This window comes from Ylistrum balloti, unplaced genomic scaffold (genome assembly GCF_031769215.1).
Source record: "Ylistrum balloti isolate Yb309-2 unplaced genomic scaffold, AGI_CSIRO_Ybal_v1 Utg372324, whole genome shotgun sequence".
Lineage (NCBI taxonomy): Eukaryota > Metazoa > Mollusca > Bivalvia > Pectinida > Pectinidae > Ylistrum > Ylistrum balloti.
The window spans coordinates 31,929-104,017 of record NW_026783070.1 but is presented as its reverse complement, the minus strand read 5'-3'; the positions used below and the strand labels follow the sequence as shown (position 1 = coordinate 104,017).

The 72,089-nt window shown below is 36.7% G+C and overlaps 6 protein-coding genes across 6 annotated transcripts; 2 read left to right on the top strand and 4 right to left on the bottom strand.

Annotated features, from left to right (window-relative positions):
• Nucleotides 1-2,705: 2,705 nt before the first annotated feature.
• Nucleotides 2,706-3,755, bottom strand: LOC132564496 (uncharacterized). Its single transcript, XM_060229150.1, has one exon. The coding sequence runs from the start codon at nt 3,753-3,755 to the stop codon at nt 2,706-2,708; it is 1,050 nt and encodes a 349-aa protein (XP_060085133.1).
• A 6,013-nt stretch (nt 3,756-9,768) lies between these two features.
• LOC132564495 (fidgetin-like protein 1) lies at nt 9,769-29,372 on the bottom strand. Its single transcript, XM_060229149.1, has 18 exons — nt 29,227-29,372; nt 28,511-28,596; nt 28,086-28,139; nt 27,658-27,740; nt 27,152-27,479; nt 26,567-26,769; nt 25,387-25,488; nt 24,026-24,114; nt 23,633-23,692; nt 21,678-21,813; nt 19,314-19,414; nt 16,427-16,506; nt 13,353-13,423; nt 13,038-13,199; nt 11,343-11,398; nt 10,900-11,063; nt 10,175-10,275; nt 9,769-9,897 (listed from the first exon to the last, which is right to left on the bottom strand). Exons 1-18 carry the CDS (start codon nt 29,370-29,372, stop codon nt 9,769-9,771), a joined length of 2,151 nt encoding a protein of 716 aa, XP_060085132.1.
• Nucleotides 29,373-33,683: 4,311 nt separating this feature from the next.
• LOC132564498 (telomere length regulation protein TEL2 homolog) lies at nt 33,684-53,844 on the bottom strand. Its single transcript, XM_060229151.1, has 20 exons — nt 53,459-53,844; nt 51,567-51,758; nt 51,198-51,352; nt 50,878-51,025; nt 49,778-49,880; nt 49,217-49,285; nt 47,911-48,052; nt 47,369-47,505; nt 46,891-46,973; nt 46,157-46,249; nt 45,961-46,049; nt 45,641-45,732; nt 43,115-43,231; nt 42,495-42,566; nt 41,846-42,105; nt 40,983-41,082; nt 38,280-38,344; nt 37,938-38,053; nt 36,863-36,945; nt 33,684-35,458 (listed from the first exon to the last, which is right to left on the bottom strand). Exons 1-20 carry the CDS (start codon nt 53,818-53,820, stop codon nt 35,429-35,431), a joined length of 2,508 nt encoding a protein of 835 aa, XP_060085134.1. The 5' UTR covers nt 53,821-53,844; the 3' UTR covers nt 33,684-35,428.
• A 139-nt stretch (nt 53,845-53,983) lies between these two features.
• LOC132564499 (dynein axonemal light chain 4-like) lies at nt 53,984-56,649 on the top strand. Its single transcript, XM_060229152.1, has 3 exons — nt 53,984-54,114; nt 55,087-55,170; nt 55,588-56,649. The coding sequence occupies exons 1-3, from the start codon at nt 54,046-54,048 to the stop codon at nt 55,750-55,752; spliced, it is 318 nt and encodes a 105-aa protein (XP_060085135.1). The 5' UTR covers nt 53,984-54,045; the 3' UTR covers nt 55,753-56,649.
• A 1,173-nt stretch (nt 56,650-57,822) lies between these two features.
• On the bottom strand, nt 57,823-62,242 carry LOC132564500 (26S proteasome non-ATPase regulatory subunit 10-like). Its single transcript, XM_060229153.1, has 6 exons — nt 62,138-62,242; nt 61,323-61,421; nt 60,455-60,601; nt 59,925-60,091; nt 58,824-58,905; nt 57,823-58,119 (listed from the first exon to the last, which is right to left on the bottom strand). The coding sequence occupies exons 1-6, from the start codon at nt 62,240-62,242 to the stop codon at nt 58,048-58,050; spliced, it is 672 nt and encodes a 223-aa protein (XP_060085136.1). The 3' UTR covers nt 57,823-58,047.
• Nucleotides 62,243-62,418: 176 nt separating this feature from the next.
• Nucleotides 62,419-66,438, top strand: LOC132564490 (uncharacterized). The gene is given in 2 exon segments (XM_060229144.1): nt 62,419-65,575; nt 65,578-66,438. Coding segments are annotated over 2 exon segments (3,312 nt in total). The 5' UTR covers nt 62,419-62,730; the 3' UTR covers nt 66,045-66,438.
• Nucleotides 66,439-72,089: the final 5,651 nt, after the last annotated feature.

Below are 72,089 nucleotides of genomic sequence, written 5' to 3'. Positions count from 1 at the left end.
GTAGCGTTACAAACTATAGCGTTACAAACTGTAGCGTTACAAACTATATCGTTACAAACTGTAGCGTTACAAACTGTAACGAACCTTACAAACTGTAGTCTTATAAACTGTAGCGTTACAAACAGTAGTGTCACAAACTGTAGCGTTACAAACTGAAACGAACCTTACAAACAGTAGCGTTACAAACTGTAGCGAACCTTACAAACTGTAGCGTTACAAACAGTAGCGTTACAAACTGTAGCGAACCTTACAAACTGTAGCGTTATAAACTGTAGTGTTACCAACTGCAGCGAACCTTACTAACTGCAGCGTTACAAACTATAGCGAATTTTACGAACTGTAGCGTTACAAACTGTAGTATTACAAGCTGTAGCGTTACAAACTGTAGCATTACAAGCTGTAGTGTTACAAACTGTAGCAAACATTACGAACTGTAGCGTTACAAACTGTAACGAACCTTACAAAAGGTAACGTTACAATCTGTAGCGTTACAAACTGTAGCAAACCTTACGAACTGTAGCGTTACAAATTGAAGCGTTACAAACAGTGGCGAACCTTACAAACTGTAGCGAACCTTACAAACTGTAGCGTTACAAACTATAGCTTTACAAACTGCAGCGTTACAAACTGTAGCGTTACAAACTGTAACGAACCTTAGAAACTGTAGTGTTTCAAACTATAGCGAACTTTACAAACTGTAGTGTTACAAACTGTAGCGAATTTTACTAACTGTAGCGTTACAAACTGTAGCGTTACAAACTTTGGTTAACCTTACAAACTGTAGTGTTACCAACTGTAGCGTTACAAACCGTTGCGTTACAAACTGTAGTGTTACAAACTGTAGCGTTACAAACAGTGGCGAACCTTACAAACTGTAGCGAACCTTACAAACTGTAGCGTTACAAACTGTAGTGTTACAATTGCAGCGAACCTTGCAAACTGCAGCGTTACAAACTGTAGCGTTACAAACTGTAGTGAACCTTACAAACTATGGCGTTACAAACAGTGGCGAACCTTACAAACTGTAGCGAACCTTACAAACTGTAGCGTTACAAACTGTAGTGTTACCAACTGTAGCGAACCTTACAAACTGCAGCGTTACAAACTATAGCGAATTTTACGAACTGTAGCGTTACAAACTGTAGCGTTACAAGCCTTAGCGTTACAAACTGTAGCATTACAAGCTGTAGCGTTACAAACTATAGCGAACCTTACAAACTGTGGTGTTACAAACAGTAGCGTTACAAACTGTAGCGAACCTTACAAACTGTAGCGTTACAAACTGTAGTGTTACATACAGTCGCGTTACAAACTGTAGCTTTACAAACTGTAGCGTTACAAACTATAGCGAACCTTACAAACTGTAGTGTTACAAACTGTAGCATTTCAAACTGTAGAGAACCTTACAAACTGTAGCGAACCTTACAAACTATAGCGTTACAAACTTTAGCGAACTTTACGAACTGTAGCGTTACAAACTGTAGCGTTACAAACTATAGTGTTACAAACTGTAGCGTTACAAGCTGTAGCGTTACAAACTTTAGCGTTACAAACGGTAGCGTTACAAACTATAGCGAACCTTACAAACTGTAGTGTTATAAACTGTAGCGTTACAAACTATAGCGAACCTTACAAACTGTAGCGTTACAAACTGTAGCGTTACAAGCTGTAGCGTTACAAACTTTAGCGTTACAAACGGTAGCGTTACAAACTATAGCGAACCTTACAAACTGTAGTGTTATAAACTGTAGCGTTACAAACTATAGCGAACCTTACAAACTGTAGCGTTACAAACTATAGCGTTACAAACTGTAGCGTTACAAACTATAGCGTTACAAACTGTAGCGTTACAACTGTAACGAACCTTACAAACTGTAGTGTTACAAACTATAGCGTTACAAACTGTAGCGTTACAAACTATAGCGTTACAAACTGTAGCGTTACAACTGTAACGAACCTTACAAACTGTAGTGTTATAAACTGTAGCGTTACAAACTGTAGCTAACCTTACAAACTATAGCGTTACAAACTATAGCATTACAAACTATAGCGTTACAAACTGTAGCGTTACAAACTGTAGCGTTACAAACTGTAACGAACTTTACAAACTGTGGTGTTACAAACTGTAGCGTTACAAACTATAGCGTTACAAACTATAACGTTACAAACTATAGCGTTACAAACTATAGCGTTACAAACTATAGCATTACAAACTGTAGCGTTACAAACTGAAGCGAACCTTACAAACTGTGGTGTTACAAACTGTAGTGTTACAAACTATAGCGTTACAAACTATAGCGTTACAAACTGTCATTATGGTTCTGACATTAACTGATTACTCAACACAGTCTATTTTAGACATTCGTGTATGTTGATCTGAAGGTCAGACAAGCCAAACCCGGGTCACTGACCACTGTAACATCTGTATAAATTATAACATTGCTTGCCATGTTGATCGTCATAAAACTTTAAAAATCTGCTATACAACTAAATTTCACATATGATATAAACATACATGGGATATACCAGAGAGCGGGACCTCTCTTTCTCACCTCCTGTTCAACAAGAAGGCCGCTTTACGCAGCGCATTTACCATGTTTATTAACAGCATAACACTCTTGTTATGATAAACGTATCTAGTAATTCCAGTAGTTTTTATAGATTTCAGTACGGATGACGTATGAATCGTAATGTGTATAATTAAGTTATACTGCCCGTGTTTTACGGACTAATGGCCTTACCACGTGATTCACCAAACCTCCACCAATGAACACCAACATGATCTGGATGAGACTGAGAGATACAGACCACCAGGTCGCCATGTAGGAGTAGGTGTCGATGCTCTCAAAGAGGACGAAGTAAAGAGTGAAGATGATGAGGGGGATGATGGTTCCGACGATTACCATGACGTACATGGAAACCATACCGTCAACATCTCCGAGCAGCTGGACAAGGCTGCCATATTTCTGGCGAAGTTGTTCAACGTCACCCTTGAATTTTCCATCGACGAAATTTTCTTCAAGACGTTTAGAGAATGTGTTAAACGCCCGGTAAAGTCCAAAGGCCAAAATAGTAAACACAGCTGTCATCAAATACCAAGCAGAAATAAAATAGAAGAAAATTAAAACGAACAGAAACTGGAAAAACATATTGAAATGGTGCTGATCGGTGAATGAACCGCCTGATCCTATTCCACCACCTTCCAGTAAGTATGCCCCGATGCCCACGAATCCAAACTCTACCATTAACCAAACTATATACAAAACAGCTGCAACAATAGCGGATCGCCGGTTTCCAATCGCAAGACCAGGGTCCATTGATATCACATGTTTGTCCCAGGCAGTGAAGATTCTGTTCCAGCGTTTACTAAGCCAGACATTGCCTAATGCTGTACTTGCCACCTGAAAGAACCAAGTCGAGGTGATGATTTGATTACAAACAACGCCGTCAAAAGCTGTCATATCACGAAACGACCACAGCGAGAGTGCGACGTTGGACCACAACAGAAAGACGACGAAGACTCCGTACACAAGACTGGGAGAACAGCAGCGTTTGGTAAGCATATCCGCCTTTGAAGGTTTTCGACACGGACTATACAGGGTTACGCCGAAAAGCAGACCTGTCATTCGAAGTAGCCACAAAACTGGGTTTAATGATTCCTTCAAACCCATTCTAGAATCGGTATTTTTACTGTCCGTGTCGGAACCTTCGTGATCAGATGGTCGACCATCAAACGGCATCACTAACGTTGGCATCCTAAAGACTGAAGAACGTGCCTTTGTTCCGTGTTTTCAGCAAAAGAATGACTGCTCGAGGTTGTAGTACATCCACATATACGTAATTTCCGATTCGTCGTTTGCACCGTGATTCAGCATCGTTCGTCAATAAGGCCTGATCCTGACATCAAGATCTACTTCGTTGTACTGGACAAAAGACACATTACTTCTGGATTTAATTCTGTATTACATAAGTACAGCATTTCGTCACACTTGTATTCAATCAATGCTGCTTCTGTCGACGCGAGTGTTCTCTTGCTTGTTTGTACAGGTACGTGAGATTCCAGGTGATGGATGAAGTGTATACAAACAGACAAGTCCGTATTTGGACATCGGATTATTCCTAACCGAACCATGTCCAGTCCCCGTGGTCACATGATTAGTGGGACTGGACACCCAGATAATAGTTACTTTATTTACTCTGTATAAAGTTCCTGATTAAATCAATCAGGTCTCGAAGAGAAACGCATAGTTAATCCTTTTGAACAGTTCTCTTCACACAAGAAAACCAGCATTTTTATCTTCAGACCAAATATTTTGTACGAATTTTTTAAGAGATCATGAGAAACATTTTCAAGTAAAACCACAAATCCTGATCTGTGACCCCATCAAGAGAAAGTCATCAACTTGTTCAAAATCTGATAGCTTCCAGTAATGGTTGTTTCAGACTAAATTTGGTAAATCAAGTCATTATCACAACACACCATTTTCAGAGATCACAGAGAAGATATGACAATATGTACAAGTTGTAATTACCCCTGCTGGAAAAATAGTTCTAGCCACGTCGGTTATATGTCTGCGTAGACACCATCTATTTGTTACATACTGCAAGGTCAATGTCGTACAGGGCCGTTATAAAGGCACTTTCTGATCCACTACTGCTAACTACTATAATATCTTATTCAATTATCTTTTTATGACACACATTCACAAAATTATGGCCATAAAAACAAAAACGAAAAGAAACAACATGGCAAGGGTGAGCAGGGCACCATCCTCAATATCTGGCACACAAGCATTCCGAGATATACAAAAAGTATGATTATTTAAGGTGAAAGCTGAAATCATTATCCATACATCTACATCTAAGTGACGATATCATTATCCATACATCTACATCTAAGTGACGATATCATTATCCATACATCTACATCTAAGTGACGATATCCACACATCTACATCTAAGTGACGATATCCACACATCTACATCTAAGTGACGATATCCATACATCTACATCTAAGTGACGGTATCCATACATCTACATCTAAGTGACGATATCATTATCCATACATCTACATCTAAGTGACGATATCCACACATCTACATCTAAGTGACGATATCCACACATCTACATCTAAGTGACGATATCCATACATCTACATCTAAGTGACGGTATCCATACATCTACATCTAAGTGACGATATCCACACATCTACATCTAAGTGACGATATCCACACATCTACATCTAAGTGACGATGTCATTATCCATACATCTACATCTAAGTGACGATATCCACACATCTACATCTAAGTGACGATATCCACACATCTACATCTAAGTGACGATATCCATACATCTACATCTAAGTGACGGTATCCATACATCTACATCTAAGTGACGATATCCACACATCTACATCTAAGTGACGATATCCACACATCTACATCTAAGTGACGATGTCATTATCCATACATCTACATCTAAGTGACGATATCCACACATCTACATCTAAGTGACGATATCCATACATCTACATCTAAGTGACGATATCCATACATCTACATCTAAGTGACGATATCCATACATCTACATCTAAGTGACGATATCCATACATCTACATCTAAGTGACGATATCCATACATCTACATCTAAGTGACGATATCCATACATCTACATCTAAGTGACGATATCCATACATCTACATCTAAGTGACGATATCCATACATCTACATCTAAGTGACGATATCCATACATCTACATCTAAGTGACGATATCCATACATCTACATCTAAGTGACGATATCATTATCCACACATCTACATCTAAGTGACGATATCCACACATCTACATCTAAGTGACGATGTCATTATCCATACATCTACATCTAAGTGACGATATCCACACATCTACATCTAAGTGACGATGTCATTATCCATACATCTACATCTAAGTGACGATATCCACACATCTACATCTAAGTGACGATATCAATACATCTACATCTAAGTGACGATATCCATACACCTACATCTAAGTGACGATATCATGGTCCATACATCTACATCTAAGTGACGATATCATGGTCCATACATCTACATCTAAGTGACGATATCATTATCCATACATCTACATCTAAGTGACGATATCCACACATCTACATCTAAGTGACGATATCCATACATCTACATCTAAGTGACGATATCCATACATCTACATCTAAGTGACGATATCCATACATCTACATCTAAGTGACGATATCCATACATCTACATCTAAGTTACGATACATCTACATCTAAGTGACGATATCCATACATCTACATCTAAGTGACGATATCCACACATCTACATCTAAGTGACGATATCCACACATCTACATCTAAGTGACGGTATCCATACATCTACATCTAAGTGACGATATCCACACATCTACATCTAAGTGACGATATCATTATCCATACATCTACATCTAAGTGACGATATCATTATCCATACATCTACATCTAAGTGACGATATCCATACATCTACATCTAAGTGACGATATCCATACATCTACATCTAAGTGACGATATCCATACATCTACATCTAAGTGACGATATCCATACATCTACATCTAAGTGACGATATCCACACATCTACATCTAAGTGACGATATCCACACATCTACATCTAAGTGACGGTATCCATACATCTACATCTAAGTGACGATATCCATACATCTACATCTAAGTGACGATATCCACACATCTACATCTAAGTGACGATATCCACACATCTACATCTAAGTGACGGTATCCATACATCTACATCTAAGTGACGATATCCACACATCTACATCTAAGTGACGATATCATTATCCATACATCTACATCTAAGTGACGATATCATTATCCATACATCTACATCTAAGTGACGATATCCATACATCTACATCTAAGTGACGATATCCATACATCTACATCTAAGTGACGATATCCATACATCTACATCTAAGTGACGATATCCATACATCTACATCTAAGTGACGATATCCACACATCTACATCTAAGTGACGATATCCACACATCTACATCTAAGTGACGGTATCCATACATCTACATCTAAGTGACGATATCCACACATCTACATCTAAGTGACGATATCATTATCCATACATCTACATCTAAGTGACGATATCATTATCCATACATCTACATCTAAGTGACGATATCCATACATCTACATCTAAGTGACGATATCCATACATCTACATCTAAGTGACGATATCCATACATCTACATCTAAGTGACGATATCCATACATCTACATCTAAGTGACGATATCCATACATCTACATCTAAGTGACGATATCATTATCCATACATCTACATCTAAGTGACGATATCAATACATCTAAGTGACGATATCCATACATCTACATCTAAGTGACGATATCCATACATCTACATCTAAGTGACGATATCCATACATCTACATCTAAGTGACGATATCCACACATCTACATCTAAGTGACGATATCCATACATCTACATCTAAGTGACGATATCCATACATCTACATCTAAGTGACGATATCCATACATCTACATCTAAGTGACGATATCCATACATCTACATCTAAGTGACGATATCCATACATCTACATCTAAATGACGATATCCATACATCTACATCTAAGTGACGATATCATTATCCATACATCTACATCTAAGTGACGATATCAATACATCTAAGTGACGATATCCATACATCTACATCTAAGTGACGATATCCATACATCTACATCTAAGTGACGATATCCATACATCTACATCTAAGTGACGATATCCACACATCTACATCTAAGTGACGATATCCATACATCTACATCTAAGTGACGATATCCACACATCTACATCTAAGTGACGATATCCATACATCTACATCTAAGTGACGATATCCATACATCTACATCTAAGTGACGATATCCACACATCTACATCTAAGTGACGATATCATTATCGATACATCTACATCTAAGTGACGATATCCACACATCTACATCTAAGTGACGATATCATTATCCATACATCTACATCTAAGTGACGATATCCACACATCTACATCTTTGGTAGCAGTAAACAGTTAATTTGCATTTTTCCTGATAGTATTTGTCATGTTTGAGATATACAGGTATAGCAGATTAGTTATGAAAAATACATCGTTACATGTATATATATTCATAAACTACATAACAATTACATTAACAGTAGACATGAAATTTGTGTAAAAAAAAAAATATCCTGATTTCTGACATTTGATTGTCATGGTTACCTACTGAAAAAATGCTAAGAATGCAAAAATACTGCTAATTCCAACCTAACACTACTTTCTAGGAGAAATTTAATTCTAAACACCTATCTTACAATCAACAACACTGTCATGGTAACAAAGTACTTACATTTCAGCAAATTCCAACTCGGAAATTCTTCATAACATGACCACATGTAAACACTATGAAAATTTCACTTCCTGTAAAGCTAGTTTTTGGTGCGTAGACACAGATTTGAGACTGCCCAAATAGTAATCTCCAACACAAAGCTAAAATATTATCCTGAAAAATGAAACCCCACATTGTCCACTTTAACATGACAGGACCAATTTTAGCAAGGATGTTTTTTTTTCATTTTTAAATAATAACCCTTTAAAATGGGGTAATCTAATGAGCAAAAAAATCACCCATGGCCAAACCGAGAAAATGTGTACTGCTACCTAAGTAATGATATCCATACATCTACATCTAAGTGACGATGTCGTAACGTTTAACAACAGAGAAATAATAAACAATGCCAGCACATGCAATAACGTTTTATTCAATTCTCTTATAACAAGTAACAAATCAAAAATCTCCTGGTTTCTTGTACTTCTGTGAAATCACCTTTGATTCATTTTCAACAAATTGTAATAAGTCCTCACCCAGGTTTAGATTCCCACCAATTCCCATTGGTTACCTTCAGATCAGAGCTACATCTTTGTTACAACTCCTTGGTAACCCCAGTGGTTACCTTCAGATCAGAGTTACATCTTTGTTACAACTCCTTGGTAACCCAGTGGTCCTTCATATCAGAGTTACATCTTTGTTACAACTCCTTGGTAACTTGGTATCCCAGTGGTTACTTTCACCATGGTAACTTACTATCCAAATAGTTACCTTCACCATGGTAACTTGCTATCCCAATGGTTACCTTCACCATGGTAACTTGCTATCCCAATGGTTACCTTCACCATGGTAACTTGCTATCCAAATAGTCACCTTCACCATGGTAACTTGCTATCCCAATGGTTACCTTCACCATGGTAACTTGCTAACCAAATGGTTACCTTCACCATGGTAACTTGCTATCCCAATGGTTACCTTCACCATTGTAACTTGCTATCCCAATAGTTATCTTCACCATGGTAACTTGCTATCCCAATGGTTACCTTCACCATGGTAACTTGCTATCCCAATGGTTACCTTCACCATGGTAACTTGCTATCCCAGTTAGTTACCTTCACCATGGTAACTTAATATCCCAATGGTTACCTTCACCATGGTAACTTGCTATCCCAATGGTTACCTTCAGATCTGGGCTACACCTTTGTTACATCTCCTCTGTAAATGGGTAATGCCTTTGGTTACCATCTGATTTGGTTTACCTCCATGATTCCATGCTACAGGTAACTCCTCCTGTCCCAACCTTCTTATCTGTTTCTCATCCTTTTTATCTTTTGTTTTGCATTAAAATGTTATTTCCCCACACCCACACTTCCATACATTGTATTCCACTCTATATACAAATCTAAGTCTTTGTCAGAAACACTGGCTTTAACTTGCAGGAAAGCTTCCTCAAAGTCACAAAATATAATTGGGCGCACCTGTAAGAAAAATGATCAATGCCTTGAGTGATACAATCAGATTGGATGTTCTATTTACAATATATAATTTTGTTTACAATCATTTTCCCATTCAGTAAAATTCTGCCGTTTATAAAAGGAAATCCTGAAAGCATTAAAAGTTTCAATTCCTGTTGTTATCTAATCAGCAAAAATCCATGAAAGTTTCATTGTTTTGAGTAGAGTACAATTGATGTTATGGCTTCACCTCATTATACAAAGTCTGGGAAGTGGCAGTGACACTGTTAACAGTACCTACCTCATCAGCTGATATACTCTCTATATCACCAAAGGACATGCTTCTGATGGGCCCCATAGCTGCTTCTCTACATAGGCTGGCCATATCTGCTCCAGAATAGCCTGAAAAATAAAGTGGAGGGTGTTTTTAGCAAATTAAAGTTTATTGTGAAGCAATCTAGTACAAATCAGATCTCATATTTCACTTTACTTCTGTCATGTACTCTGTTCACATAGATTTGACCAAAACCAGTAGAAACAATTATGATGATGTTAAAAATCATAAGTCATCAATTTTTTTTTTCAGTCAGATATTCAATTTCTGTGTAACACAAAAAACTGATTAACTGTTAGACATGGCAATTTGTGGGAAAATTTGGAATGTTTCTTACATTAGCAATAAAAAGAAGCATGCTATATAACTGAATATTAAACCAAACACAATACTTAAACTGTCAAAAAATCTGTCTTTTTTATTGTTGATGTTTACACCACCATCTTGACTGTAAACACTGTTAGTTTGAAAACTTCTGGATGTATTCAAACAATATTTTTTGTGGATACTTCTGTGTTCTACTGTCCTAACAAGACAAATTTGATCCTGGGTCAGATCAGAGTTTGAATATTTGAGGTAAAAAATTGAAGTTACATAACATAACTGAATCCATCAACATTGAAATAATCAACGGTGACCAAAGTTAAAGACATAAAAAAATGTATATGAATCAGTGACCAAAGACAGCTGACCTTGAGATCTATCCTGAATGACCTTGAGTTCACTCTCGGTGAGTTGATACCGTTGCTGGGCCAAGAGATTGAGGACAATGTGCTGTCTGGCCTGAGACTCAGGTAGGGGGATGTAGAGTCGCTTCACAAATCTCCTCCTTGCTGCCTCATCAATCTCCTGGGGTCTAGATGGAAGAGAACTTTGGTTGTCATGGCTATTTGTTGGTTCTCTCATTTCAAAGTTGGTTTTGTTTGTGTTTAGATAAAACTAGCAATAGACTATCAGTGGAAAGAAACAGACTCACTAGACTCTAATTAGAACCATGTCAATCCTTCTAAAGAAATGGTTTATCATTCTGTACATGTAAAATAAAGGATTTCAACTTCTATTAGACAAATAACTGGATCATAACATTCTGTGTTGGAACTTAAGCTATCTGTGTTATTATTAAGATATTACCTACCTATTGGTAGCTCCTATCACAAGAATCCTGTCATCTGATGAGGTAGCAGCACCATCCTTTAAACAAAGACACAAAATTCTCTTATTGTCAACGAGGTAGCAGCACCATCCTTTAATCAAAGACACAAAATTCTCTTATTATCAACGAGGTAGGCACCATCCTTTAAACAAAGACACAAAATTCTCATATTATCAACAAGGTAGGCACCATCCTTTAAACGATGACACAAAATTCTCTTATTATCAACGAGGTAGGCACCATCCTTTAAACGAAGACACAAAATTCTCTTATTATCAACGAGGTAGGCACCATCCTTTAAACGAAGACACAAAATTCTCTTATTATCAACGAGGTAGGCACCATCCTTTAAACGAAGACACAAAATTCTCTTATTATCAACGAGGTAGGCACCATCCTTTAAACGAAGACACAAAATTCTCTTATTATCAACGAGGTAGCAGCACCATCCTCTCAACCAAAGACATACAAAATCATTCTTTTGTTATCCACAACAAAGCAGCACCATTCTGAAACAATCCCACACCAAATTCTCTTGTTATCAATGAGGTTGAAGCACCATCCTTATGAAGACACACCAAATTCTCTTGTTATCAATGAGGTTGAAGCACCATCCTTATGAAGACACACCAAATTCTCTTGTTATCAATGAGGTTGAAGCACCATCCTTATGAAGACACACCAAATTCTCTTGTTATCAATGAGGTTGAAGCACCATCCTTATGAAGACACACCAAATTCTCTTGTTATCAATGAGGTTGAAGCACCATCCTTATGAAGACACACCAAATTCTCTTGTTATCAATGAGGTTGAAGCACCATCCTTATGAAGACACACCAAATTCTCTTGTTATCAATGAGGTTGAAGCACCATCCTTATGAAGACACACCAAATTCTCTTGTTATCAGTGAGGTTAAAGCACCATCCTTATGAAGACACACCAAATTCTCTTGTTATCAGTGAGGTTGAAGAACCATCCTTATAAAGCCACACCAAATTCTCTTTATCAATGAGGTTGAAGTACCATCCTTGTAAAGCCACACCAAATTCTCTTGTTATCAATGAGGTTGAAGCACCATCCTTATAAAGACACACCAAATTCTCTTGTTATCAAAAAGGTAGCAACACCATCCTCTCAACCAAAGACACAAAGTCCTCTTATTACCAAGGACAAAGAAGCACCATCCTTAAACAAAGACACAAAATTCTCTTATTGTCAACGAGGTAGCAGCACCATCCTTTCAACGAAGACACAAAATTCTCTCAATATCTCTCATATCGTTCTGTATCACACTGGAGATCTAACTCATCCAACTGCATTGAAAAAAAACCAGAATGCTTAAATGAGATATTAAAACAAGTTTTGAAAAGTTTCAACAATGTGTCCTTTATTCTCTACTATTAGTTGACATTAAAGAACTGTAGATTGAAACCATAGGTGTACAGTATATGACCTTCATATTTGACCTTGACAAAAGGGTACCTTAAAGAGTAAATGAGTGTGAAAGTTGAATTAATTACGTCCACAAATACAACTCCTAGAGGGAAGGAGAAGAAGTGTGACAGAAGTGTGGAAGGAAAGATAAGATGAAAACAGCTCTCTCTAAATCAAGGTTCTATGGGTAAGGTATCATAAGTGTGTGTTTTAAGACATCAAATTTATACAGATCACTGACCAGTTGGACAAGAAATTCAGTTTTGATTCGTCTTGACGCCTCATGTTCACCGTCGGATCTCTGGGATAAGAGGGAGTCAATTTCATCAATGAACACAACAGCAGGCTGGTGACATCGCGCCACAGCAAACAGAGCTCGCACCATTTTCTCTCCCTCGCCTACCTATCACAGAAAGAAAGGTCTTATCTAGTACTTCAACCAGAAAAAAATATTTCATATCAAAATTAATGAACAATGAAGGATTTTTTTTCCAGAAATATTGTCAGATTATTGTAAAATAGCAGATATTTTAGAACAGTTCAGTAAAAAACTCACCCATTTAGATGTCAATGAGGATGCACTAATACTGAAGAATGTAGACTTTGATTGACTGGCAATACACTTCCCTGAAAGAGAGTCATCATCCAAACAAATTATTTACTGTATACATTAAGCATTCATTACACATGCTTAGAATCATCACAATGTTCAAAAATCAATACAATATTGTAACGTCAGGCTTCAAGCACTTGTGTGACATTGGTCATCAGTTACTGGTATCAAGTCCACCATCATCAGATGGTGAGACATTCTAATCGCTCTCTACGTCTTTAGTCCATCTGTCAGTCCTTAAATAATTCTTATTGTTGCTGTTTCTTGAGAAACACCTGATGGATCTTTGATCCAAAAAACAAACATGGCCGACAGATGGCCACCTTGGATTTTGACAAAATAGCTTATTGTTTGACAGTTGAAGATTACCATTGCTGAGAGGAATTCTATAATTTTATGTGATTATGAGAAAATAAGATGAAAGATCATAAAATAAGGGAAAAGATCCAACTTTTAATGAACAAATGAAGATCAAACAATGCTGGGTGCTGAGATCCTTCTGGGTTCTGTTGTTCTCATTCCAATGAACAAGAAGTTGCAATCACAACACAACCTGATGTACTTTGTTTACAGAGCTTTATTTCCATTTAAACTTAATTTTTATAGACCAACAATTTTTCCCCCAATTTTGTTCTAAACTGATTGTTGATTTCATCAATTAATGTGATTCCTGTTGTTTATTGAGGGACTTTTTCTATGAAAATGGTGGTGTTTAAGGAGTTAGGATCTAACATCCTTCACTTTGGTATTAAACCATGTCACTATCAAACTAACTACTGAGATAAGTGATATAGAAGTCATTTTCAAAGTCATCTGCAATCACCTTGCATACTTAAAGGTATCCATACCTTGACAACAAACCCGATACACCACAGTAAACAAGCAAGACATTGACTCCTCTCCCCGTTTTCTGTATTCTCATTCTCAATACACAGCAGAACCTACTGGTATCACCGATGTTTCATCCAACATTCTCTAAACCTGTCTTAATTGACCACTAGGTATTCTGACATCTTGTCTTATTTGAACAATATGTGTGTCCCACCAGGTGTCAGATTTAACAGAGAATGCAACTTTACCATTAAAGGTGGTTCAACATGTAATGAAATCACATCGTTTATTTATAAGTACTCAATAACAAAGATCCTCAGGATGTTGTTACGCCTTGTAACTTGTGAGAGCTTTACTATCTAACCAAGATTTTCAATGGGTCTCCCCCAACAATTTATATAAGAGATTTCTATGCCCTGACATGCCCTGCCCCTTCCAAAAACAACCTAAATTAGAGACTTCTACCATCCCCTAGCCACCCCTCCCCATCACCAATAACACACTACAACACATCCCCTAGCCACCCCTCCCCATCACCAATAACACACTACAACACATCCCCTAGCCACCCCTCCCCATCACCAATAACACACTACAACACATCCCCTAGCCACCCCTCCCCATCACCAATAACACACTACAACACATCCCCTAGCCACCCCTCCCCATCACCAATAACACACTACAACACATCCCCTAGCCACCCCTCCCCATCACCAATAACACACTACAAAACATCCCCTAGCCACCCCTCCCCATCACCAATAACACACTACAACACATCCCCTAGCCACCCCTCCCCATCACCAATAACACACTACAACACATCCCCTTGCCACCCCTCCCCATCACCAATAACACACTACAACACATCCCCTAGCCACCCCTCCCCATCACCAATAACACACTACAACACATCCCCTAGCCACCCCTCCCCATCACCAATAACACACTACAACACATCCCCTAGCCACCCCTCCCCATCACCAATAACACACTACAACACATCCCCTAGCCACCCCTCCCCATCACCAATAACACACTACAACACATCCCCTAGCCACCCCTCCCCATCACCAATAACACACTACAACACATCCCCTAGCCACCCCTCCCCATCACCAATAACACACTACAACACATCCCCTAGCCACCCCTCCCCATCACCAATAACACACTACAACACATCCCCTAGCCACCCCTCCCCATCACCAATAACACACTACAACACAAACAACTCACCAAGCAGACTTCTATGAGCTCCTCCTAATAAGTGAAATACCACTATCTTACTAGTTACTTTATTGTTTTGTCTAAGAGGGCACCACAACCTCATCCCCCATAACCCCTAATAATTCACTTATGAGAATTTTACCTACTGCTCAACCTAATGACTAACCTACATGTTTTACCAGCCTTTCCCCTCATTGATTAACCTATTAGTTTTACCAGTCCCTCTCTCTCTCCACCCCTCTAAAGACTAACCTACATGTTTTACCAGCCTTTCCCCTCATTGATTAACCTATTAGTTTTACCAGTCCCTCTCTCTCTCCACCCCTCTAAATACTAACCTACATGTTTTACCAGCCTTTCCCCTCAATGATTAACCTATTAGTTTTACCAGTCCCTCTCGTCCACCCCTCTGAAGACTAACCTACATGTTTTACCAGTCCTTCTCTCTCCACCCATCTAAAGACTAACCTACATGTTTTACCAGCCTTTCCCCTCAATGATTAACCTATTAGTTTTACCAGTCCCTCTCTCTCCACCCCTCTAAAGACTAACCTGCATGTTTTACCAGTCCCTCTTTTTCCACCTCTTTAGAGACTAACCTACTTGTTTTACCAGTCCCTCTCTCTCCACCCGTCTAAAGACTAACCTACATGTTTTACCAGCCTTTCCCCTCAATGATTAACCTATTAGTTTTACCAGTCCCTCTCTCTCCACCCCTCTAAAGACTAACCTGCATGTTTTACCAGTCCCTCTCTCTCCACCTCTTTAGAGACTAACCTACTTGTTTTACCAGTCCCTCTCTCTCCACCCGTCTAAAGACTAACCTACATGTTTTACCAGCCTTTCCCCTCAATGATTAACCTATTAGTTTTACCAGTCCTTCTCTCTCCACCCCTCTAAAGACTGGCCTATTTGTTTAGGATTTTATCAGTCTTCTCCCTGTAATAACTTACCAATGAGGGTTTTACCAGTTCCTGGAGGCCCAAACAGGAGCAAGCCTTTAGGTGGTCCCCTCAGCCCCTTGAATATGTCGCTAAAACAATCCAGATTTCATTTCAGTTTTTACCATTTTTAGCCATGTTTGTGTCTACATTGTATAGTTATGTTGGTGTCTACATTGCATAGTTATGTTTGTGTCTACATTGTGCAGCTATATTGGTGTCTACATTGTATAGTTATGTTGGTGTCTACATTGTGTAGCTATGTTGGTGTCTACATTGTATAGCTATGTTGGTGTCTACATTGTGTAGCTATGTTTGTGTCTACATTGTGTAGCTATATTGGTGTCTTCATTGTATAGTTATGTTGGTGTCTACATTGTGTAGATATGCTTGTGTCTACATTGCATAGTTATGTTTGTGTCTACATTGTATAGTTATGTTTGTGTCTACATTGCATAGTTATGTTTGTGTCTACATTGTGCAGCTATATTGGTGTCTACATTGTATAGTTATGTTGGTGTCTACATTGTGTAGCTATGTTGGTGTCTACATTGTATAGCTATGTTGGTGTCTACATTGTGTAGCTATGTTGGTGTCTACATTGTATAGTTATGTTGGTGTCTACATTGTATAGTTATGTTGGTGTCTACATTGTGTAGCTATGTTGGTGTCTACATTGTATAGTTATGTTGGTGTATACATTGTGCAGCTATGTTGGTGTCTACATTGTGTAGCTATGTTGGTGTCTATATTGTGCAGCTATGTTGGTGTCTACATTGTATAGATATGTTGGTGTCTACATTGTGTATTTATGTTTGCGTCAACATTATATAATTATATTTGTGTCGACATTGTATAGCTATGTTTGTGTCTACATTGTATAGTTATGTTTGTGTCTACATTGCATAGTTATGTTTGTGTCTACATTGTGCAGCTATATTGGTGTCTACATTGTATAGTTATGTTGGTGTCTACATTGTGTAGCTATGTTGGTGTCTACATTGTATAGCTATGTTGGTGTCTACATTGTGTAGCTATGTTGGTGTCTACATTGTATAGTTATGTTGGTGTCTACATTGTATAGTTATGTTGGTGTCTACATTGTGTAGCTATGTTGGTGTCTACATTGTATAGTTATGTTGGTGTATACATTGTGCAGCTATGTTGGTGTCTACATTGTGTAGCTATGTTGGTGTCTATATTGTGCAGCTATGTTGGTGTCTACATTGTATAGATATGTTGGTGTCTACATTGTGTAGCTATGTTGGTGTCTACATTGTATAGTTATGTTGGTGTCTACATTGTATAGCTATGTTGGTGTCTACATTGTATAGTTATGTTGGTGTCTACATTGTGTAGCTATGTTGGTGTCTACATTGTAGTGATATGTTAGTGTCTACATTGTATAGTTATGTTGGTGTCTACATTGTATAGTTATGTTGGTGTCTACATTGTGTAGCTACGTTGGTGTCTACATTGTATAGTTATGTTGGTGTCTACATTGTGTAGCTATGTTGGTGTCTACATTGTATAGTTATGTTGGTGTCTACATTGTGTATTTATGCTAGTGTCTACATTGTATAGCTATGTTGGTGTCTACATTGTGTAGTTATGTTGGTGTCTACATTGTGTAGCTATGTTGGTGTCTACATTGCATAGTTATGTTGGTGTCTACATTGTGTATTTATGTTTGCGTCAACATTATATAATTATATTTATGTCGACATTGTATAGCTATGTTTGTGTCTACATTGTATAGCTATGTTTGTGTCTACATTGCATAGTTATGTTGGTGTCTACATTGTGTATTTATGTTTGCGTCACTATTATATGATTATATTTGTGTCGACATTGTATAGCTATGTTGGTGTCTACATTGTGCAGCTATGTTGGTGTCTACAATGTGTAGTTATGTTGGTGTCTACATTGTGTAGCTATGTTGGTGTCTACATGGTGTAGTTATGTTTGTGTCTACAATGTGTAATTATGTTGGTGTCTACATGGTGTAGTTATGTTTGTGTCTACAATGTGTAGTTATGTTGGTGTCTACATGGTGTAGTTATGTTGGTGTCTACAATATGTAGTTATGTTTGTGTCTACAATGTGTAGTTATGTTGGTGTCTACATTGTGTAGCTATGTTGGTGTCTACATTGTATAGTTATGTTGGTGTCTACATTGTGTATTTATGCTAGTGTCTACATTGTGTAGCTATGTTGGTGTCTACATTGTATAGTTATGTTGGTGTCTACATTGTATAGTTATGTTGGTAACATTACTTACATACAGACTACAGGTGTACAGTACTTACAGACGTATCATTACTTACATTATAGTACTTACATACATAGCATTACTTACATACAGATTACAGGTGTACAGTACTTACAGATGTAACATTACTTACATACAGACTACAGGTGTACAGTACTTACAAATGTATCATTACTTACATTATAGTACTTACAGACATAGCATTACTTACATACAGATTACAGGTGTACAGTACTTACAGATGTAACATTACTTACATACAGACTTCAGGTGTACAGTACTTACAGATGTAACATTACTTACAGACTACAGGTGTATAGTACTTACATACTATAGGTGTACAGTGCTTACAGATGTAACATTACTTATGTACAGACTACAGGTGTACAGTACTTACAGACGTAATATTACTTACATACAGACTTCAGGTGTACAGTACTTACAGATGTAACATTACTTATGTACAGACTACAGGTGTACAGTACTTACAGATGTAACATTACTTACATACAGACTACAGGTGTACAGTACTTACAGATGTAACATTACTTATGTACAGACTACAGGTGTACAGTACTTACAGATGTAACATTACTTACATATAGACTACAGGTGTACAGTACTTACGGACGTAACATAGGCCAAACTACAATCTCCTTGATACATTTCTTGGCAAATTCTAAGCCAGCAATATCACTCCAGTTCATCTGTGGGCCATTGTCCATGATCTACAATAATAAGATTTGTTATTTGTTTATAACCTATTTTCTAGACAAAAGAATTTTTATTGATAATGTGTTAATTACTTTCAAGACAATCGAAGATCTTTTATTGATGATGGCACACAATTAAAAGTGTATGTTACCATAATAACGATATAATATTGCATAACATGACATCGAAAAGGTAAGTCACCTTCATCATTTGTCATCTGATGTATGTGACCGAGTAGTCATCGAAATTTCACACTCAGATATTCTACTGTCTGTGTTGTAAAAGCTTGTTATGTGTATTGCAGCAGGCAAAGCAGAGCAAAACCACTAAGGTGTGAGAAACAGAGTCAAGAGGTACACAAAGCACAATCACGGTAATGTACACAAAGCACAACCACAGTAATGTACACAAAGCACAACCACGGTATTGTACACAAAGCACAACCACGGTAATGTACACAAAGCCCAAATGTACACAAAGCACAACCACGGTAATGTACACAAAGTCTAAATGTACACAAAGCACAACCACGGTAATGTACACAAAGCCCAAATGTACACAAAGCACAACCACGGTAATGTACACAAAGTCCAAATGTACACAAAGCCGTCACGGAAATGTGGACAGAGTCCAAATGTACACAAAGCACAACCACGGTAATGTACACAAAGTCCAACCACGGTAATGTACACAAAGCACAACCACGGTAATGTACACAAAGCCCAAATGTACACAAAGCACAACCACGGTAATGTACACAAAGCACAACCACGGTAATGTACACAAAGCACGACCACCGTAATGTACACAAAGCACAACCACGGTAATGCACACAAAGCCCAAATGTACACAAAGCACAACCACGGTAATGTACACAAAGTCCAAATGTACACAAAGCAGTCACAGAAATGTGGACGGAGTCCAAATGTACACAAAGCACAACCACGGTAATGTACACAAAGCACAACCACGGTAATGTACACAAAGCACAACCACGGTAATGTACACAAAGCACAACCACGGTAATGTACACAAAGCCCAAATGTACACAAAGCACAACCACGGTAATGTACACAAAGTACAACCACGGTAATGTACACAAAGCACAACCACGGTAATGTACACAAAGCCCAAATGTATGCAAAGCACAACCACGGTAATGTACACAAAGCACAACCACGGTAATGTACACAAAGTCCAAATGTACACAAAGCAGTCACAGAAATGTGGACGGAGTCCAAATGTACACAAAGCACAACCACGGTAATGTACACAAAGCACAACCACGGTAATGTACACAAAGCACAACCACGGTAATGTACACAAAGCACAACCACGGTAATGTACACAAAGCACAACCACGGTAATGTACACAAAGCCCAAATGTACACAAAGCACAACCACAGTAATGTACACAAAGCACAACCACAGTAATGTACACAAAGCACAACCACGGTAATGTACACAAAGCAGAACCACGGTAATGTACACAAAGCACGACCACCGTAATGTACACAAAGCACAACCATGGTAATGTACACAAAGCCCAAATGTACACAAAGCACAACCACGGTAATGTACACAAAGCACAACCACCGTAATGTACACAAAGCACGACCACGGTAATGTACACAAAGCACAACCACGGTAATGTACACAAAGCACAACCACAGTAATGTACACAAAGTCCAAATGTACACAAAGCAGTCACAGAAATGTGGACGGAGTCCAAATGTACACAAAGCACAACCACGGTAATGTACACAAAGCACAACCACGGTAATGTACACAAAGCACAACCACAGTAATGTACACAAAGCACAACCACGTTAATGTACACAAAGCACAACCACAGTAATGTACACAAAGCAGTCACAGAAATGTGGACAGAGTCCAAATGTACACAAAGCAGTCACAGAAATGTGGACAGAGTCCAAATGTACACAAAGCATAGTCACAGAAATGTGGACGGAGTCCAAATGTACACAAAGCATAGTCACAGAAATGTGGACGGAGTCCAAATGTACACAAAGCAGTCACAGAAATGTGAACGGAGTCCAAATGTACACAAAGCATAGTCACAGAAATGTGGACAGAAACGAAGCACAATACACATCTGTGTTATTACATCATGCTTAGACGATGTATTAAATATTTCAGTATTATGGTATTTATGAAGGTCTGCTTATTATATCCAGTGTAGCAAGAATTAGTTTTAGATCATTGGCATTTGATGATAATTTACTTGTTAGGATGTAGATGTGAGAGCAATTGTACCTCATTCATGACCAGCTCAATCATTTTTGGTTCAATCCCCTTAAGTCGTTCATCCTCTGGTTCATCAGAAGAAGATGATGCTGAGGTCCCTTTTCCAAATACAGACTTCTGTACCTTGTTCATATTTACATCAGATCTAAAATAAAGTTATCACTAAAATTCATCAAAACAACATACAACTATTTTTGTTGTTTTGAGTTAAATATGAATAAAACACTGCTGCAGAAACTTAAAAGAGTAAATGTTTTATGTTCATGGTTTATAGCAGAACAACATTCTCACTGTTAATGCCATCAAACTTTCTTGTTTAAAGAAATTTAATCATAAGAATATATTACAAACAATACAAATCCCCTCCTGGCACCACATGGAACCCCTTCATTACACTGTCCCACTCACCCATTATCCTGCCCCTTGTTGATGTTTGTGTGACAAAGTATAAAAAGGTTAGCCCTGACATGGTGTCACCCATTATCCTGCCCCTTGTTGATGTTTGTGTGACAAAGTATAAAAAGGTTAGCCCTGACATGGTGTCACTCACCCATTATCCTACCCCTTGTTGATGTGTGTGACAAAGTATAAAAAGGTTAGCCCTGTCATGGTGTCACTCACCCATTATCCTGCCCCTTGTTGATGTGTGTGACAAAGTATAAAAAGGTTAGCCCTGACATGGTGTCACCCACCCATTATCCTGCCCCTTGTTGATGTGTGTGACAAAGTATAAAAAGGTTAGCCCTGACATGGTGTCACTCACCCATTATCCTACCCCTTGTTGATGTGTGTGACAAAGTATAAAAAGGTTAGCCCTGACATGGTATCACCCACCCATTATCCTACCCCTTGTTGATGTTTGTGTGACAAAGTATAAAAAGGTTAGCCCTGACATGGTGTCACCCACCCATTATCCTACCCGTTGTTGATGTTTGTGTGACAAAGTATAAAAAGGTTAGCCCTGACATGGTGTCAATCACCCATTATCCTGCCCCTTGTTGATGTTTGTGTGACAAAGTATAAAAAGGTTAGCCCTGACATGGTGTCACCCACCCATTATCCTACCCCTTGTTGATGTTTGTGTGACAAAGTATAAAAAGGTTAGCCCTGACATGGTGTCACTCACCCATTATCCTACCCCTTGTTGATGTTTGTGTGACAAAGTATAAAAAGGTTAGCCCTGACATGGTGTCACCCATTATCCTACCCCTTGTTGATGTGTGTGACAAAGTATAAAAAGGTTAGCCCTGACATAATGTCACTCACCCATTATCCTACCCCTTGTTGATGTGTGTGACAAAGTATAAAAAGGTTAGCCCTGACATGGTGTCACTCACCCATTATCCTACCCCTTGTTGATGTGTGTGACAAAGTATAAAAAGGTTAGCCCTGACATGGTGTCACCCATTATCCTGCCCCTTGTTGATGTGTGTGACAAAGTATAAAAAGGTTAGCCCTGACATGGTGTCACCCATTATCCTGCCCCTTGTTGATGTGTGTGACAAAGTATAAAAAGGTTAGCCCTGACATAATGTCACTCACCCATTATCCTACCCCTTGTTGATGTGTGTGACAAAGTATAAAAAGGTTAGCCCTGACATGGTGTCACTCACCCATTATCCTACCCCTTGTTGATGTGTGTGACAAAGTATAAAAAGGTTAGCCCTGACATGGTGTCACCCATTATCCTGCCCCTTGTTGATGTGTGTGACAAAGTATAAAAAGGTTAGCCCTGACATGGTGTCACTCACCCATTATCCTGCCCCTTGTTGATGTGTGTGACAAAGTATAAAAAGGTTAGCCCTGACATGGTGTCACTCACCCATTATCCTACCCCTTGTTGATGTGTGTGACAAAGTATAAAAAGGTTAGCCCTGACATGGTGTCACTCACCCATTATCCTGCCCCTTGTTGATGTGTGTGACAAAGTATAAAAAGGTTAGCCCTGACATGGTTACACTCACCCATTATCCTCCCCCTTGTTGATGACAGGTGGAACAAATTTGCCACTGGGACCTGCTCTCCTGTAAAGGCCAATTGGAGGTGAGACATCAAACACAATTTAAGAATTCAAAAGGCTTCCAGATATCAAATTTGTGATGTCAGTATTTGATAATCAACAAACTACTGTAGTTATTCTGTGTACAGTACCTTAACTTGTTTACAGCGACTTCCTTGCACTAACGTAGTTATCCTATGTACAGAATCTTAACTTGTTTACAGTAACTTCCTAGCAGTATATAGATATCCTGTGTATCTTATCTTTAGCTTGTGGTCAGTGACATCCCAACACTTCCATAGTTACTTAGTGTAAAATATCTTGTGTGCAGTCCTTACAATACTAAAGTCAACCTTACCTTGTGCCCAGTGACTTCCTAGCACTACCATAGGATGCTGTAGAAACTGCCCCACCACCACTGCCATACTTCTTCTGGTTTTCTAGTTTCTATAAAAATCATATATTTTACACATGAAACATGGAACTTTTCTAAATAGGAAGCATTATCATATCACATTAGAGAACAAAAACAAACCTCATGTCCGAGATGCACTTTTGTCTCTCCACATTCTCATCATTTTGAAAGTCAGATTACCTTTGTATTCTCCATTTGGTTGCATGTTATGTCATAAAAATGCTATTCAGTAATGCATTCTCATCTTTTACAAATGAATCCATTCAAATGCATAATAACAAAAGTGTCCACCATTAACAAAATATCTCATGAATGTGAAACAATACACTGATAAACAAATGTCTTTCTTACAATGAGTAACAAGAAGTCCAACAGCCCACAGGGAAATGTATTTATGATACTTGTATTGTATCTATTTCCCATCACAGACTCGTCCCTCCATCAAAACGAGGTTACATGTAACCGTGTGACAATACTACATTCTCAATATAATAAGGATTTTGAAGAATTTGCTCAATGTCCACTATTTGGCCCCACCACTCTGATGCCAAACCAGGACCCACTCTTCATTCAAAACTAATCCCTTCATCCCAAGCATTACTCACACCAAATAAGGACAGAATCAAGGTATTCCTACATAAGAAGAATGATCTCGAAGAATTTGTCTACATTCCCTATTGAGCTCCATCACTTCCACTATACAGGGCTGAAATCCATCATTTCTGCAAAATTTTTACCTCTTTACCCAAGCACGCATTCAGGCAAATTGGGACAACATCCAGGTATTTCTACAGAAGGATTTTAAAGAATTTACTCTATTTTCCCTATTGGCCCCCGTCCCTCTGGTCCAAGGGGGCTGTGGCTCATGGTTTATACAAAACTGATTTCCTTTACTCAAGCATGCTTCAGACCAATTTTGTACAAGATCCTGCAATTCTTAAAGGAAAAGACAGATTTTAAAGATATAGATAGATTTTCCCTATTGGGCCCTGCCCCTCTGACCTCAGGGGGCCAAGACCCAACATTTAAATAAAACTGATTTTCCTTCACCTATGCATGCTTCAGACCAAATTCAATTAAAATCTGCTGTCGTTCATGACAAATTGCAATTTATAAGAAAAGTTAACAGAGGATGGACAGATGATGGATGCCCTGGTATCCTGTAGTTTGGGCCAAGTGAGCTATAAATTGAAATGCTGCTTAATACACTATGACGTCTTTCTGACCTTACACTGTAACCATCACCTTGACAAGATCTGACAATGATACCTGTACAGAAGAACTTGTGATGTAAATATACTGACCAGCTGCTCTCTAGCTGTTCTGAAGGCTCCCCCTGTTGCAGCAGGAACCTCCTGTTGATAGTCTGAATGGTCTTCACTGTATGGTCTCTTTATACCTCCACCCTAAAAAGAGTTCCATATTGTTCACATTACACCCTACTCTCTTACCAACTACTGTAAACAAACTCTTTTGTGGCAAATAACTTTCATGATATCAGTAATAACAAGTTTGTTGCTACGTTTGAGCCACCATGTGTAACCCCTGTAGGGAGCCCCATATCTGGTCACTATTTTGGCCACGATAGGTAAACTTAGTGGCGTTTGAGGGACATAGGTCAGTAGTGATATGTTCACGCACCATAACAATTTTCGACAATTTATCAACAGCAGATTTTACTGAGAGGAATAAAGTTTAAAATTGATTAGGTGTCTCCTGTTTTTGTATAGATTGCAATGTGAAGGTTGATCAATTATTTAAATGGGTAAATGTACATCAGATAAATAGTCATTATTACAAAACAACAAACACAAACTATGAAAATCAGTGTTCTTTGTCAACTGGTATGTTTTACTTCGCATTTATTAAATTTTCCAAATTTGCTGCAATCACAAAAGAATGTTGGCTTACAATATATTTCCACCGAATTCTTTCATAATTCAAAGTGAAAATGAAAAGAAACTGACTGATATCATAACCTGGTACAAAACAGCATTTTAATACACTGAAAAAGTAAATGCCAATATTAGTTCCCAAGAAACCTATTATGAGTATCAAAATCATATCTCTTTCAAACACACATCTTTTATATGATTAAGGGTGTCTTCATTTTAACTGCAGACATTAGATTTCTCGTTGAAATGTAAACATGTATTGTTTACAATGAATTAATTAACTGTTAGGTCTATTCTAATTAATTAGGTCTCTTTGTTAATTATACAGCAATGTTATATCTCAGCCTTAGATAGAACAATGTATCTAAATCATTAAAGAATAACTGATGAACTGAGAAAGTTGACATCAATAATGCTAACATTTTAAATACAGATGTCTCACAAAGAAATACAGATGTCTCACAAAGAAATACAGATGTCTCACAAAGAAATACAGATGAATGTATTTTATACTGAGGTAATTATATTTAGACATATCAACAAAACAAATGGTCTGACTTCATGAAGAGAAGTGGAGAGATGCTATTACCTGTCTCCAGGATTTCTGATGATCATTATATTGTCCAGGTTGTCCTCCAAACTGATCATTAGAATGTCTAGGTTGTGTTCTAAACTGACCACTAGAGTGTCCTGGATGTCCGCCAAACTGATCACTTGAGTGTCCTGGATGTCCGCCAAACTGACTACTTGAATGTGTTGATACTGCTTCCAAATGACCATAAGCACTTCCACCTATGATACCATGAATATTAGGTTAGCCACATGCAAGAAAAAACAGCAGTACTATCAGCAGCGTACAAGCAAGCTTTGTTGAGGGACCAACATCCCCCACCACCAAATAACATTGATATACTTTGGCAAACCCGTGACTGAAATGTTTTTAAATAGATTAAACCCAAAAAGAGTGAATGAGAGTCAAGTTAAAAATTTAATCACAACATTAGTTAGTCTGAAGAAAATGTTAAGTACAAATCAACCATGTAAAGATTTCACTCAACCCTGAACTTTGTTAGACACTCATCTTGTAAAATTGCTTCTTTAAAAATAGGATAAACTGACACTTTCCAAACCCGATTTGTAATATATATAAATCATGTGTAGTAGATAACTTTACCATTATTATTTGAAAACAGTGGCCTTTTATTTCCAGGCCTAGTAAACCTTCCCTCAAACTCAAATTTATTCTTGGGTTGTCTGGCTGTGTCTGACAACACATTCTGGTCTAATGAAGTTAAATGGTCATCACTGTATCCTTGGCATTTGGTTGTAATACGGTCAGTAGTAACATCCATTTCCTGATGACCACTGCTAACAGAATGCTTGTAACTGTTGTTCTGACCAGATTGACCACTGTCCAATCCAGATTTAGATATGTTTTTCACTCTTCGGGAAAAAAGAATGGTATTCTTGTGAGATGGAGGCACCAAGATATCTGCATGTCTCTGAAATGTTACAACAGGTTAAAAAACATATATTTCTTAATACCCGAGTTGTATTTCTTACCAGAAATATTTCCCCCACCCAAAAAAAAACATTTTTCCTATATACATATAATAAAACATATTGGTCACGTTTAACAATGCTATACATGTGTTATATATAAACAAAGTTTGACCTTACCTGACTTCTCTTCATCATGTCTTGTACACATTTTATCCCTTTCAGTTTTTCCATCGATAGTGATGTTTGCCATTTGTTGCTTTCTAGAAAAGAAACAAAATATTACATTTTCCTCCTATTAGAATTAATCTACTAAAGAAAACGTTGAAGCCTCTTATTCAGAAACGTTATTAGGAACACCGTTAGATAGTACAGATATGGGGTTTTTACTTTAGTTTGGCTCTGCATTAGTTTCAGCACAAAGGTCCCATTTGTTGATTTCTTCATCTTTTTGTCTTGTTGAGCAGTTTTAATATTGTCACTCATAAAATATTTCTATCATACACTGAATATTGTCAGATGTGTTTACACAAATAATATCAAGCTTCCGTTCAGAATTCCCGACAATACTTCTTTAGTCAGTCTTGTTGGCTGTGGTTTTAACTTACCATTTTTATGGGAGGAACACAAAGCTAAAGCACCATCTGCAAAGTTGTTTAACCCTGCAAAACACAGAAAATGAATTATGAAAACAGAGATGCAATCTTTAATTAAAGCCATATTATGTATATATTGTATTACTTATTCTAAAACAAGCTTTTCTAAAATTTGGATATCATTTTGACTAGAACTATGACTGGTGTAGGTATTGTGTAAGTCTTCTGTCCAGTGCCATCTATGACTTAAGGCAACTGAAATAGAGATTCCAAATCCTGAAGAATAATGCACGATGGTTTGTTGTAACAAGTTTATAAGGAGACCATTATCAGTTAAAGTTGTAATAATGACTCTGCAAATAAGTTGGTATTTAATGTTAGAAATTTATCCCCTTGATATCACAAGAGTCAGACGGAAAATCTAAACCAACCAATACCTGACATTTTATCCAGAGAGTCTACCAGGGAAGCATAAGAACGTTCAAATGGTCCTATGAGATGGTTGGCACTATCAGCAGATATTCTGAAAATATCACACATACTCTATATCAATGAAACAGATAATACACATAAAATGACATATTTCCTTTAATGTCATCAAAACAATTCTGACATTGAAATTAACATCTTTCAATGTAAAAGATTTCTACATTAATGTCAAGTTGCCTTTTAAAGAAGACTGGAAAGACCTCATTAATTCTCCATTATTAAGATTGTCAACAATTCACTATAACAGCATTGGTGGTAGTAGTGTTACGCTGTGAATTATGAAATGAATGTTATGGTATATCATATAAAGAAAAGTGTATGAAACTTAACAATATTTGATTTGATACTTCAGTGTCTTCATGACAACAATACATACAAATAAAAAGTTGTGTAAAGGTAGAGAAATGCTGACAGGGAGGGAAGTTCAAACAGGAAGGGAAGTTCAGACAAGGAGGGAAATTTGGACACAGAGGGAAATTCAGACAGGGAGGGAAGTTCAGACATTTTGTAGTTCTTGCGATATTGTTTATTCATTAGTCTCCTGGTGTTACATATAGAGCATCCTATAAATATAAAAAGCAATACTAAAGTCTACATCAAAAAAGTAAATATGAGGTGTGTTAAATGTTTAAACAATAATGAAATGTTGGTATCAGATCCTTACATGTTTGAACCAGCCGCCAGTCTGAGGTTGGCAATGATCTGTCGGGTGAGATCAGCTCTCTCCGACACCCGTCCTTCACAGAGTTTAGGATTAAATAACTGAGACTGCATATGATGCAGGAAGGCTCCATCTTCTGGGAACTCCATTGATGGAAAAAAGAACCTATCAACATAAGTTTTCATAGTAATGCATGGTCTTTTGGCGATTTTTAGATGAGGCAATTTCCTGCACCGACTATGATTGTGGGATATTAACTCAACTACATGTCAGTTCAAAAACTGTTAATATAAATCGCTTTAATAAGGATACCAAACTGAAGTGAAACAACTTTTTTCATATAAAAATGAGCGTGCACAAACGCGACAGATGAAACTTTCACACTGATTGGAATGATTATAAACAACATTGATGACGTAGAAAAGTCTCTGTGCAGAAATCCCAATTTTATTTGCGAGTTAGCTATTCTGTTTCTATAAAAACTGGTGTTACTTTATATTCCATCCCTGCTATTTCATTTCAGATTACTTCTACTTTAAAAAAAAACAAGGCCCATTATGGAGTCTGCTACCATGCATATAGTACGTATACGTAGTTACGTTTATCACATATTCCTGAAACCACGCACTCCTCGTCTTAGCGTTTATCCACCACTGAAACAATAAATAAATTCTCTAACACACGTGCAAATATTATTCTATAGCTGATATTGTTGCAAATTACAGAGATATTTAAATAAATAGCTGTAGATCTTCGTCTTCTGTTTACAAAATTTCCCGCTGTAACAGATATTCTTACCTCTTCACATGTAAGAGCTCGCAGATGCGTTCGACAGGAAGGTGCGTTCGATGCAAAATTGTAAATGCCAGTTATAATGGTATGTTAATTTTTTCTCAACTAAAATTCAGAAAAAAAAACCATTTATTCAAACCTGAGATAGTCTCACAAAGAATGTTCAGAGACTTGTATTCTTGTAGTTTGGTTGCCCAGTATATTTCTTTATTTTATTCACCCGGTGTATTTCTGTGCTCAGTTACATTGTATAATTCTATAGTTTGGTTACCACTACATCTCTATAGTTTGGTTACCTGGTGTATTTCTATACTTGGTTACATTATGTAATTCTATAGTTTGGTTACCACTACATCTCTATAGTTTGGTTACCTGGTGTATTTCTATACTTGGTTACATTATGTAATTCTATAGTTTGGTTACCCATACATCTCTACAGTTTGGTTACCTGGTGTATTTCTGTACTCGGTTACATTGTATAATTCTGTAGTCTGGTTACCCATACATCTCTATAGTTTGGTTACCTGGTGTATTTCTGTACTCGGTTACATTGTATAATTCTGTAGTTTGGTTACCCATACATCTCTATAGTTTGGTTACCTGGTGTATTTCTGTACTCGGTTACATTGTATAATTCTGTAGTCTGGTTACCCATACATCTCTATAGTTTGGTTACCACTACATCTCTATAGTTTGGTTACCCATACATCTCTATAGTTTGGTTACCCATACATCTCTATAGTTTGGTTACCTTGTGTATTTCTGTACTCGGTTACATTGTATAATTCTGTAGTCTGGTTACCCATACATCTCTATAGTTTGGTTACCTGGTGTATTTCTGTGCTCAGTTACATTGTATAATTCTGTAGTCTGGTTACCCATACATCTCTATAGTTTGGTTACCTGGTGTATTTCTGTACTCGGTTACATTGTATAATTCTGTAGTCTGGTTACCCATACATCTCTATAGTTTGGTTACCTGGTGTATTTCTGTACTCGGTTACATTGTATAATTCTGTAGTCTGGTTACCCATACATCTCTATAGTTTGGTTACCTGGTGTATTTCTATACTTGGTTACATTATGTAATTCTATAGTTTGGTTACCCATACATCTCTACAGTTTGGTTACCTGGTGTATTTCTGTACTCGGTTACATTGTATAATTCTGTAGTCTGGTTACCCATACATCTCTATAGTTTGGTTACCTGGTGTATTTCTGTACTCGGTTACATTGTATAATTCTGTAGTTTGGTTACCCATACATCTCTATAGTTTGGTTACCTGGTGTATTTCTGTACTCGGTTACATTGTATAATTCTGTAGTCTGGTTACCCATACATCTCTATAGTTTGGTTACCACTACATCTCTATAGTTTGGTTACCCATACATCTCTATAGTTTGGTTACCCATACATCTCTATAGTTTGGTTACCTTGTGTATTTCTGTACTCGGTTACATTGTATAATTCTATAGTCTGGTTACCCATACATCTCTATAGTTTGGTTACCTGGTGTATTTCTGTACTCGGTTACATTGTATAATTCTGTAGTCTGGTTACCCATACATCTCTATAGTTTGGTTACCTGGTGTATTTCTGTACTCGGTTACATTGTATAATTCTGTAGTCTGGTTACCCATACATCTCTATAGTTTGGTTACCTGGTGTATTTCTGTACTCGGTTACATTGTATAATTCTGTAGTCTGGTTACCCATACATCTCTATAGTTTGGTTACCTGGTGTATTTCTGAACTCTGTTACATTGTATAATTCTGTAGTTTGGTTACCCATACATCTCTATAGTTTGGTTACCTGGTGTATTTCTGAACTCTGTTACATTGTATAATTCTGTAGTCTGGTTACCCATACATCTCTATAGTTTGGTTACCTGGTGTATTTCTGTACTCGGTTACATTGTATAATTCTGTAGTCTGGTTACCCATACATCTCTATAGTCTGGTTACCCATACATCTCTATAGTTTGGTTACCTGGTGTATTTCTGTACTTGGTTACATTGTATAATTCTGTAGTTTGGTTACCCATACATCTCTATAGTTTGGTTACCCATACATCTCTATAGTTTGGTTACCTGGTGTATTTCTGTACTCGGTTACATTGTATAATTCTGTAGTCTGGTTACCCATACATCTCTATAGTTTGGTAAACTGGTGTATTTCTGTACTCGGTTACTTTGTATAATTCTGTAGTCTGGTTACCCATACATCTCTACAGTTTGGTTACCTGGTGTATTTCTGTACTTGGTTACATTGTATAATTATGTAGTCTGGTTACCCATACATCTCTACAGTTTGGTTACCCATACATCTCTATAGTTTGGTTACCTGGTGTATTTCTGTACTCGGTTACATTGTATAATTATGTAGTCTGGTTACCCATACATCTCTACAGTTTGGTTACCTGGTGTATTTCTGTACTCGGTTACATTGTATAATTCTGTAGTTTGGTTACCACTACATCTCTATAGTTTGGTTACCCATACATCTCTATAGTTTGGTTACCTGGTGTATTTCTGTGCTGTTACATTGTATAATTATGTAGTCTGGTTACCCATACATCTCTATAGTTTGGTTACCTGGTGTATTTTTGTGCTCAGTTACATTGTATAATTCTGTAGTTTGGTTACCCATACATCTCTATAGTTTGGTTACCCGGTGTATTTCCGTCCTGGTTTACAGTGTATAATTCTGTAGTCTGGTTACCACTACATCTCTATAGTTTGGTTACCTGGTGTATTTCTATACTTAGTTACATTATGTAATTCTATAGTTTGGTTACCCATACATCTCTATAGTCTGGTTACCCATACATCTCTATAGTTTGGTTACCTGGTGTATTTCTGTACTTGGTTACATTGTATAATTCTGTAGTTTGGTTACCCATACATCTCTATAGTTTGGTTACCCATACATCTCTATAGTTTGGTTACCCATACATCTCTATAGTTTGGTTACCTGGTGTATTTCTGTACTCGGTTACATTGTATAATTCTGTAGTCTGGTTACCCATACATCTCTATAGTTTGGTTACCCATACATCTCTATAGTTTGGTTACCTGGTGTATTTCTGTACTTGGTTACATTGTATAATTCTGTAGTTTGGTTACCCATACATCTCTATAGTTTGGTTACCTGGTGTATTTCTGTGCTCAGTTACATTGTATAATTCTATAGTTTGGTTACCCATACATCTCTATAGTTTGGTTACCCATACATCTCTATAGTTTGGTTACCCATAGATTTCTATAGTCTGGTTACCCATACATCTCTATAGTTTGGTTACCCATACATCTCTATAGTTTGGTTACCTGGTGTATTTCTGTACTTGGTTACATTGTATAATTCTGTAGTTTGGTTACCAATACATCTCTATAGTTTGGTTACCTGGTGTATTTCTGTGCTCAGTTACATTGTATAATTCTATAGTTTGGTTACCCATACATCTCTATAGTTTGGTTACCTGGTGTATTTCTGTACTCGGTTACATTGTATAATTCTGTAGGTTGGTTACCCATACATCTCTATAGTTTGGTTACCCATACAACTATATAGTTTGCTTACCCAGTTCCTGTCGTTTGACTAAAGCTCACTCCATCAAAATAAATTAAAAAAAAACGAAAGACCAAAAAGGTGCTAAACACAAACACATCATTTTTCAAAACTTTAATGAAATTTATTTATTGCAATTTCATTGCTCTCCATTTCAGTACAAAATCATCCCTTAAATCATTGAAGGAAACTGAAGCAGGAAGAGTTCACAAACTTTCTGCTTTGCTGATCGAAACTCTAACTCCAAAACACTACAGGGTGTATAGTGAAATCAGCTAACTGGATACGTACATAAAAGTGATATCATTATAGATTGATACTGACTGACATGTTCTTATGTTCTAACTGGAGGTCCAATTATTTACTGACAAAGACTGAAAAGTTCTCGTCTTCTGTCTGGAAGTCACATCTGATTACTGACAAGTTCTTGTCTTCTGTCTGGAAGTCACATCTGATTACTGACAAGTTCTCGTCTTCTGTCTGGAAGTCACATCTGATAACTGACAAGTTCTCGTCTTCTGTCTGGAAGTCACATCTGATTACTGACAAGTTCTAGTCTTTTGACTGGAAGTCACATCATATACTGACAAGTTCTAGTCTTTTGACTGGAAGTCACATCATATACTGACAAGTTCTAGTCTTTGACTGGAAGTCACATCAGATTCTGACAAGTTCTCATCATTTGTCTGGAAGTCACATCTGATACTGACAAATTCTAGTCTTTGACTGTAAGTCACATCTGATACTGACAAAGACTGAAAAAGTTCTCGTCTTCTGTCTAGAATTCACATTTGATACTGAAAAATTCTCATCTTTGACTGGATGTCACATCTGATACTGACAAGTTCTCATCATTTGACTGGAAGTCACATCATATACTGACAAGTTCTAGTCTTTGACTGGAAGTTACATCAGATTCTGACAAGTTCTAGTCTTTGACTGGAAGTCACATCAGATTCTGACAAGTTCTAATCTTTGACTGGAAGTCACATCAGATTCTGACAAGTTCTCATCATTTGTCTGGAAGTCACATCTGATACTGACAAATTCTAGTCTTTGACTGGAAGTCACATCTGATACTGACAAAGACTGAAAAAGTTCTCGTCTTCTGTCTAGAATTCACATCTGATACAGAAAAATTCTCATCTTTGACTGGATGTCACATCTGATACTGACAAGTTCTCATCATTTGACTGGAAGTCACATCATATACTGACAAGTTCTAGTCTTTGACTGGAAGTTACATCAGATTCTGACAAGTTCTAGTCTTTGACTGGAAGTCACATCAGATTCTGACAAGTTCTAATCTTTGACTGGAAGTCACATCAGATTCTGACAAGTTCTCATCATTTGTCTGGAAGTCACATCTGATACTGACAAATTCTAGTCTTTGACTGGAAGTCACATCTGATACTGACAAAGACTGAAAAAGTTCTCGTCTTCTGTCTAGAATTCACATCTGATACAGAAAAATTCTCATCTTTGACTGGAAGTCACATCTGATACTGACAAAGACTGAAAAAGTTCTCGTCTTCTGTCTAGAATTCACATCTGATACTGAAAAATTCTCATCTTTGACTGGATGTCACATCTGATACTGACAAGTTCTAATTTTTTGCCTGGAGGTCACATCATAATCTGTACTTTATGTAAATCCAAGTCAACTGGCTCCATCTTTGATTAAGCTATTGTATACAGTACACAGTGTCACTGTGGTTCAAGGAAGACAAATGTGACAGAGAAATCGAGACTGAGTTATGATTTGGTGGACCGTTCCAACATCAGCTTCTTTGATGAAGTACCTCGATAATCATAATATTTATACTTCACATATCTGTAACTGGTCAGGTGTTATCTACGCTTCCTTGGAATTCCTATAAAATATAAATGCGACACTGAGGATAGAAAATTCAGAACATGATGAATAATAAGGGCAACAACTTATTAACACATAAAGAGGGGTAACAAAGCTTAACACAAAAGTAGGGGTAACAAAGCTTAACACAAAAGGAAGGGTAACAAAGCTTAACACAAAAGGAAGGGTAACAAAGCTTAACACAAAAGGAAGGGTAACAAAGCTTAACACAAAAGGAAGGGTAACAAAGCTTAACACAAAAGGAAGGGTAACAAAGCTTAACACAAAAGGAAGGGTAACAAAGCTTAACACAAAAGGAAGGGTAACAAAGCTTAACATAAAGTAGGGGTAACAAAGCTTAACACAAAAGGAAGGGTAACAAAGCTTAACACAAAAGGAAGGGTAACAAAGCTTAACACAAAAGGAAGGGTAACAAAGCTTAACATAAAGTAGGGGTAACAAAGCTTAACACAAAAGGAAGGGTAACAAAGCTTAACATAAAGAAGGGGTAACAAAGCTTAACATAAAGAGGGGTAACAAAGCTTAACACAAAAGGAAGGGTAACAAAGCTTAACACAAAAGGAAGGGTAACAAAGCTTAACACAAAAGGAAGGGTAACAAAGCTTAACACAAAAGGAAGGGTAACAAAGCTTAACACAAAAGGAAGGGTAACAAAGCTTAACACAAAAGGAAGGGTAACAAAGCTTAACACAAAAGAAGGGTAACAAAGCTTTATTCAAAAGTAGGGGTAACAAAGCTTAACACAAAAGTAGGGATAACAAACTTTACACAAAAGGAAGGGTAACAAAGATTAACACAAAAGTAGGGGTAACAAAGCTTAACATCAAGTAGGGGTAACAAAGCTTAACACAAAAGTAGGGGTAACAAAGTTTAACACAAAAGTAGGGGTAACAAAGCTTTACTCAAAAGTAGGGGTAACAAAGTTTAACACAAAAGTAGGGATAACAAAACATGCTAACACAAAAGGAGGAGTGACAATATTCTCCCTAACAGGTCCATATTTACGAAATTACATAAACTAAACATATATCTCAAACATTTGATCAAATCTCATTCCAAGATGTAGTGAATATCAATCAGTCACCCATTATCATATTTTCTTCCAGGAGCAATACGACTCGAACCGAGTATGAAAATGTTGACAATGCTGGTTTGAAGTAACTAACAAATCATCATTAATGTGAAATTTGTACAGACAGACGAAAGTTAACAATGAGCTCATGGCAAAAGAAGAAACATAGTTAACCAAGCAAGATTGTAAATAAATCATGTATTTCTACAATCCTTTTGTGTTAAATAGAAGTAGACAATAGAGTGTCTAAGCAATGTGTGTAAACTCCCAAGATATCTCCATATCATTACTACAGAAATTGTTATTACCAGTATGTCTAATGACACTAACCTTCTTAATGACATTTTCTAACAGCATCAGACACTGGACAGCCAACTTCCTGGACTCCTTATCAACAGCTTTATCAGCAACATCTGTAAATCAGACAGAGTCAGGAACATGTCTGACAAATCAGAGAAAAATCTGTTTAAACAGAACCAGGTACATGTCTAACACATCAGAGGAAAGTATGTTTAAACAGAACCAGGTACATGTCTAACACATCAGAGGAAAGTCTGTTTAAACAGAACCAGGTACATGTCTAACACATCAGAGGAAAGTCTGTTAAAACAGAACCAGGTACATGTCTAACACATCAGAGGAAAGTCTGTTTAAACAGAACCAGGTACATGTCTGACAAATCAGAGAAAAATCTGTTTAAACAGAACCAGGTACATATCTAACACATCAGAGGAAAGTATGTTTAAACAGAACCAGGTACATGTCTAACACATCAGAGGAAAGTCTGTTTAAACAGAACCAGGTACATGTCTAACACATCAGAGGAAAGTCTGTTAAAACAGAACCAGGTACATGTCTAACACATCAGAGGAAAGTCTGTTTAAACAGAACCAGGTACATGTCTAACACATCAGAGAAAAGTCTGTTTAAACAGAACCAGGTACATATCTAACATATCAGAGAAAAGTCTGTTTAAACAGAACCAGGTACATGTCTAACACATCAGAGGAAAGTCTGTTTAAACAGAACAAGGTACATGTCTAACACATCAGAGGAAAGTCTGTTTAAACAGAACCAGGTACATGTCTAACACATCAGAGAAAAGTCTGTTTAAACAGAACCAGGTACATGTCTAACACATCAGAGGAAAGTCTGTTTCAGGTTAACATTACATTTTTTCGAAACCTGATGGAGACTTACTGGCCAATCACAGAAGAGGAATTTTCCTAGTCATATAATGATACTGCTTCGTGCTAGTAGTAAAGGGCAGATTTAAGTATTATAGGACAGTGAAAAGAACTAGTTCATATTCTTACAAAACAGTGATACATGGGCTTATTACCAGACATGCTTAATACTGGATAAATACTGTTCTATGGTAAAAGTAAGTCTAGGTACAACCCACCCTGCAGCCAACTCTTCATTTCCATGACCTCAGTTTGAAGGTCGTACAGTAGAAAATGGACAGGAACAGAGAGGATCACCATGGAAACAGCAAACAAAACAGCATGACAGACCATTCTGAAATTGTTAGGTAACATTTTTATAGAACATCCCCAAGTATTATTTAATTGAGTTATCTACATGTTCAATTCGACCATATTTATCAATATCTACTGTTTTATACAAAATTAGGTCTAAATGGCCTCAAAATTCAAAGTAGTCTAAAAGCCATTTGTTATAAAAAGTGAAAATGTAGCTTTTAAGAGCAAGCAATTTAACAACTAAAAGAGCTAACGACACTAACCTGTCTGTGTGAAATCGGAGGACCCAGACATATTCAAGAAGCGTGGCTCCCATTTTCTTGGCTTCCTGTTAAGCACAAAATGCTCACATTCCTTCATACAGTCATGATTAATAATGATTGCAATAGATTCGATCAGGAAAGAAAAGATCTCATTGCCGAATTTAAAAGATTAAAAATCTAATATACATCCATCAATCAGGATTTAAAATCATGTGAAAATGAAAGACTAGTGCATGAACTACTCGTCAAATTCCTGAGAAAAATAGACTACTTTTGTAAACAGAAAGATCAAAGGGAGACAACTCCCAATCATCAGAAACCTACATAACATTATAAATACAGGTAGGATCCCCAGGATACACAATGAGACTGCACCAGAGAGTATTACAAATGCTCCTCTCAGTCATTGGTGCATACTGTCACCTTATGAGGTATGTGATGTCCTCCTCTGTGCTCCACCCCAGCATTCATATTTGTGAAATAATTTGAAACAGTATAAATAAATCAAGCAACACAAACAAGTAAACATGCTCCTTCAAGTATTTGTTTAAACAAACAACTAAAGAGGAAGGTAAACACACCAAGTTCACATTTAAGACCCTACGACCAGTATAGATAAAACATACAGAGAACCTTCAGGTACAACGGTCATGGTCTGGTTTAAAGTCAGATTCAAGTCTTGTACCCTGGCTTCTAGCATATGGAACCCTGTTAGGAAGGACAATAGAATAAACAGTTCTCAATAATTAATATACTGAACTGTTCATTCAACACTGGCTACAGGGTCTAAAACTCAAAATCTGAAATCTCACACAATACAACACAACGCACAAACATACATACAACACAACACAACACACAAACATACATACAATACAATACACAAACATACATACAATACAACACACAAACATACATACAATACAACACAACACACAAACATACATACAATACAACACACAAACATACATACAATACAACACAACACACAAACATACATACAACACAACACAACACACAACAATACATACAATACAACACACAAACATACATACAATACAACACACAAACATACATACAACACAACACACAAACATACATACAATACAACACACAAACATACATACAATACAACACACAAACATACATACATTACAACACAACACACAAACATACATACAATACAACACAACACACAAACATACATACAACACAACACACAAACATACATACAATACAACACAACACACAAACATACACACAATACAACACAACACACAAACATACATACAACACAACACACAAACATACATACAATACAACACACAAACATACATACAACACAACACACAAACATACATACAATACAACACAACACACAAACATACATACAATACAACACAACACACAAACATACATACAATACAACACAACACACAAACATACATACAATACAACACAACACACAACACATACATACAATACAACACAACACACAAACATACATACATACAACACAACACACAAACGTACATACAACACAACACACAAACATACATACAATACAACACAACACACAAACATACATACAATACAACACAACACACAAACATACATACAATACAACACAACACACAAACATACACACAATACAACACACAAACATACATACAATACAACACAACACACAAACATACATACAATACAACACAACACACAAACATACATACAACACAACACAACACACAAACATACATACAACACAACACACAAACATACATACAACACAACACACAAACATACATACAATACAACACAACACACAAACATACATACAATACAACACAACACACAAACATACACACAATACAACACAACACACAAACATACATACAACACAACACACAAACATACATACAATACAACACACAAACATACATACAATACAACACAACACACAAACATACATACAATACAACACAACACACAAACATACACACAATACAACACAACACACAAACATACATACAACACAACACACAAACATACATACAACACAACACACAAACATACATACAATACAACACAACACACAAACATACACACAATACAACACAACACACAAACATACATACAACACAACACACAAACATACATACAATACAACACACAAACATACATACAACACAACACACAAACATACATACAATACAACACAACACACAAACATACATACAATACAACACAACACACAAACATACATACAACACAACACACAAACATACATACAATACAACACAACACACAAACATACATACAATACAATACAACACACAAACATACATACAATACAATACAACATAGCACACAACAATACATACAACTCAAGGCACAAACATATAAACCAAATAAACACTATACAAGACCTTGAAATGGTGGCCTGTGTGAGGGTTGTCCACTCTCGCATGCTAAAGATCTACCTGAGACTTTTTGTAAGGAAAGTTGGCGTGAAAAAATCTTCTAAGACTAGTATAACTTAAAATCAAAGCGACAGACTGTTCCTTCCCAATAAGGGGTTTGTAGGTCGCCCTAACACTTGATGGTCGTTGGTGAGATGATACCTGAACAAGGAGGAGTCATGGAGACAAAAAATCTGTCAACCAAGCAACCAAGCAACCATGCTATCTCATATTTACCACTTACCATTGTGTTAATAGCACAGTACATGATGACCCCAAGTGTGTATATCAACCTTCCAAGGACAAGACTGTCCTCCCCTATCAAGTCAAACGTATTTTCTCTCCTGTTAAAGAATAAAAGAATAACTTTAATCAATTACATTCCTGCTCATGGTCACTGGAGGTAAATCACAAGAGTTGTATTGTATACTTTCCTCCTGACTATCACTTTCTAGGGTTTATACAGGTATGAGTTGCCCCTTACTGATTACACAGCTCTAAGTTTGTAAATTCTTAGTCTAGCTATAATTACTGATTTCCTTTTCATGACAATCACAGATGCTGCTGTGAAATTTACATTGTACACTGGGACACTGAATTGGCAGAGTTTATCTGAAGTAATTCTAGCTAGTGTAATTGGCTGTCATTACATTTTTGTTAATGAAAGGACTGATCAATAAGATAAAGACTCCTATCAATACTGTAGTGAAGATATCAAACCTTCCCGTGATGATTTATCTTCACTAGTCGAATCTTATTTACAAGTGTAAAATCAAACTACCCAATCACAAAGAAAATGCTACTATTTCCCAAACTTCCAAAATATTTTTAACAAGACTTACTGGTATTCTATGTTTGGATAAGATTTTTCAATTTATTTGTGTTTTTTTTTTCAAATAAAACAAAAATGAATGTTTTCCTGTTCAGTATATATAATGCATGGGTATGACTGTAGATATATTTTTCACTCATGATGTTATGTCATACTCATGGAACTGCATGATATTAAATGTGAGAGCATAAATCTCCTCTATTCACCTGTCATAATGTTTCATTAGAGGGTAGAAAAGTTGTCCAGCTACTCTAGTAAACTTATTATCTATTTACCTGTCATAATGTTTCATTAGAGGGTAGAAAAACTGTCCAGCTACCCCTGTAAACTTATTAATCTGTGGGGCAGGAATAGGTCTACTGGGGCCTTTCACAAATCGTCGGGTTTTACTCTCAATCCTTTTTTGTACAACGCTATGCCAGTCCTCAGGGGTGGGTGTTGAGGACAGAGCAGGAGTCTGGGCTGCGGCCTTGGAGGAAGGTGCAGGAGAAGGCTGGTTAGGCTGAGATAACTCCTGAGCACCAGCAGCTAAAACCTTAAATCAATGAAGATATACTTGCACTTTATCTGAATAGGCTTGAAAACGGAGTGCATGGAAACTATTACAACAATAAAAGAGTGAAGACAAGCAATCCAGCACATACCCCCGGTATCTGAATTTAAACTTTTTCTGTAGATATTGGAAAATTGGCTCAAATGAAATATTGTGCTTTATCTGGAGAATCTGTGCATCATTTCTACAGAATTTACATAACAACATCATTAAATATTATGGAAAATGTATTTAGACATTTTTCTCCGATAAAATATCCACAACCTGTGATACATTGTTTCTATCTCTATGATATTATTCTCTGATGTGAGTAACAGTGTCCCTTACATCTAAAGTATAGGCCTATTGATGTATGGTATAAAGTCTCTCACCTCCAAGATATCCATTCGCTGACGTAGATTATAGTTTCTCTCATAAAATTCATAAGTTAGATATTTAGAGCACTGCAACACAAATATATTAAAACATAAATCATGGGAAAAAGACGAAAAAGAAAATAAAAATTAAATATTGTACCATTATTTCAAATGATAAATGAAATATTGATAAAATCTGAATAAAAATGAAATAAAAATTAGATTTATGAAAAATTGAAAACAATTTTCATGACCGATAAGATGAGGTAAGGTGTTGTCATCGGCTGAAATATCCAAGTGCATGCAATACAACAAAATAAACCCTAAATCTCTGATCATGACTGACAAATGCATTAAAGGAAAGCTGTCAGGAGGCACTGATTGTGTTCTTATAGTACAAACATTATAGATATTTTAGGAGGTATTCATATCATTATTTGAAAAGTGTTTAATTTTAGGTCAAGTCACATCAGCTGGAAAGAAGATTAGCTACATCAATTGATTCAAGATCTGAATTGATCAAGATTAGGAAAATGGTTTTATAAGAAATATTTAGAAAACATGTTTGTGAAATTTAGTTAAAATTTCATAATTTGAATAAGTGTGACCTGGTTTTATTTTAAATGAAAACTTACCTGAACAGGTGAATTGACAGCCAGAGCTACCATAGCACTAAATCTGTGTTTGGTGAAATTTGGGTTGGACGATTTGTCTGACAGGTGTAAGAGAATCTTAGTAAACTCTTCACACACCTTGAAATAGATAACAAATTACCACATGATCGGTATTCAGAGTAAGAAAGGATGTTAATAAAAAAAGTGCCAAAGGGCTCCAAAAACTAGATAGCAAAATGATCTAGTGTCAAGAAAGCTCAAGAAATTAGAATGCAAATATTATCAATACTCCAAAAACCTTACAGCCATCAAAATTGATCTAGACCCATAATTCATTTCTTACCAGTGACATCATCACCTACAACACAAATCTATTACCCCTATACACAAGTGACGTCATCACCTACAACACAAATCTATTCCCCCTATACACCAGTGACATCATCACCTACAACACAAATCTATTACCCATATACATCAGTGACATCACCTACAATACAAATCTATTACCCTATACACCAGTGACGTCATCACCTACAACACAAATCTATTACCCATATACATCAGTGACATCATCACCTACAACACAAATCTATTACCCCTATACACCAGTGACATCATCACCTACAACACAAATCTATTACCCCTATACACCAGTGACGTCATCACCTACAACACAAATCTATTCCCCCTATACACCAGTGACGTCATCACCTACAACACAAATCTATTACCCCTATACACCAGTGACATCACCTACAATACAAATCTATTACCCCTATACACCAGTGACATCACCTACAACACAAATCTATTACCCCTATACACCAGTGACATCACCTACAATACAAATCTATTACCCTATACACCAGTGACGTCATCACCTACAACACAAATCTATTACCCCTATACACCAGTGACATCATCACCTACAACACAAATCTATTACCCCTATACACCAGTGACATCACCTACAATACAAATCTATTACCCTATACACCAGTGACGTCATCACCTACAACACAAATCTATTACCCCTATACACCAGTGACATCATCACCTACAACACAAATCTATTACCCCTATACACCAGTGACGTCATCACCTACAACACAAATCTATTACCCCTATACACCAGTGACGTCATCACCTACAACACAAATCTATTACCCCTATACACCAGTGACATCATCACCTACAACACAAATCTATTACCCCTATACACCAGTGACATCACCTACAATACAAATCTATTACCCTATACACCAGTGACGTCATCACCTACAACACAAATCTATTACCCCTATACACCAGTGACATCATCACCTACAACACAAATCTATTACCCCTATACACCAGTGACATCATCACCTACAACACAAATCTATTACCCCTATACACCAGTGACATCATCACCTACAATACAAATCTATTACCCCTATACACCAGGGACATCATCACCTACAACACAAATCTATTACCCCTATACACCAGTGACATCACCTACAACACAAATCTATTACCCCTATACACCAGTGACATCATCACCTACAACACAAATCTATTCCCCCTATACACCAGTGACGTCATCACCTACAACACAAATCTATTACCCCTATACACCAGTGACATCATCACCTACAACACAAATCTATTACCCCTATACACCAGTGACATCATCACCTACAACACAAATCTATTACCCCTATACACCAGTGACATCATCACCTACAACACAAATCTATTACCCCTATACACCAGGGACATCATCACCTACAACACAAATCTATTACCCCTATACACCAGTGACATCACCTACAACACAAATCTATTACCCCTATACACCAGTGACATCATCACCTACAACACAAATCTATTCCCCCTATACACCAGTGACGTCATCACCTACAACACAAATCTATTACCCCTATACACCAGTGACATCATCACCTACAACACAAATCTATTACCCCTATACACCAGTGACGTCATCACCTACAACACAAATCTATTACCCCTATACACCAGTGACGTCATCACCTACAACACAAATCTATTCCCCCTATACACCAGTGACGTCATCACCTACAACACAAATCTATTCCCCCTATACACCAGTGACATCACCTACAATACAAATCTATTACCTATATACATCAGTGACATCATCACCTACAACACAAATCTATTACCCATATACATCAGTGACATCATCACCTACAACACAAATCTATTACCCCTATACACCAGTGACATCACCTACAACACAAATCTATTACCCATATACATCAGTGACATCATCACCTACAACACAAATCTATTACCCCTATACACCAGTGACATCACCTTCAACACAAATCTATTCCCCCTTTACACCAGTGACATCACTACAACACAAATCTATTCCCCCTATACACCAGTGACATCATCACCTACAACACAAATCTATTCCCCCTATACACCAGTGACATCATCACCTACAAGATTGGCTGCTACAACTTTATTTCTACCTCAGCAAGAATAACACTTTAAATTCTCATTTATTACCTCAGCAAGACCATCAGGTAAGGCCCGTATAAGTCCCTCTGCAGCTTCCAGGCAAGTTTCTGTCCTGTCTGGGTCGTCACCACACATCAAACCTTGGAACAAAAACAGACATTACAAAAACAGCCAATTAATAGCAGCATCTTGCAGAGAATCCAACAAAAACTAAATTCAGGAACAAACTTTGGAATTTAAAACTGAAAAGGGGCCCTAACTCTGTAAGTACTTGGGTTTATGACTCAATTTTAATATATAACTCTCTGCTATCTCAAGAAGATCTCAAACCAAAACTAGTTGGTGACATCGACCTGTGGTGGTCTTACCTTCCATGCAATCTCTGAGGTATTTAGGACGTTTAACTTTGGTGACCTTAACATCATTTGACATGTCATATGGTTCCAAGTCATCATCACTGCAAGAAAAAGGTAAAGTTTTCAGAAACAAAACAACTATACATCTTACTATCATATATTAGCTTTCCAGTATAAACCTACATTTCATTAGGTAAAATTAACTTACCTATCAAGATCAGATGGTGGTTGAGACTGGCCAGGAGATGTTTCTTTATCCATGGAGGTAGTTGCCGATGAAATATCAGTCTTCTCAATGTTTCTGAAAAACGCCAATAATATCTAACATGATAAGTTTTCCAGAGTCATTCCTGTAATTTTCTCTAGTTTTGGAAACGGTGAGCAATATCAGTCGTGGTTTAGGTGGTACAATATCAATCTATTCTAAGTAGAGAGTGTGACTTACCTTGTACAGTGTGTATCATTCTGAGTACAGAGTGTGACTTACCTTGTACAGTGTGTGACGTACAGAGTGTGACTTACCTTGTACAATGTGTGACATACTGAGTACAGAGTGTGACTTACCTTGTACAGAGTGTGACATACTGAGTACAGAGTGTGACTTACCTTGTACAGTGTGTGACATAATGAGTACAGAGTGTGACTTACCTTGTACAGTGTGTGCCATTATGAGAACAGAGTGTGACTTACCTTGTACAGTGTGTGACATAATGAGTACAGAGTGTGATTTACCTTGTACAGTGTGTGACATAATGAGTACAGAGTGTGACTTACCTTGTACAGTGTGTGACATAATGACTACAGAGTGTGACTTACCTTGTACAGTGTGTGACATAAAGAGTACAGAGTGTGATTTACCTTGTACAGTGTGTGAGATAATGAGTACAGAGTGTGACTTACCTTGTACAGTGTGTGACATAATGAGTACAGAGTGTGACTTACCTTGTACAGTATGTGACATCAGGATTCTCAGGTATAGATGTCTCTAACAGAAGGCACTTCACATTCTCATCATTTTCATCAAGCTGTTAAAATGTAAGTGATCAACAACATTCACTTCTGAAAGGTAAGCACTACTGAACAGCTGTTATTTAACAACTGAGAATTTTCATAATTTATAGTCATTCTAAAATGTAATTCTGTCCTGATGAAACTACTGTCTTATTATGATATATGATAGTTATGACCTGTGATGTCATAACCATGAGATCTTTATCTAGTCAGTGATGTCATAACCATGAGATCTTTATCTAGTCAGTGATGTCATAGCCATGAAATCTTTATCTAGTCTGTGATGTCAGTGATTGCGTGATAAGTTTATCTATGATTCTCTGATTAACAGTACCCCTTAAATTAACAAATTATTCTAGCTTTAGACTGACACAATAACAAAGGCACTACAATATGTTTTGTCATTTACCTCATAGTCCAATTGTGGTCCTTTAGGGTCAAGCACTTGTGTCATCGTTTTGGCCACAAGCATCCCTAAACAGCGTGTGTCATGGTCAGATATTCCAAGATGGCACTGTACTCCAGGCAACAGCATTTGCATCAGTTCTATCAACCAATTAAAACACAATGCTACCATCTATACTTCAGAAATAGACAACAAAGTATCCCCGCCAGTTAATATGGAAAGTTAACTCTGTAATCACATTCCAGCCAACTGATACTGACACCTATATCTAATTTATACCTTGATAACAAGCACCAAATAACAGTGACACTGTCGTAATTCCCCCTCCATTACCATTATAAGTGATAACTTCTTTTGCTGAACAACATTTGGAGAGGAATATGGAGTCTGTTTCAGATACAGCATACTGGGAGAAATACCTGCTACAATATTTTGTTCCAGTCATTGATGGTACACAGAACTTAAAGCAGTCAGAAGCAAACTGATGGCTCTATTTTGTAGTGATAGATCAAGGTAAGTAATTAAAGATTTTCATCCCTGTTTACCATCTTTGTGTTTCTGAACATCCTGTTCAGAGAGATGGTGACAGCAGATAAGTAGGGCTTTGGTGATGTAGCAATGCTGTTCTCCTGAAGTATGGCGCAGTGCACTTTCATCTCCCCAAACCCTCAATAGCTCCTTCATCGTCTGTAAAAGACAATATACTTCTGTGTCTTAAAACATAAGGAACATTTACAGAATAACTTCATTTCTATATCATTGTTTTACTCTTTGAATTGTGCTATGAATTTGACTTCAGTATCAAACCTAAACTACCGCAAGATATTTGCTTTTGTAAACAAAACCATGTCTACATTTATTATCCAACAAAAACTTGTTATCATGTCAATGAATAGACGACAGAAATAAACACATTCAGATTAGGAACTCTCAGGTCAACTATGCTTTCTTAAGTCATACAAAATGTTCAGTAACAAAATATCTAAATTCGACTTTGACCTTTGAGCCTCTGACCTTGTGACATTGACCTTACGTCAGAGTTTTGCTCCACTCTTGCTGATTATGTCAGTCAGTTTCACAATATACATCAAAACATTTTAATGACCCAAGAGTTGTGGCCTGGTCATGGTTTACTGAAAATTTGGGACTTATTTGACCTTTGAACTTCACCTGACCTCATTTCATTACATTCCAACCAGGGGTGATGCATTAACATTGTAAGTTCACTAAGCTGTATCTAATGGTTCAGCATGTGAACTAATTACCAATCTGCCTTAATTTGCTGTCACAACATTAATCTCTTCACACAGCTTCACATGTATTTTTCCAATGCTATATACGGATCGCTTTATGCCAAATTCTGAATTTTTTGTGTGAAAAACATCTTGACAAATTCTGTAATTCACTTAAAGATATCTACAAAAATATTGTTTCATGATTTGAGTATTACTTGTTGTCATATTGACTTGTAACTGTTGAGAGTTGTTGCCAATGGTTTATATTGTTTAGGACATAACTGATTACTAAGTTTAAGGCTTGATATGAAATGTGTTATGCTAATTGTTTTATGTAAAATTCAATACGCTTCAAGCAAAATACTTAAAAAGGAATATGTTTAATGAAATAGGTCCTAGTACACTATATGTAGATAGAGATGCTAAATACTTTACAGCTGCTCTAGGCTTACAGGCAGCTATGGACATTCCAGCTGGATTATCACCAATAAGACTACTTCATCAAAACATTTCACATTCAGCATTCATCATTAAGCATTTACATTCAACATTAAGTAATTTCCATAAAACATTTATCATGTTGTACCAGTAGTTTTAGTTTGTCAGAAATGATTACCTTGATGAGTAAATGGTGTCTGGTGTGTGAGCTGGCCAGGTAACCAAGTATGTTGTGAACAACTAGTACCTACAAAAATCAAATATTCAACTGGAGATTTATTTACTGGAACAAAGACATTCTTATCAAGTGTCACACTTGTATGATTTCTGAATGTCCAATTTCATATGTTTAAACAAGTGCATGAAGATCTACATAATTCCTAAACCTAGGTTCTCTTCTTAAATTGAAATATTGTTTTCAAAAACAGTTTAATAGTCAATATAAGTGTTGGTAACTATCCCAAATATCTCACTTTCTTCTGATCACTCAATAAACAAACCTAACTTGTTTGTACTGCCATATTATACAACAGAGAACTGTTTGTACTGACCTTGTCTGTGTACTGTAGTATTCCACTACAGAACTATTTGTACTGACCTTGTCTGTGTACTGTAGTATTCCACTACAGAACTGTTTGTACTGACTTTGTCTGTGTACTGTAGTATTCCAATACAGAACTGTTTGTACTGACCTTGTCTGTGTACTGTAGTATACCACTACAGAACTGTTTGTACTAACCTTGTCTGTGTACTGTAGTAATAACATCTTGGTACACATAAGATATTCAACTCTGTGTTTAGCCAGGATACAGTCGCCAAGTAATTTGTCCACAAAACCATACCTATACAATATATATCATCAAAAACACTGATGGAAACATATTATAGTACCTAGAGTACACATCTTCATGAAAAACACACACTGATGCTACTGGTGTCAAATAGTTTGTCCTGCTTTGTAAAATACAGGATTATGATACTGGTTTTTACCAGACTATTTTAGAACTTTCCTCAAGGTTTTAAGCTCAAAGTCAAATTTCGGTAAAATTTTCTGTCCCCAGGTTATACATACTGATGTATAACAATATGTTCAGGATGACAGCCTTGGTTATAGCTATCTGGAATATGGAACAAAGTCTTACAAAAACAAAGTGATTAAGTGCTCACATCTATATCTCAGACACTGATCTTCATCTTTTTCAAAATTCTGTAAAAACATCTATTTTTGTTGGGCTCGGTTTTCATGGTTTTTTCAAAATCTTACTTTTTTTGTGGATACTTAATTTTGTTGATAAATAACCTCAATGAATCCAACACTAATATTGAAAATGCATGGAAACAGGAATTGGTGGATCAAGGGTACCCATGAAATCCATAAAATAAATCCCCCACAAAAATAAATGATTTAGAAGTAAACCTGTTGAGGAGTTTATGAGATATCTTGTACACGAGGTTTTAATATGAAAAGTGTTCAATTATGACCTTTGACCTTGAAAAATGACCATCAAAATCTAATCAGGTTCATATGGTGTAATGATATGGCATGAATATGAACTACATATTCCTTTACACAAGTTTTGCACTAAGGACACACAAATACTACTCAACCCAACCTCTACCCCTCCTGCCCCCTCATTTAATAGGGAAGTAGTGATGATATCAATTTCAAGATGACAGCCATGGTAGCCATCTTGAATATGGCAAAGTTCTCAATTTTATCAAGAGCTATTGATTGATTGTGATCATACACAACTCATTAGTAGAAGTTTTGTCTAGATACAACTTTTCTGTTCAGATGAAGTAGGGATAAAAAGATAGCAAACTTTGGTGGTAACATACCATGGGGTTATCCTCAGCACTGTACTAAGTACAACATCTAATCCTCGATCTGGAATACCTGTGATAAGTCTCTCACATACTCGACTCCATATGAAGTCTCTTTGCACCTCTGGCATCATAACCAACATCAATGTCTTCCACAGCAGCTCTATTTAAATATCAATAGACACATAAGAACAATACTCAAAAAAAATAAGCAAGAAGGGGTCTTTGATTAGTACATTTAATGCTACAATATCCTACTTCCATCTCAACAAATTTCAAATGACATCAGAGTTTCCAAAAGTTTTTATCTAAAATGTAACTGAAATACACCTTACCTGCAAACCCTGACAAGGAGAACTTAGCACACAACTGTCCAGCAAATTGTAGACTGATGTCTTTTCCCTTCCTGATGCAGTCACTGGCATGTCCCAGACTGGAAAGTATGGTCTCTCCTATCAGTGGTATATACTGCTGAGGTAGGAACATGTCACTGTAACAAACAGACCACAGTACAATACCTGATGTATATAACACTGATGGTCTGTCTTATCAGTGGTACACACTGCTGTGGTAGGAACACGTCACTGTTACATACTTACTACAGTACAGTAAAATTACTGATGTTCAATAGATATTTCTGTATATGTTCTTCCTAAATTATCGTTGACAAATGCTTTCACCTTAATTGTCATAACTGTTGTTACCTGTTCTGAGTCTGTAGAACATTTGCTGCTTTATCAGGGAATGATACTAGAGCTGCTATGAATTCATCTACAATGAACTGCTCATCTGATTGGATGATTCCCTTACAGTACTCCACCATCACCCGATCAAGACATCTTTTCTGCAGTAAACCTTCCAGCAGCTTCACACACTTGTTTTGCTTCACTCCAGCACTGTGTCAGTAAAATTATCAATTAGACAAATATCAGTTAAAATTTCCATTTGTTTTATACACAAATATATCACAGGCCTATAAAAAATGGAAAAATCTACATGTATCTGGAAAAGACTTTTGTAAATACATTTTTATCACCCTTCGATAAGATGAACATTAGCATCATCATCAAAAGAATAATACATATATTTCAATGTGATTTTAAACTGCTAGCATTGTATTTATCTCCCTTCACCTTTTTTATATTGTCACCAATTGATAGCAAACAGAATAATGCCCAATAAAGGAGATCTCAAGAGGCCCTTATGAACCATGGTATGATCCTCATCAGAGTTATACAAGTTCCAACTTTTCTCTTTTATTTTTTCTCATTCGTCTGACGTATTGACTATGCTTTTATAGTGAATTACATGTGAGCATACATGGTAACAAGTTTGATAATTTAAACTTAAAGCTCTGTTGCCTGAAAAACCTTTTGGTCTTCTGTTCAGTCTTAAAGTATAGTTTCTGACTAAAACATATATTTTCAGTGGGGCGAGAGGACTGTCAGTAGTTCTGGGGAAATAGCAGTAATAAACTTAAAATATCAAAATTAAAATAGCCACTTTTCGCTATCTGGAGTATCTGGACAATGTCCATGTACGACATGCTTATTCCTTCCCAAGAATTCATGCTGACCTTGCTTTGATATCTAAAAATATTCATTTATATTTCTTGATAAATATAGTTGTCAAAAGCATCAAATATGCAATTCCAAAATGGCTGTTGGCAGCCAACCTGAACAACAGACCAAAATGTGCCATGAACATCTAGAATCCTTGTCATGAACACATAGTGTTTGAGGATTGGAGATCACAAACTTTAAATGTCAAACTTCAAAAAGGCTTAGAAAGACAGCTAATGTTCAAAATTGTTATACTACTCCCTCCTTCACATGTCCTCAATCCTAAAGACAACAATAATCCTGGCTTCCTTCAAGCTGTTTAGCTGGCTATACATTTGGAGAGGTCAATATCATTAAATCTGTAATTTGGCAGGGGTAATGAACATATTTTGACAAGAACTTTATAACTGGAAAGAATCACAGAAAATGAGTTTCCCATCATAAGGCTTGAATAAGGGTCTTGAAAGTACATGTCCTAACACTGACATAAAGGGAAGTTCCAATCAGACAAAGTCAGTAAAGTGACATGTCAACATTTCCTCCTATCCATATATATGCTTCACAAGTGTCCAAACAAAAATTGTAAGGTCACCACAACCCAGGTTCTTTAGCTATTCCAGCTTATATTTTACCAAAATCATTATAAATGTCATTGCCTCAACTAGGATTTAAACCGATGACCTCTGGTTCACTTATCTTATACTCAACCCTTTAAGCTAAAGAGAAAATCTCTCTAGCCAGGTAGTATCTTTTAGCTAGTTTCTACCACGGTTATATACTTCCCCTTCCGATAAATACTCATCATCAAGTTTTATGGAGTTGCAGCGATGCTTGTGAAAGTAATGCTTAGTATCATTCCTTATGCAATGCCAAGATAACAGATGTTATTCTTTATTTCAATACCTCCAAATGGAAACAAACCCAGGACCTCTAACACTACTCTGGAATCAAACATTCCAACGAGTCTGGTGAACAGGGGTTAGGATGTTTCTGTATTGAAAATTAACTATAAGGAACTATATTTACATGACTACCTCGAATCCGTTAAACACTTGGACAGGACGATAAATGTCCCAGGGTTGTCCGCCTTCAGAAAGTAATCATCGAAGTTCTGTTTTATGGCTTCATTTTTTAAATACACTCTTATCCAATCTACAGACAATTTATCCAGAAGAAACAATCCGGTATGACAGTAAAATGTTTGTCGAAAAACACGTTTAGCGGCGGAGATGTCATTGAACTGAAATAATTCGTCATTAGCAATCACATCGAAGTCCAGGGCCAGACAGTTTAGATTTTTCAATGCTTGCAGTAACTCGTGTTCCCCTTTTGGATTACTGATGGTATTCTCTGACAGCCTGCAAAATCTTCTTACTTCTGTTTTGATGTCTGACATGATAGAGAGAAAAAAATGAATATCAACTCAATATTTTCCATAAATTAACAGCTGAGGATAAGCAAACTGTAAACAAACACATGTGCTTGCAACAGGAAACGGAAATAAATTCTTTTACAATATGCGCATGCGCAGTAGTGCTTGGTAACCACCATTGCATAGCTTCATTGCCAGCATTTGAGATCTTTTTGACAGGTTAACCGAAAGAAAGCTGAAACATTCAGTATGGCAGAGGCTGTCGAAGAAAAGAAGGAGCCTGATTCTAAACGTGTCCATACCTATCCACTTATCAGGGTAAATATATGAAGCAATCACGAGTTGAACGTATTTTACGTTCTTTGTTGTCAACTGTATACATGCGTTAATATATGTTTCCATGCCTTAGGCATAGACACTAAACCCAGTTTCCCCCTGCTGAGTGTAAGTTATATCCTTTTCAGCTGTGTATCGACTTTTACTTTGACATTTCAGCGCAAGAATTCCATAAATACTTACATAGCAATATTCACCTACGATTAGTAGACCTTCGCGACCAGTAGATCTGATGTTCATTATTGTTTTGCCACAGGTTTATTAAATGAGTAAACGCTCAGACATATATTCAGACTGTGCAACGTGATGATCATATCACATAGTGTCATTTCCCAAATTAAGCTGTTCATTTGCTCCTATTGATGCATTTGGATAAAGGAATTTGAGTATGAATATGATTGTGTCTGTCTCCTGGATGTTAAAAGTACAGGGATACAAGTGAAAGAAAGAGAATATAACTGTTGATCTGACTATACATACCTTTCAAGAGAAATCCTTTTTTAGGTTGTGTTACATCAAAATCATGTATTCTATTTGTGTATATGGCACACGCTTACTTTCATAATTATGATAACTTTGCTATAGATTATAATATCCAGTATGATATATGATAAATACTTGATTCTTAAAAAGAATAATTTTAGAGATGCTGTTTGAAAATTTTAATGATATTTCTAAGGATGACATTTATCAAATTATAAAATTGTATGTTGCTGATGCAAAACCTGACATCATCTATTACTTCTTGGGAAGGCTACTTTATTCAAATTGTTCTGAATGTCATGTGACAAGCATCTCAAATGTTGTTCAGTGAGGTAGCCACCAACCACGAAAAGGAGACCCTGCCTCAAAATACCCCTGGCCCAAGAATGTTTCTAAATTAGAAATCACAGAAATGGTTGATAAGTGTGGTAGTATAATATGATTATTGTGATTATTGTTTTCTGATTTCAGCATTCAGACATGAATGATGAGATGAAGACAGAAGCCATGGAATTATGTGTGACAGCTTGTGAAAAGTTTTCCAGTAATAATGAGGTTAGTGTCATATTAACAAAAGCATGAAACAATGTGTATTTCATTGATAGAATAACTGATGTATTAAACTTCAGACTGATTGTTTTTCTTTGGATCGATGATTGTTTTTCTCAGTTATCCAATTTTAACAAAACAATTTCAGAAAATACATGCAACTGATAGGAATTTATATTATCTCCTTCTCTTCCAAGACCATATACATAGAGTTTCTCATTATAGATACATTTCAGAATTTTAATTTGCCACCATGGTTTTGGTTTGATGATAAATTTGGGCCCAGTTTTTAACTATTGCCCATGAACAGGTAGTTCATAGTATGTTAAAAATTATAGAATTGTTTTCTTTATTATTTCATCATACAAGCATGCCAACCAAAAGTCACATACATATATATATATATTTCCCCTTTTTTTCCAGACTGCTGCAAGAATGATTAAAGAGACGATGGATAAAAAATTTGGAGCATCATGGCATGCAATAGTAGGAGAAGGTTATGGATTTGAAATCACACATGAAGTAAAGAACTTATTATATATGTTCTTTGGAGGAAATATGGCAATCATGATCTGGAAATGTTCATAAACATTGACTTCATTATCAAAACACATCATTGTCATTACAGTCTTCTGTGAGCAACCAGAAACACCAACAATGTGATGAGAAATTGTGTTGGGATGTAATTACCAGACATATGCAAAGTACTTTGTTGGATAAAGTAACAAGGTAGAAGTGCAAAACTATCTTAATGACAAGAAAATGTCACTTATTTCCAAATGAAAAGAAAACAAAGAAGAATTTGGTATGAAATTGTAAAGAACCAGTCAGACAAATTATCAGAAACACAGAAAGACAGTTATTAGAAATATTAGTTTTAATGCTGCTATTGAGAAATTGTTAACTCAGTACCTTAAAGAAACAATCAAGCTCAATATGAATTGTTAAATGAAAGCAGAAAACCCTGATTTTGAACAAGCATTTTTTCTGTGTCCTTAATTTGCATTTTCAAGTTTTGTACATGTTTGCAACTTTTTAAGCTTATCTCCATAGTGCAAGACAAGATTTTTAACTAAAATGAACGGAAGTGCATATGAATATTAGACATGTACTTATCAATTTTCTTATGTTAACGACACACATTGTATTGCAACACATTCCTGAATCTTCTAAATCTCAAACATTATAATGCATTCCTGAGTCAATTAAATCGTAGATGTGCATGCTGTTTGCCCTGGTCTACAATTATCAAAGAATAATGTATTCCTACAGTGACAGCAGAGCTGTACATAACTAAGTCAGTACTATGCTTAGTTAGAACAACATGTAATTCTGAGGTTTTGTTAGAAATACCTGTTGTTTGTACATATATCAATTCCCTGCTTAAAAGATAAAAAGGTGTTTATTTTATTATTTATCAATTAGCATCTGTTGTAAATATTAAATATGCATATTGAATAAAAATTCTACAGTACTATCTGTAAATGTATATATTTTCATTTGTCTATTTTATTTATGATTTTTTTCTGTCGACATATTGAAGTGCACCAGTTATCACTGTTTCTTGGAAAGCAGTATTGGATTGGTCATCCTCAAATTTCCTATGGAGGTTGCCCATTGTCCCATGTTGTGCCCTTTTGGTTTTTGGTTGTTGGATTTTGGCTCTGAAAGCTTCTTGAAACATGATATAATGAAGAGCTATGCTGTTCTTAGAAACAGTGATGGGTAGTAAAATGGAGTTCATTCAGTGTGCTGAGTTGAAATGCAGCTCAAGGAAATATAACTTCATGTCACATTGGTAAGTCATATAAGAAGGATTATAGATCACAAGGTAAAAACCATTAACAGACACTGTTTCAAACAGGCATAAAGGGTTCTAAATATATGATAAGCATAATTAGACACTTTGCTTCAATTAAGCATAAAGGGTTCCAAATATGTGATAATCATCAACAGACACTATCACAAATAGGCACCAAGGGTTCCAAATATCTGATAACCATGAACATGTTCCTTCAAATACATGTAATTCATGCAAAACAAACTTGGAAGCCCTTGATCAGATTATGACATTGGCTTAAATATCCTGACCATTTGTCTCTAACTGAAAAGAAAATTTTTAACACATTTGACCAAAATGACCTTAAAAGTGTGTCAAGGTCATTCATTTGAACAAACTGCATAGCCCTTTATCTCATTAGATGTCATACTTAACTAATATCAAGACCAATGGGTTCTTGGTTAGTTAGCAGTTTGAACACATTTGACCCCTTTAACCTCGAAAAAGCGGCCAAGATCATTCATTTGAACAAACTTGGTAGCCAATCATTCCAGGATGCTACTGACTCAACATCAATACCCTTTTCTCTTTGTTATTGAAAAATTAGTTAAAGGGAAAAGTTGATGACAAACGACAAATGCCACACTACAAAGATGCCTGTTCAGTAGAGCTAAAACATAGGTGATTGTAGCAACTTGAAAATCAGATAGTTCAAAATAGGGCTTGCACAAATACACCCACAATGGAAGATATCCATTCTTTCAAGGGGAGCCCTTTAGTACTGTTAGTGACCACCTTGAATATCTGAATAAGCCATTCCTTCAGAAAAAGTAATCACAAATTTTATAAATCTCAATCTTTTATTTCATAAAAGCAGATGATCAATAAGTAAATACAATTATGTATCACAGTAACAATTACACATAGCAGTAAGTGTCAGCATTAGCACCTGGCTGTACTAGTTATAAATACATTGTTCTAGACAGAACACCATGTTATTCAGCTATGTGGTCAAAAATAGTTTTAGTTTTGTCCTTTAAATGTCCACTACCCAGAGCTGATTCAAGTTTGAACACAAATGATGATTTGAAAAAATGTAACTGTCAGGACTGACTGGCATTTTGAAGTGATCGCTGAAGTCCTGGTTTTCCCAAGTCAAGAGGTGATTTCTCTTCCTGAAAAATAAAGAAGTACTTCATGAGATGTTTTCCATTCCTTAAACAGTTTCTGAATACTTGGTATTGTCTACCAGTTAACTCATATTGTTATTGTGTTCATAGAAATTACCATATAAAATATATAAACTTCGTAATTTATAATTAAAAAGATACAGTAACCAAACAAATTCACTTGTAAGTGATACAATATATTCCAAAGAATTGTTATTTCTGTTCCTACCAAGTTCTAAAACAATTCAAAGTTGCACACAAAAAATATTACAGAATGAGCTTTTATTTTACTGTTTATTGAAGGTGCACACATAGTAGACAGTCAGTTTAAAACTTATTGAGGACGTTGTTACCAATTCTAAAATTCTAACATTTCATTTTTTTAATTTCATTACTTAAGTTTAGATATCAGTATTCCCACAGGCAATTAGTTCTGTCTGACAGAAATATCAAAAGAGAATATCAATTTGTTTCTAAATTATAAAAAACATTTTACGCTTCTTTTCTAATACATGTATTCCTTTTAGACCTAAAGCGAGTTCCTTTGTTTTCCATGATTCGTAAGGAAATCTGCTGGTAATATGTAATACTTTTTTCACTTATCCAACTGTATCAAATATGAAATTGATGAATGAGTTATACACGTCAGCAGTTTCTTTACACATATTAGTGTAGTTTAGTATATGAATTTAGGTAAAATCTACTTGTACCTTATTGAGGAGTTCTATCTGTGCACCATGTCCCACTAGCAGCAAAGCAACCTCTGTCCTCTCCTCCTCACATGCCAAGTGTCTTAAAATGTCCAAAAACAATTTTATGATAGTATGGGGTCACAATTAACAGATTTATAAAAAAGAAGTTAACTAAGAAGTTGATAAAGTTACAGAAACATGAGATGTAACCATAGAACTGTGTGCACAATCTGATAACTTTCATTGGCTCTATATTAGTTTGACTTTTTCTCTGTTGCTTTAACAGCGATATCAATAAGGAATGAATTGTGTGAAATTACAAAATGGCCACACAGTTAACTGTCCTCTAAACCTTACACACTCAACATTTGGTATGAACAACAAAAACCCTTAAAGAATATGTTTGTATATTATCAGATATATAAATGATCAATCCAAAATAGCTGCCTGAGGCCATCTTGGACATCTGATCAAGTGCAAAATTCTGCATGACTAATACTGGCATGTTCAAGAAAGAGTTTTTCTCAGGAATATTAATGAAATCTGACAAATGATCCCCAAGGATCCTGGCGCGAACAGTAAAATCTGACAAATGATCCCCAAGGATCATAGTTCTAACGGTAAAATCTGACAAATGATCCCCAAGGATCATAGTTCTAACAGTAAAATCTGACAAATGATCCCCAAGGATCATAGTTCTAACGGTAAAATCTGACAAATGATCCCCAAGGATCATAGTTCTAACGGTAAAATCTGACAAATGATCCCCAAGGATCATAGTTCTAACGGTAAAATCTGACAAATGATCCCCAAGGATCATAGTTCTAACAGTAAAATCTGACAAATGATCCCCAAGGATCATAGTGCTACCATCACAATTTCATTAAAAACTTGAACTTTACTAAAGTTGAAAACTTCATTAAGTATGGGGTCCTTTGTCAGTTTAAGGAGTGAAAATGCTTTTTGAGAGTCATGGAAAATCCTGCTTAAGATGGCAGATATGACAAGAAATGTGTAAAGTATACTAAGGATGAACAAATGATGTATGATAAGCTGACAATAAGTTTATCACATTAAGATAGTAAGTTCAGTAGGACAGAAAACACAACAAGCTCTTACAATGGAGTATTTCTTTCGGAGTCCCTGGAATTCACATCTACTGTGTACTGGAGTAAGAGTTTAGTCAGCTTCACATGACCTTTAGAAGCAGCCCTATGTAAGGGCGTATGTAGGTATTGGTCAGCAATGTTGGGGTCAGCCCCATACTGCAACAACATCTCGGCTATCTTAAAAGCAAACATCACAGAATGTAATAACATTGTATGTCAATAAGATGCAAATGATCAATTTGTCAGAAAATCATATTTAAATTTTATTTTTTCCAGCAACTTTTCAAAGAAAAGTTTCAGCATGAAAATGATATAGCTTTGGCATTTACCACTGTCTATGGTCAGTCTTTTGATCTTTTTTTCCCAAAAAGGCTTGACTAACTATAATCAACAAGTAATATAATGACAAGTCCAATCAAAGCTTCTACACCGTCAGACCGAATGACTAAATGTAGACAAAATGACAGAGAGAAAAAATGTTTTTATTTTTCAGAATATATTCATACAAGTACAAATTTGATTTTCTAATGAGGCTGATACCTGGTATCTGTTCTTTGAGGCTGCATAGTGGAGTGAGCACTGGCCTGTTTGGTTAACAGCATTAACCTGAGCCCCAGCTCCAAGCAGAAGGGAGACAATCTGGTCCCTTCCTGCGGAGGACGCTATCATCAATGCAGTCCAGTTTGACTGACAAAATAGAGAACACATACCAGATTGAAGATTTTTTATGAATTAGTAAACTTTAGTGTGACATCATAATATACAAGAAACATGTCTGTATTTCTTAATTATCTAAGCAATACATATGTAACAGCAAAAGACATTCATCAAAAGAAATAAAATTTTCTGGGATTAACCCTGGCCTATAAAACATGAAACATGCATGATTGAAAGGTAGGAATCTCAACTAAAGAATGATCAAGAAACAATTTTTGAACATGTATGGCCAAACACTATGGCTAAACATGGAACCAATTGGTTAGTTTCTTGATGTCCAGAACTTGATATTGGAAAGGAACTTCAATCACTTCTATATTGTGACTCACAGCCAGGGCAGGCTGGCAAAAATAAGTGGCAACCAATGATGATATCTAAGAATTGAGAAATTTTTTTATAATATCATTAAAGGATAAAAATCATGTATCTGGTAGGTTTATAAAAGTTAAAGAGTTGATAATACAGGGAAAGCAACTTACAATTACTAAACTGAATTTCAATTGAATGATAATCAGTGAAGACTTGAAACCTCTCCGTCCACATCAACAAATAGAAAACAAACAGTTTATAGGACTGTCAATAACATCAGTATAAAAACATCAAACATAGTCTTATTGTATTTTATGTATTGTCTTTAAAATGTTCATCAAATGAAATTTTGAACACCCTAATTGTTTGAGCGTTACTGTACCTCATCCCTAGCATCTACTGGAACATTGTATTTAAAGAGATACTCCACAATCCCCAAGTGGCCTGCTGAAGCTGCCCAGTGCAGTGGCATCCTGTTTGTCTGTAAAATGATAGAGAGAATGAAATCAAAATAAAGTGATAATTGTCATTCATTCAGGCCCGTTTATCAATTACTACATTTCTTTTCGATACCGAGTCATTCTCTTCCGACCCAAAAGAATATGGTACATACACTAGTATCCTTAATATGGTCAAAAAACTTTTATCATTAGAAAGAAAGGCTTTGAAAAATACTTCTATTTCGCCAATCAGGGCACTGACCATCTTGCCTTATTAGAGCAAATCCCTATAGTCAGCAAAACTTTTCATACAACTTTCTTCCAGGCTATTACATCATGATAAAAGACGACATCCCGCTTTGTTGCATTTTTCAAAAAGAACTTCGTGTTTCTTCTTCAAAATGACCCTGAGTAGCTAACTGATTAGTAGTAACTATCTCTCTCTGATGCAGGACTGTTACCCATATGAGGGGTGAATCGTGATGAAATCCGGGACAAATACATCCAAGTGCTTCCCAAGAAGGAGCAACAACAAACTTTCATATTCAAAATTCAGGATACCCACCTGATAGCCATTTTGGTTTTTCTGATGTCTCAAAACCAAAAGGACATATTTCTGACAATAGAGAACCTTCATGAAATTGAAAATAACGTACTAACGTAGACGGCAGATATATAATTAAAACTGCACGGTAATTTTCTGTCATTCATCAGTAAATGTTGAACTTCTTTAAATCGCTAGCACCACCTTTATTACCTCGTCGACTTTTGTTGCCAATTCATTGTTGTCTCTTAACTTTTGTTTCAAAATTTCTAGTTGTCCATCATACGCCAATTTGCAAACATCATCATTGCCCGCCATATTGTAAACTTCCGGTTAGAGTACCGTACTTCCGTTTGTATTTATTGTTACGTGCGTTTTTATTGGTTATTGTAAACACTGGCCAACCAATGAATAGAAACCTTTCATTAAAATGAAACTAACTTACCTGGACAGGTATGTAATAACATGAAAGTGTTTACACAATTGATTAGGCGTATCGTTTTCTCTAGCAGATACGTCATGACTAGCAATGAACAGGTGCAACCTCTGCCAAAAACCTTTGCGTATTTGTCATGGCAGAAAAGCTACATTGTTGAGAAGCAAGAAAGCTCGCCAGTGGTCACAGTGCAATGACAGCCGACCAGTTGACAACTATGATTAATGGTAAAGACATAAATATGGACACATTATATAGGCATCTACATACATTTGAAGGACGCTTTTCCATGTTTGCAAACGTGAAAACGACGCATTTAATTGCAGGTGAAGGTTGCAAATCGGCATCATAAATTGACAAACCAGAAACCATGTCTCTTCGTGTAAGACTTTTGTTCAGCTTTCCACATTATCAGATCCTTGCATTGACAATAATTCTGTCACTGGTAGGTTTAAGTGAAATAGTGCTTTCTGTCCTTGGCTATGTACAGAAGATATGGGGCCACGAGATGGGAGGAGGTGTATGGGGTGGAGCCGCTGCTGCTGTTGCTGGTGTTTCTGGTATTTTGGCAGCAAATAAGAAAGGTGTAAACATTGTAAGGGTATTTCTTATTGCTTCTGTACTATCTTGTCTCCTGTCGATTCCTGTAGTGGTGTTATCAGCCGGTGGACTCGATTTAAATAGTGGATTTTACCGTGATATACAAGAGTATGTGGAAATTAACTACAGTTCCACAAAGCTTGTCCATGGATTTTTACTGGCATTGGCTGTGATTCAATTTGCCATATGTCTGGCAACAACTCTTGTCTGTTTGAAACATCTATACTGGAATGAATGGGTAATTAAAAAGCAACATGCACGACATCTTAGACAGATAAAAGAGGAAAATAAAACAAGTAGACATAGAGCAAATCGTGCAAGCACTAGTAGCAGTTGTGCACTGTTAACAACAACAAATTCTGGAGAAAATCCCAATGACAGACATCACAGACGCAAACCTCGAAGGAAACGGAGGAGAAGAAGCCGAGAAAATAGCAGTCAAGAAAATGACCCTGCAGTAAATCAGGAGTCACACATTAATATTCATGGTGAGCAAAGACATGGACAGAGTCACAAAAGGGAGAGTAGACTTGAAGCTCCAAACTCTGCAAATGTTCCACCCATATCTGATGCATCAAGAATCCCAGAAGTTGGGTCAAATTTAATGAGTGTCAGTAGTGCTGAGATACCATCACATACTGTTGGAAGTAATGGGTATGACTCTCTAAGACCAGACGAGGAGTTTGAAAGTTTACAACCTCCATTACCTATAGAGGAAGATGAAGAACTGCCTCCTTATGAGGCAACATTAATGCCTGTTGATGAAGAATCCGTGTTTCCAATGTCAATAAGTGAAAATGCATCATGTAGTTCATCGATTTCATCAGGAGATGAAGAAGTACAAGCATGGGACAGCGTATCTCAAATACAGAATCGTACAACTAGCCCTACCAGTCTTAACTGTGCACAGGAAACGGATGTTAAATTTAAATACTGTCCTACAGTTTCTGTGCTATCTGACTCTTCTTCACTGCCGATTGGTTCAAAAGTGATGGAAAGCAGTGAAAACAATGCATTTGGACACAAGGGCAAGAATGACAAAACTAAAAATGCAATAAGTGATCCACAAGGTGTGTCTTACCATGAATTTTCAAGAGATGGTGATCAAATACTGGGAAGGGAAAAACAGAGGACACAAAGTTTTGTAAGGGAGCGCGCAATGGCTAAGGAGGGTGCGAAGAGTGCCAGTGGGAAAAGCTCTGTCCAGGATAACTCTGAGAGAGAAGATGATAAATTAACATTTATCTCTCCTTTGGACAATGAGGAAATACAAAAATTCTGTTTGATACCTGAGGCCTATCAACCCCCGCCCAAACCTCCTCGGCAAAGTATGAATGAATCTTGTACCATGCATGAAATACTACAGCAAAAAGGATCAGATTTCCTTCAAAATAAATATGATAGCAATGATTCTACATCATCTCTCTCAAAAGACATTCGATTCATAAAGGAAGGACCTCCTATACAATACGCTCCTTCAGCTGAGCTAATGTTGCCAGAAATGGCAGTGTCACCATTCTCGGAGGTTTCTTGGCATTTACTGAAAGATTTCCCATCAAAACAATCAAAGTCAGAAACTAATGTTAGAATGGGTGCCAGACCAAAAGTGCAGTCTGATAACGAGGTTGTGCCTCTTGGTATTCAAAATCGTGTGGTCAAGAGTGAGTTACAAAAAACAAGGGTTTTGGTTGAACCTGTACAATCACCTGATCTGGCTTTATCAAAAGAAAGCAGCCCCCACAATGTTTCTGATTCAGTTCACTATAGACAAAGGCAGCTCCGTCAACCACCAAGGTTTTCTTACCCACCAAAATCAATGAATTATCCAACTGCTTCATCAGATTTTAAACATCTTCAGGTATCACCAAATTCATCAAAAGGAAAAGAAAGCGATCGATCATTTTGTTTAACTGCAATGAATATTTCTCAGTTTTCACCCACTCAGACAAGTACTTTGAAAAAAGATGTGGATGATCGTGTTCGCAAATCAAAAGCAGCTCCTGCCATTGAATTGGGTTCTAACACTGTTGTCCCAGTTAAAGAGAAAGCAGAGTATTCAAATTATAATAGACCCAAGTACGAGATGATGAATCCAAAACCAAGTGTATCTGAAGGACCAATTTCACACAGTCATACACATACTAAAGATACTGAGTTGCATAAACAAGCAAATACGGACAAGGTCACTAGGAAAAAAAGTGACAACCCTTCTCCAGACAGTGTGTTTTATACTAGTACTCGTGAAGCTTCAGCTTATGAATACCTTCATAGAGATGACTCTGATATATTGAATGACTTGATGCCAGTGAGAACAGACCAAACTTCCAACATACCTGGTGTAAGGGAAGAAGGCACTGCTCATACAACTTTCCTACACAACACCCAGCAAGATGTATCACAATCAGCTGTCATTAACCAGTCACCTCCTACACAACCTATTCCTTTACAACCGTCAAATCCTACACAAAGCCTTTCACAACAGTCAAATCCTACACAAAGCCTTTCACAACAGTCAAATCCTACACAAAGTCCTCCACAACAGTCAAATCCTACACAAAGCCTTTCACAACAGTCAAATCCTACACAAAGTCTTTCACAACAGTCAAATCCTACACAAAGCCTTTCACAACAGTCAAATCCTACACAAAGCCTTTCACAACAGTCAAATCCTACACAAAGCCTTTCACAACAGTCAAATCCTACACAAAGTCCTCCACAACAGTCAAATCCTACACAAAGCCTTTCACAACAGTCAAATCCTACACAAAGCCTTTCACAACAGTCAAATCCTACACAAAGCCTTTCACAACAGTCAAATCCTACACAAAGCCTTTCACAACAGTCAAATCCTACACAAAGTCCTCCACAACAGTCAAATCCTACACAAAGTCCTCCACAACAGTCAAATCCTACACAAAGTCCTCCACAACAGTCAAATTCTACACAAAGTCCTCCACAACAGTCAAATCCTACACAAAGTCCTTCACAACAGTCAAATCCTACACAAAGTCCTCCACAACAGTCAAATCCTACACAAAGTCCTCCACAACAGTCAAATCCTACACGAACAAAGCCTATGTATAGTTTGTTGTTATGAACATATATGTAAAGTGCTTTCAATATTAGCTTTTAACATGTAAAATGTATCATGTTGGATGTAATAAAAATATAGTTAGGTGTGCTAGTTAATCAAAAATCAATAAATATATAGTGATGCTATAGTGGTGAACAATCTAGGGTCTTGTAACTAACTTATAAATTATAACTTTACCCATGGCCAAGCCCAAAACGGAAGAATTTCGCTTCAGGTGTGTCACCTGGCACTCCTCCAGGCAATTGCTGATTATCCTTAAGTTAAATGTAACTTCATTAGTATAAAAAAAAGTTATAGTGTTCCATTGTGTTTATTTTCCAAAACTTTTTTTTAATGAAATCAGTGTTTAAAAAACCATAGACCCACAGAATCCTTTTGTTTAAAATCTATACCTATTCTCATTGTTCATTTAACTTTTCAGAGATGTGTTCTTATTCTTGAACTCTTAAATGTCTTTGTGTTACATGATTGGTTAAGTCACAGATCATGGTAAGACAAAATACATTTGAAAAAGAATGAAAATGAATGTTGAAAAGCCCTTTCTATATTTTCAAGTTAATGTTTCAAAAAATAACTTATTAAACTGTAATATGTTTTATGTGAAATATTTATTCTTGGAGACTGACAATTCATTTGCAGTATCAATCCAGATATTAATTGACCAAGAGTATTCAGTAGGTAATACACTATGTATGTACAGCACAAAGGATATCATTTAATGTAAAATCTATCTGGAGTAATCTACAAAATGAATTTATGTAAAAGTTACATTGAGTATTAATCCATGAATTAATCAAAGAAAAATAATACCTGGAGTATTTATCAATAATTTAATTAATGTAAAATTTACCTGGAGTATTTATCTATTAATAAATTAATATAAGATTCACCTTGTGTATTTATCGAGATATCAATTAGTGTAAAATTTACCTGGGATATTTATCTGTAAACGAATTTATGTAAAACTTACCTGGGTATTCATCCAGATATGAATTTATGGTGTACAATTTACCTGGGGTATTTATCTAGATATGAAATACAGTGTAAAATTACACCTGAGGTATTAATCTATAAATTAATTAGTGTAAGATTTACCTGGAGTGTTCATCTCGATGTTTGTAATAACCATGACAATGTGTGAGTGATAACTAAACTTTCAATAGCATTGTGATAAGTAGCTTTTGTGCCATGTTGAATGAATTATTCCTGTATATTTTTTTATAACAAATTTTGTTATATGTTTTGTTTTGCTAAAGAAAATAATGAAATTTAATTTCATTTGCTTATGATATCTAACTTTTAATATTAAATTAAATTAAGATTATTGAAAAAATGACATGTGTTCTGAGTATTGGTCTATCATGAAAAACCTTTATTTACAGAAAAGTGTTACATTTTTTGAAATATGAAGTTTAAATATGCAAATATATGTGTCTTATCACTGAATGAAAATACAAGATTTGATCATTTCACTCATTTGAGACCAATCAGATTTAAAAGTACTTCCTCTTGCAACCTTGACCATATTGAAGACCATTGATGATCTTCGTCAGTTAGAGGTTTTCCTTCTCCTGAAACTTAGGCTTCCTATTGCTAGGCATTGTCTCACCGCAACATGTCTGGAAACATTCATGAGAGTCAAATCTGTTGACATTTTTCTTTGTCAATGAAAATTAATGAGACATATTATGGTATGGCGTCTAGCATTATCCCTGGAGATCTCCCTTAGTTTTCATCATCTCTCCTTCAAGCTTTGTATACTTTATCATCAAAACATGAAGTTTTGCATTGAAACAGTTTGATTTGACTTTTTTGTGTTGTTCCTGCTTTTCTTTCTGTTTTTTCTGTCTTGATCTTGTCTAGAGACATCCCCTGTAAGTTTTCATTAAGTAGACTTAGTGAAAGGAAAGCATGTTTTCCTGATCAGTGATTTTTAGAAGAGTTATTGCCCCTTTTTTTAAAAAAATAATCATTATCTTTCCAAACTGTTGCAGATTTCTACTCAGTTTTCACACATTTGTAATATAAACCTGGTATGGTTGACGTATAGCAATGTTTACTAGTGTATGTCTGATGGACATCATCAGGGAGTCTACAGTCCAGTAATGTGTAGTGTCTGTCTGATGGAGATATACCAGGGAGTCTACAGTCCAGTAATGTGTAGTGTCTGTCTGATGGAGATTTACCAGGGAGTCGACAGTCCGGTAATGGTAGTGTCTGTCTGATGGAGGTTTACCAGGAAGTCGACAGTCCGGTAATGGTAGTGTCTGTCTGATGGAGGTTTACCAGGAAGTCTACAGTCCGATAATGGTAGTGTCTGTCTGATGGAGGTTTACCAGGAAGTCTACAGTCCGATAATGGTAGTGTCTGTCTGATGGAGGTTTACCAGGGAGTCGACAGTCCGTTAATGGTAGTGTCTGTCTGATGGAGGTTTACCAGGGAGTCGACAGTCCGTTAATGGTAGTGTCTGTCTGATGGAGGTTTACCAGGGAGTCGACAGTCCGGTAATGGTAGTGTCTGTCTGATGGAGGTTTACCAGGGAGTCGACAGTCCGGTAATGGTAGTGTCTGTCTGATGGAGGTTTACCAGGGAGTCGACAGTCCGTTAATGGTAGTGTCTGTCTGATGGAGGTTTACCAGGGAGTCGACAGTCCGGTAATGGTAGTGCCTGTCTGATGGAGGTTTACCAGGGAGTCTACAGTCCGGTAATGGTAGTGTCTGTCTGATGGAGGTTTACCAGGGAGTCGACAGTCCGTTAATGGTAGTGTCTGTCTGATGGAGGTTTACCAGGGAGTCGACAGTCCGTTAATGGTAGTGTCTGTCTGATGGAGGTTTACCAGGGAGTCGACAGTCCGGTAATGGTAGTGTCTGTCTGATGGAGGTTTACCAGGAAGTCTACAGTCCGGTAATAGGTAGTGTCTGTCTGATTTTGACAGTAGTTCATTTTTCGGAGTATAGTTAATTGTATAATCTGATTGCTTACTAAGAAATCTTATCCAAACAAAGAACAACGTGATATTGAGGCATCTACCAAAATATTCCAGTAGTTTCATCATCTTTGACAAGAAAAGGCCTGCTGTTATATGGTTGTGTCTTCATGCCTAATCATTCCCAGATTGCCCCATGATACTAATGTGAATACTCTTATCTCTAGTCGCGTGATGTTTGAATTGCTCCACCAACCCCGATGGAGAGATTGTCAGCGTCAGTGGTGCGCGTGTTATTTACAGATCGGTTTCCCCTACCAACGGTAATTGTGTTACTTCTTGTCTAATCTTATAATCCTGATACTTAAAAATATCGAATTCAACTTTCCTTTCTTAAAATTTTGACAGTAATTTTAAACTACCTGGATAGAATTGCCAAATGAGCAAATGCTGTGGTGCGACATCCGTAGTTTAAATTAACAGTCATAGTATAACCTGGGGTAACCATGTTATGATTATAATAATGAATGACTAACTGAATGAATCGTGTGAAGTTGCAACCTGCTCATTATTTTAATGACAAACTGAAACGAAAATCAAAATTCTAGCATGGGGAGTTTTAGAGTCTAAATGATCAAATCCCGCTGGCAGGTTTTCAGTGAATAGTTCCCGTTCATATTAAAATGCACGTGCCACATGCTTGACGGCATCTGCTGATTTGGAGTATCTCGATCTCAGATTCCAAGCAGCAACACGTTATTTCAGAAACAAGCCAAACACGTGTAAATTTACATATTTTTGTGTATATATTCAACTTAACGGGTTACTGTTATATTATGTGTAATTATCTAAATATGAAATACAACAGTAAACTCCGAATATTGGACCATCCGTCTTCAAATTTTCTGAAATTTTTAACAAACGAGAATTTCATTTGGCCGTCATGAATTAGGGTACCCTAATGTGTGCCCTCCCCGAACAGCTATGGTGTCTCTAATCCTGCGTGACATAGAGTTCAAATGTTATTCCATACATTCATTAAGTGTTCGACTGGGGGCAAATCGGGGCTATGTGGAGGCCAGTCAGTAGGTCCCGAGATGCAAGAAAGTCCTTACAAACTCTTTGCAATGTGTGACCTAGTGTTATCATTCTGAAATGTCAAATGGTACACAACTAATACTGGTACGTGTACATAGCTAACACTGGTACGTGTACATAGTTAACATTGGTACGTGTACATAGTTAACATTGGTACGTGTACATAGTTAACATTGGTACGTGTACATAGCTAACACTGGTACGTCTACATAGTTAACATTGGTACGTGTAAAAGCCTTGTAATTTTAGGTCTATACATGTACGAGCGCACATAGATAAACTTAAGTGGGTAAACAACACCGTTCGTTTTAACAAAATTGAACGCAGCACGCCTTTACAACATTGATAGCAGAATGTGTTTACCACGAGTAAGTCGTTCTAGATCATCAATGTAGAAGATACCAACAGTTTCTCATTAACTTTAGTAGCATTAAAGTTTAAAGAAAACGTAACACTGTAAACGCATCCCGATAGAAACACAGTTTAATTATAAATCATAAGAGACGGTTAACATCTCAGGTCACGCTTGACATTATTACAGGGAACCCACCTAGTCTCACATTTCATTGGTCAATACAGAGGATGTATATAATACATTATAGATCACATTTGTCTTCTGGTCCATGCAGATGTACATAGTATATATATATATATATATATATATATATCATAGGTCACACTCGACTGGTCAATATAGGAGATGAACATATCACGAAACACAGTGTATGGTATATTGCTATGATGGTGCTGGCAGTGTCTAGCAAATCACAATGATTAGTACCTGGCTACATGCACTGTCTAATATATAATAATGATTGTTGTAAGACGGTGAACCCGACTATCTGTAGTGTCTAGTATGTCACAGTGATTGGTGTAAGACGGTGTACCTGAGTACTTGTAGTGTCTAGTATGTCATAGTGATTGGTGTAAGACGGTGTACCTGAGTACTTGTAGTGTCTAGTATGTCACAGTGATTGGTGTAAGACGGTGTAGTGTACCTGAGTACTTGTAGTGCCTAGTATGTCACAGTGATTGGTGTAAGACGGTGTACCTGAATACTTGTAGTGTCTAGTATGTCACAGTGATTGGTGTAAGACGGTGTACCGAAGTACTTGTAGTGTCTAGTATGTCACAGTGATTGGTGTAGGACGGTGTACCGGAGTACTTGTAGTGTCTAGTATGTCACAGTGATTGGTGTAAGACGGTGTACCTGAGTACTTGTAGTGTCTAGTATGTCATAGTGATTGGTGTAAGACGGTGTACTTGAGTACTTGTAGTGTCTAGTATGTCACAGTGATTGGTGTAAGACGGTGTAGTGTACCTGAGTACTTGTAGTGCCTAGTATGTCACAGTGATTGGTGTAAGACGGTGTACCTGAATACTTGTAGTGTCTAGTATGTCACAGTGATTGGTGTAAGACGGTGTACCGGAGTACTTGTAGTGTCTAGTATGTCACAGTGATTGGTGTAAGACGGTGTACCTGAGTAATTGTAGTGCCTAGTATGTCACAGTGATTGGTGTAAGACGGTGTACCTGAGTACTTGTAGTGTCTAGTATGTCACAGTGATTGGTGTAAGACGGTGTAGTGTACCTGAGTACTTGTAGTGTCTAGTATGTCACAGTGATTGGTGTAAGACGGTGTACCTGAGTACTTGTAGTGTCTAGTATGTCACAGTGATTGGTGTAAGACGGTGTACCTGCGTACTTGTAGTGTCTAGTATGTCACAGTGATTGGTGTAAGACGGTGTACCTGAATACTTGTAGTGTCTAGTATGTCACAGTGATTGGTGTAAGACGGTGTACCTGCGTACTTGTAGTGTCTAGTATGTCACAGTGATTGGTGTAAGACGGTGTACCTGCGTACTTGTAGTGTCTAGTATGTCACAGTGATTGGTGTAAGACGGTGTACCTGCGTACTTGTAGTGTCTAGTATGTCACAGTGATTGGTGTAAGCCGGTGTACCTGAGTAATTGTAATGCCTAGTATGTCACAGTGATTGGTGTAAGCCGGT

What these genes read in the sequence shown, in the direction of transcription:
- LOC132564496 (XM_060229150.1), bottom strand. Translation starts at nt 3,755, where the DNA reads ATGCCAACGTTAGTGATGCCGTTTGATGGTCGACCATCTGATCACGAA.
- LOC132564495 (XM_060229149.1), bottom strand. Translation starts at nt 29,372, where the DNA reads ATGGAGTTCCCAGAAGATGGAGCCTTCCTGCATCATATGCAGTCTCAG. An exon ending in AACAAGGGGGAGGATAATGG is followed by an intron (nt 21,814 to 23,632) that starts GTGAGTGTAACC and finishes ACTTTATTTTAG; the next exon opens with ATCTGATGTAAATATGAACA. An exon ending in TTGAGCTGGTCATGAATGAG is followed by an intron (nt 19,415 to 21,677) that starts GTACAATTGCTC and finishes TTATTATTGTAG; the next exon opens with ATCATGGACAATGGCCCACA.
- LOC132564498 (XM_060229151.1), bottom strand. Translation starts at nt 53,820, where the DNA reads ATGTCAGACATCAAAACAGAAGTAAGAAGATTTTGCAGGCTGTCAGAG. An exon ending in TGTTCAGAAACACAAAGATG is followed by an intron (nt 47,506 to 47,910) that starts GTAAACAGGGAT and finishes ATTGGTTGATAG; the next exon opens with AACTGATGCAAATGCTGTTG. An exon ending in CCACCATCTGATCTTGATAG is followed by an intron (nt 46,050 to 46,156) that starts GTAAGTTAATTT and finishes TTTTTCTTGCAG; the next exon opens with TGATGATGACTTGGAACCAT.
- LOC132564499 (XM_060229152.1), top strand. Translation starts at nt 54,046, where the DNA reads ATGGCAGAGGCTGTCGAAGAAAAGAAGGAGCCTGATTCTAAACGTGTC. An exon ending in ATACCTATCCACTTATCAGG is followed by an intron (nt 54,115 to 55,086) that starts GTAAATATATGA and finishes TTCTGATTTCAG; the next exon opens with CATTCAGACATGAATGATGA. An exon ending in AGTTTTCCAGTAATAATGAG is followed by an intron (nt 55,171 to 55,587) that starts GTTAGTGTCATA and finishes CTTTTTTTCCAG; the next exon opens with ACTGCTGCAAGAATGATTAA.
- LOC132564500 (XM_060229153.1), bottom strand. Translation starts at nt 62,242, where the DNA reads ATGGCGGGCAATGATGATGTTTGCAAATTGGCGTATGATGGACAACTA. An exon ending in TGGCAACAAAAGTCGACGAG is followed by an intron (nt 61,422 to 62,137) that starts GTAATAAAGGTG and finishes ATCATTTTACAG; the next exon opens with ACAAACAGGATGCCACTGCA. An exon ending in TCCGAAAGAAATACTCCATT is followed by an intron (nt 58,906 to 59,924) that starts GTAAGAGCTTGT and finishes GGACATTTTAAG; the next exon opens with ACACTTGGCATGTGAGGAGG.